The 72,089-nt window shown below is 39.5% G+C and overlaps 1 protein-coding gene across 1 annotated transcript; it reads left to right on the forward strand.

The window, feature by feature from the left end:
• Positions 1-13,968: 13,968 nt before the first annotated feature.
• Positions 13,969-44,828, forward strand: KIF18A (kinesin family member 18A). The gene is made up of 17 exons (XM_054515212.1): positions 13,969-14,017; positions 14,807-15,190; positions 15,867-16,024; positions 16,922-17,026; positions 17,919-18,029; positions 20,942-21,139; positions 22,372-22,545; positions 23,438-23,512; positions 23,755-23,864; positions 27,104-27,266; positions 27,802-27,966; positions 28,386-28,507; positions 28,684-28,922; positions 38,179-38,662; positions 39,203-39,307; positions 41,892-42,001; positions 44,212-44,828. The coding sequence occupies exons 2-17, from the start codon at positions 14,866-14,868 to the stop codon at positions 44,358-44,360; spliced, it is 2,793 nt and encodes a 930-aa protein (XP_054371187.1). The 5' UTR covers positions 13,969-14,017; positions 14,807-14,865; the 3' UTR covers positions 44,361-44,828.
• Positions 44,829-72,089: the final 27,261 nt, after the last annotated feature.

Raw genomic sequence — 72,089 nt, forward strand, 5'->3', positions numbered from 1 at the left:
ACCTGGATTATTCTCTCTTTTAACCCAATAACTGATCCCACAATGCAGAGAGCCCACAATGCAGACTTTTCTGCCCAATTACAAAATGCCACCCAAACCCATGGAGATGAAGGAAGAAGCATGAAGAAGAAACCCAGGGTGACACCCTGTGCCCTTCATCTTGCTTCCATCCACAACATACTAAAAATCCCAAACACTAAATTTCTCACTAAGTGATGCACCTGCACTGCTCTATATAATCTATTGCACACTTTTGTGGATTCCAGTCTATCTTGAAGTCTGGGAAACTTTCTCCATGGATGAGGGTCAGAGTCAGTGCTGCCCTGGGGGTCAGGGCACCCCAGAGCAGACAGAGAAATATTCCCAGTGCCCTGGGTTTCCACAGCTGGGGACAGGGTGGGTCCTGATGAGCATCACCCCAGAAATGGAAATGGAGCAGAATTTCTGTCCTTGTGTCACAGGGGAATGGCTGTGCTGCAAGGGAGGAACCTGCAGATGGATGAGCCTGTTTTCCAGAAGCAGTAGGTGAGATTTTCATCCTGTGTACCCAGGGTGCAGCCTGCTTTATGAGATAGCTCCTATGAATTGCTGTAGTTGCAATTTCTTTGGGTAATCTCAGTCCTGTCCCAAATAAAGTGCAAAGATGTGTCTCCTCTGTGGTTACTGGCATGCATGTCCTTGAATTTGTGTCACTTAAAAGAGTATGATCATACAGAGAGCTGCCTGTATTCCTCTCACACTCACAAGCCAGTGTACAGTAACTCCTGAAAAAACTTCGTTTTCTCAGATCTTTTTTTTACTTGATAATTAATACACTTATCAAAACACAAAGTTATTATTTTCACTCTAATCATTTAGCAACTTGGTTACCATGGTGATAACCTCCTCAAAGGGCAGCATTTTGACTCGGGTCACAGCTTTTCAGGATGGTGAAAATGGGCAGGTTTGGAGCTGAGACTGGCACAGGACAGAGGACCTCCAAACCACCTTTTGCTGAGGTGTCAGTGCCTCAGTTTCCTGCTGCCTTTCCCTTTCCATGAGGGAGGGATGCGTGCACACAGGGCATCACACAGAGCTGCTGCTTGTCTCACCATGTTCCACTGAGGCCTTTTTGTGCATTCCCAGCTTTCACTGATGTTCTGCTCAGCTGCAGGAGCTGGTAAAGAAACTGACTTTTGGCTTTGGAGAATCAGCCTGGTGAGTGAATTCCATCATTGGAAGAGGGGTCTCTGCCCCCTCAGCAGCAGTGTGACCAGGGACCAGCCACCATAGGGTTCTCCTGGGCTGTGGTTATCACTGTGTGTGCCTGGGAAAGAACCATGTAGCATGATGCTGCAGAGCACTTGACATAAAAGGTGTTCCTGGGCTCTGCTCTGTGTGCAGCCCTGCTGTGTGAAGCTCTTTCGGGTAGTGCCTGTTTGGCAGCAGTATTGCTTCAGGCTAAGCAGGAGCAGGGTTGTCATGTCTTGTTTGTCTTACCCTTTGCATCAAGGATGACAAAATCCTGAAAAGTTTTAGACTTGAGATTTGTGCTCTTCTCCCCAGCCTTCAAATCGTGGACTGCGCTCTCAAGTGCTGCCATTAGTTGAATAATTTTGTTTATTTCTTCTTCTGCCTGAATACACTGCTTAAGCAGTTTAAAAATTCTTTTTCTAAGCTATAGCTTAGTTTTATGGAAATGCATTCACATAACTTTGGAATGCATAAATCTGGAAACTCAAATAAGTATGTACTTACATGTTTAGAGAAAAGGGAATGTTGGTCTGGAAAAAAGAAAAGCTCTTCAACACTGGGGTTTTAGTTATCACTGCAATGTAAGGTACTGCATAATGGTCAATCTAGGTAGTTCTTTGAGTTAAGACATGATCAGCTTAGTATATGAGAAAATCTTAGTATAAGAGAAAGTATTTAACAAAAAAAAAATCTTTTAAATGGATAAGAAAACATAAATCTAACAGAAATTTGCCTCATTTCTTTTTCTCCCCCTTCCCCTGATACTCAGATGTTCTGTGTGAAGATGAAATATTTGAGTCACCTCGGGGAGACAGGAAGAAAGGTTCAGTGACAGGACATTTTGAACTCCATCTTTATGAATGACAGACCCTTTTCAGGTAAATACAAACTCTTCTGGTGTCTGTCCAGAGAACCTGTGGAGCTTATTGATCTTCTTCACTTGTGCTTACTCCTCAGACATTCATTGCCACAGGGTAGGTTAAAAGACAAGTTTCTACAGAGTCTGAGAATCAGCCTTCAAAGTTGAATAATTTGCATTGTATTTTCACCCTTTTTTCCCCCCAGGGTCGAAGAGCTATTATGTGTGGAATTTACCTACCAAAATTAACGTGTTTTGTTTCTATTAGCATTCAGATTTAGCTCAGAAGAAAGTATTCATCTGTTTCAACTTTCTGGTTTGTGCCAACCCAGCTTATTACAGGCTAGAAAGGCCAGTGTCAAATACAAAAATTGGCATTAGTTTTCCCATTAAAAAAGGCAGGAAACATACAATATTGGCACAAACCCTGTATTTCCTCTTTTAGAACACAAGGTGTAAGTAAACACCACGTTTTTAGTCCAATCAATGAGATCTCTTTCAGGAAAACTAAATAAAATGGTTCTTTCTGTTTGCTTTGTGTAGAACCCATTTGTTGAGAACTGAGCCCTTGTAAAATCACAATCAACAATCATTTGCTCATTTATGACAACATTATTACATCTGTTTCCCTCAGCAGGAGTGCCAGGTCAGGCTGCTCTTGCCATGATGTCAGCCGTTCATTCCTGTCCTGTGGAGTTATTTTCCAAGGCTCATTTTCAGGCCAGATTGATGGAGCTGACATGATATCACAAGCAGCAGCTGGAGGCTAACGTGGTGGGTAACAAGTGGAGAGGAGAAAGTTGGCAAAGATGGTGCTGAACTGGGAGGAGCGTCGATGGAAGCAGGGCTTGCCTCTTCCCACCCCAGCCTGAACACGTGTCCAGGGAGAAAGGTTTGGCTTGGAGTCCAGCTCAGGGCTTCTGCCACACACTGGCTTGTTTGTTTGACATGCAGTGCTCACTTCTGGTTTCTCATCTCATCTGCTTTTCCAAGAGCTCTTAAGATTTCCTTGTCAGATTTGGATACTTGTACTGCTTTGTTTTGCTCTACATGAAACATTTTAGACTGTGCTTTAATCTTTTCCAAGAGCTCTTAAGATTTCCTTGTCAGATTTGGATACTTGTACTGCTTTGTTTTGCTCTATATGAAACATTTTAGACTGTGCTTTAATCCATTCCTGTGTATTGGGATTTTTTGGTCTGATGTTTCAGGCACAACAAGAACGTTGTTTAAGTTTCAAAAAAAATTTATTTTGGTTTCAAGAATACCACCTAAATATTTTCTTTAGTTTCAGTACTACATCGTGACCAATTATATATTTTTCTATCTACTATTATTATTACTAAGCAGCCTGTATTTTTCCAGGCTGATTAGTAATAGTAATTGTAATGATATACTTTTATATATGGACACTGTGGGTATGCAAAAGGATTTTACCCTCCAGAACCATATATGAACACATTTTATTTCTCTGTTTTACTTTGAAGATTAAATTAAAATCATAGAAGCACAGAACATCCTGAGTTGGAAGGGACCCCCAAGGACCACTGATGTCCAGCTCTTGGCCCTGCACAGGACTACTCCAAGAATCACACCAGGTACATGAAAGCACTGTGCAAAATTATTCCACTAACATTTGGGAATTATTTATGGGTAGCAGATTTACATATTTAATATTAAAAAATTAAATTTTAAATGGCAATTATGAATTGAGGCTATGAATCTCTTTTTTTTCTACCAAGCAGGCAATATAGCAGAATTCTTAATGTGAGATATTTTCACAAATGGCACTGTACTAGCTGAAGATGGAGTAGAAATTTGACTGATGTTGATGGACATCTCTGCATTGGTACTGAGCAGGAATGCACACCAGCTAATTATAGCACAGGATAAATCTCCCTCACTTCTCAGAGCAGTCAGTGCAGAGAGAACAACTTTTCCAATGGGCAGTTTAGAGCAGGGGCTTAGCACAGCTGCTCTTGTTTGTGCCCTGAAGGGTCACGTGGTGGAGTCCTGTCAGCCTCTAATTATCTGTATAACCTAAGGTTTGTGTGTAAGATCTCATGTTACAGCAGCTTACCCTGCCATATGTTAATTAGATAAGTACTAAAATAGAAAATGACAACATTCATGTTAACTTTACATAGGGTAGAAAGTTGCAATGTTGGTAGGTTTTATAAAAATGTCTGTTACAAAATTATACAGAAGCACAATATTATTTTCAAAAAACACACACAAATAAAAAAAAGATGAGCAGCTGAACATTTAAACTTCCTTTTAGGCAGATTTCTTAAAGACAAATAAGGGGTCAGGGAAGGAAGAATGTGTGCCCTTATTCAGCAGTTAATAGTTAATTACTTGCTATCCCTGACTAATAAAGCTGTGCCTCTTGGTTCAGGCACACACACATCTCATTTTTTAGAAAAGTAGTCTGGAAGATTTATTGCATCTTGCCTTTGAGTTGTAAGGGAAAAGGTTAAAAAAATGTAGTAAGTCTGAGTCAAGGAATTTCATGTTGTAAAATACATGAAGTCTCATGAAAGTATCACAAGTGCCAGTACCATCAGGGAAAAGAGTTCTTATGGGTTTCTTCTTAAATCCCTGCAAATGTCAGTTTCCTTTGGTCAAATCATAGCACTGTGTATTCTTGTTAGGACGTTTTTTTTCCCAAGGATTATGTATTTCACAAGGATTATGTATTTCACTTTCTTGGCTCATCTTACTGCATCCTGAGGGGCTGCCAGCTTTGTTCTCAGTGCAGTTATCAGTTCCACATGTCATCAAAGGAATGCCCAGCCTTTGGGTGCCTGTTTAATGCTCTCCTTTTAGTTTCGCTTTCTCAATTTACTCAACAGCTGCACAGAAAAAAAAAAAAAAAACTGAAAGCAACCCAGATGTGTTTAAAACATGCAGTCCTAGGAATAATGTGCCTGTTAAAACATTCATATCTAAACTGTTAGTTTAAGTAAGGCAAGTATAATCCTATGGCACACACCTGAACATTGTAAAAATTACAACTTCCTCGCTGTCCACAATGTAAAAATCGTGTCAAAAGATGTATACTGGAGTGGAGCTATCTGCTAAAAAATAAGCAAAGTAAGCTGCAGCACTGTGGTATTGTCTAACATTTAATCAACATTTAGGAGGCCTGAGGCTGCTCTGGGGTGTCCAAGCGTTTCAGGAGCAGTGCTGGTTTAATCAGGCTGCATTAGGCTCCACCTCCAGCTGCTAATTCCTCTCATTCCCTTTCAGTGTGCTGGGCCAGCTAGCTGTGCAGCTGAGGAGTTCAACCAGCTCAATCCTATTATTTTCTCTGCTGGACACCTGTCAGTAAGATTAGCTCCCCACTTTGGTTCACAGTGTGGATGAGTAAACATTTATGCCAGGAGGTCAAAGTGCTTTAACTGGTCAAAGGCTGTTGGAAGTTTTAGAGACAGCAAAGAAACCTTTTACACCTTCCCATCACAGTGAGGTTCAAATAATTCATACTTTTCCTACATGTACATCAAGAATTCTTTAATATGTACATATATATCAAAGATTGTGAAGGGGTGGACTAAAAAACCAGTCTGTCATGGTTTAGGAATGGTATTCTCCATGCCTCTATGGAACTGCCAGAGCATTTATTTTTTTCAAATATTCTGCCACTTTATCAGGGTCCTGCAGTTGTTTAGGGGTGAACTTCCAAACCACTGGAGCAGAACAATCCTTCAGAAGATGACCCATGCCACTCATGTCTATCCACTCTTGGGGCACATCTCCCTAGAAATCTCTTTCATGACTCTAAATGTGGTGTGGGCCCCACTGAGGAGACCTGGAAGACATAGTAACAAGAATATGCTTTCCTTAACATCCAAAGGGAATTCAAGTCTCAAAAGCTGTGTAACAGGAGGAAAAGGAGGTAAAAGGCTGGGGAAAATCACCCTCCCCTGGATCCACTCACTGGATATGATTCTTAATGGACTCCTGAAGGTCATGCCTGAGTGTCACAGACATATTTTCTGAAAAATCCTTTTGCCAGGATTTTTCTCCTGAGAAGCTGAGAGGCCTCAGAAACAAAATGTAAACAATGATTATCTGCTGCTATGGAATGTGGCAGGGCATCTTTGATTGGTCTCATGTGAGTTGTTTCTACTTCATGACCAATCATAGTCCAGCTGTGTCAGGACTCTGGTCAGTCACAAGATTTTATTATGCATTCTTTGCTAGCCTTCTGATGTCTCCTTTCTCTTTCTTTAGTATAGCATTTTTAATAGAATATATACCATAATCTAGTAAATCAGCCTTCTGAAACCTGGAGTCAAGATTCTCATCTCTTCCCTCGTCCTGGGACCCATGTGAACACCACCACACCTGAGGTAAGGGCAGGAGAGCAGCACTGCACCCACATCCCAAAACACCTTCATTGCCCCTGATGTCACCGTGCCACAAGCTGACATTGCACAGCACAGCAATCCTGACCCCTGTCCCTGCCTGGACAAGGAGCACGAGGTGGGCACAGAGTGCAGGGATGGAAAGATCCAGGGTCGGGGGCCATGGCCACACAAACAGACCCAGCAACACAGGGAGCGGGGGCACCAACCCAACACAGCAAAGGCTGGCATCAAACCTGTTTCCAGCCTGCTCTGGGCAGGTCTGCTGTCATCTCAGCCCTGTGTGACCCACGCTGGGCACCAAACAGGGCTGTTGTGGCTGTGGAACAGCACTCCTGAATTTGGTGTTCCCACTGGAACCACCCCAAAACGTGCGCTGCTTCCTTCCTCACTCCCCTCCCTGAGTGGCACAGAGAGGAGAACTGGAAGCACAGAAGGCAAAGACCGTGAGTTGAGGCAAGAACAATTTACAGGAAATGGCAATGGGATAAGAAAATAAAAAGTAACCAACAAGTTAACAGCCAAAGTGCCTAAGGGGGGTGAGGGATCCCCACAGGAATTCTCACCATGGTACCGCAGGGTGCTTGACAACACCAGAGTGCCCCCACAGTTCCCCATGCCCACAAAATGACATGAGGTGGTGGAAAATACCCTCTAGGTTCTGGCCACTGCAAAAATTAACCCTGTCCTGGCCAGAACCGGGACACAGGCATAGCAAACAACAAATCAGCCTTTCTGAAGAGCTGAGTTAACTTTTCCCGTGTAACTTCAGCCCACAAATTATTTTATCTACCATGCACATACATCAAGAGGTTTTTTCATTATAAAGTGCATCATTTCTTTCTATAAATATGTTGCAGATGTCCTTTCTCACAAAAGAAGGGGACAAGGTGAAGAAGTCTATTATTCGTTCTCCGAATGATGTTCAAGGCAAATAAAGGGTAAGAATCCAAGGCCATTCTTTCTCTTGTTTATCCAGTTCTGTGCATAAGAAGGGGATTTTAAGAGCCATACTAGATGTTCACTGTTAACATTATAATGGAGATTTTTTTTTTTCTTTTATTCATGAGTATTTCTGTGACATGCCAGAGATTCTTTTTTTATATCAGTTGAGTGAGTTATACTGGCCCACTTACAGATTGTATTAGAGTATGAGTATCATGGTGCTTTTTCAACATCTCTGTTTTATGCATCCTTCCTACCTGCATACTCTGGTAGGATTCTTTCTTCTTTTAAGCCAGAAAGCCAATTTTAGAGGCTTTTGTTTCTAGGCAGTTGTTTCTGACCCCATGCTGCAGTTTTGGTTGTGCCAACACTCCTGCACATGGAGTTGCCTGGGTGAGGAAAAAAGCTTTCAGGCTTTTTCAGTTTGTTATTTAACCTGAAAACTTTAACTGAGTGCATCTACAGCACATTTCCATAAATGCTTTGAATTGCCACAACTCAGGTGACAATAAACTTTATTAGAAGAGCAGGAAACATTGGTAAGGGGGAAGAGTGATCTATGAAAAGCAGGAGGGTATCTTGTGAGATAGTTTATGATTTATATGATATTTTTAATAAAGTTAAAGCATTTTTAAAGTTATTAAAATTTAAAACCATGTTACAAAAGTCAGGAAAAAAATTTTAGTTATGGCTCCTCCTTTTCAGCACCACACCTTTTTGACAGATTCTTAGTAATTTTATTCCTGGTATTTCTGTCATGTGCAGAAGTGGAACACCTGTCCAGGTTCACTTCTTCCCTCTATCCATTTTTAAAAATCTTTTAATAATGTTTGTTATCTGGGAAAGTTTCTTTTTCTGCTCTTAATGGCCTGGGTCATAATTTCTATTGCACTGTTTGATGTTTCTACAGAGTGTGAATTTGGTAGCAGCAATACTAGTAAATAACAAAACCCCAGCAGACAAGAAATACAAAACAGAGCATTTAACAGTCCCATGACCAAAACGTTTTTTTCATATGAATAACGTGTACCTGAAACAGCTTTCTTAAATGAAATGAAATTAAATTAACTAATATTCAAGTCAAATCCCTCCAAGTCTTCCATACTTGTGGGATTTGGATTTGGTCCTTTGCTCTTGCTCAGCTTGGGGCTGGACCATTAAGAGACCCCCTTTTTTTTTTCTTCTTGTGGATCTGCTGCTTGTTGAATTGTCTGGGCACTAGAGCTCCACAGCTTAGGGCTGTCAGATAACTGCATTGTGCATGTCCCTCTGCTCAGGGGAGGAAGGGGGATGGACCTTCCTGCATCAGTCACTATTTCTACACCAACCTATCCTCCTCTTCAGAAAAGCATCGCATTTTTTCTGCTTCATTTGGCTTTCTATGGCATTGCTGCTTGTACAACCTTGAAGGCAACAGCTCTTTACACTTTGAAACCAGGACAAGCTGGTTTTAATTTTCATTGTTGAAGCCACAAAAGAGCTTGCTTTAATATTTTCAGTAGTGTTTTTCCCAAAATTTATTTTCACATCAGCACACTCTCTTCACACCCTCAATGATTCCGCTGCCTATTCTCCAATACTTAAAATACTAGTTATTTCTTTAGCTTCCAGCTCTACCTTTAGGAAAAGTAGCAGATTTTCCTCTCATTAATTCACTTTCCATTATTTAATCTCAGCCATTTTTATTTTCAGTCACATGTCGTATTAATATGTGATAGCTTTCCAAGTCATCACTGAACATTTTTATTTCAGAGTTTCACATTTTCTCTTTAATGTCTCTTACTTTTAATTTACCATAGACTATTTTTTTCTTTTTAAATCATCAGTTTTCCAATAACCTATTTTGCTATCTTTCATCTTTCCTTATATCATGAAATCCAACTAATTTTATGGTTTATCTGTTCATTCCTCAGTTATGAGAATAACAGCCCTTCACCAAGAAAAACAGATATGCTGACCTCTTACCCTTAGTTCTACCAGAGGACATGCAGAAATGTCCCACACTCCATGGCATGCGACCATACACACTTCAAGCTAATATTATATATAACTATTATTGTATATAACTTTTATATATATATATATATATATATATACACATTAGAATAGTACTATGTATATAGTATTATATATAGTATATAGTATATAATACTATATATAGTATTATAGTGTATATAGTATATACTATATATAGTATTATATATATTAGTTATACATATAAGCTAATATTATAGATAACTATATTATATATAGAGATAATTATAATATATATAACTATATATAATTATAATATATACATAACTATATATAGTTATATATATAATATATAACTATATTATATATCACTATATATAACTATAATATCTATATATATAGATAACTATATTATACCTATATAAAACTATATTATAGATAAATATATATAGCTATATTATACATATAACTATATAATATATATAGCTATATATTATATATAGCTAATATTATATATATGATACATAAAGGTATAATTATATATAACTGTCTCTCAGTCTTGTATAGAAACATAATATAATAATATAACTAATTATAACTATAATAATAATAATAATAATAATAATAATAATAGTAATAATAATAATAATAATAGTAGTAGTAGTCTCTCACTGGAGACTATGAAGTCTGAGAAATCACCACCAACTTTCAGATGGTAAAAAGGTTGGTTCAGTTCTCATTAAAAACTGTGTTCCCGTGTTGCCACTGAATTCTGCTCGTCTTTCAAGGGGAACATTCCCTGTCAGTTCTCCTGTTTTAATCCCTGTTCTGCCAAGGGCTCTGCTGCTGGCAGTGACCAGTGGGTGCTGTGAGCTGGGATGGTGGCACAGCTGCTCTGCCAAATTACATTGATGCCATCCTCAAGGGTTATGCTCGCTTGAACTGACCAAAAGATCTCCAAAACTCCCAGCCACAACCCCACCACCACTTCCCCAGCCTTGTGCTCCTGCCTTTCCCTCACTTCTTCACTCCACATGCCACTGTCTGCACACAGTGCAGTGCACACAGTGGCTGCTCAGACGTTTGAAATGGGTGTGACACAAACGCTTTTTTCTCAATTTCAGGAACTATTTCTTCCCTGCTTGGTTCTATGGCATCGGTCACTGCCTTCTGTAACTTGTATCTGTCTGCACAAATGAGCAGGCAAGATGTTTCGCTTCAGATATGAGAACATTTTTGAGAAACTGATCCTTTATTCTGACACTTATTAATTTAGAAACAGATAATTTTCAATGTAAGGTTTTAATTATGGTCTCACTTGTGGCAGTTATATAATTGTGAAATTGGCAAATCTCTTGGATGTCCAGTATTCTTATGGGGAAGCATGACTTCACCCATGTTAAATACCACACATTTAATTTTACTGATAAAGTCTGAAATTCATGTCATCTCACAACCTTACATATTTCAATTAAAAAATATTCTCCTTCTACGTCTGCCCCTTTCCACACTGCTAGAAATGGCAAAATCAGGCTTCTGAGATTCGCTTTTTCTCTTCTTTTTCAAGTGAAATGCAAAGGTTTAAAACTCACTAGAGAAAACATGAAGCCCTGTATTATTTACATGAGTAAGAATTCTACAGATGGAGCCTGGCATAAGGGTGATTCACGGGTGTGGGTTAAGGAGAAATTTCTCCAAACCATTTTACACAACGAGGAATATCTCATCGAGTGTTTTTCTGAGACTTGGAAAGAAAAACATCACTTTTTTTTTTCCTTCGCTATTGTATTTTGTATTTTAATTATGCATTCCATGTGTTTTCTTCATGTGTGCACTTAGAGCAACAGACTTTTCATTGAGAAGTGAGGTAGATTGGTAAAATCTAATTTGTAGTCTTTGCTTCAAAGACAGGACTACTACAGGGACTGGGCAGTAATTCCCCCACCTTAAATTTGAAAGTGCACATCACTAACTTTGAGCAGACACACGGATGTGTGTTTTGCAACAATCCCCGGTGTGCCTACAGAAAACATGAGCATTACCATGGTGTGCCCTGCTGGCTCTGGCTGGGCTGGAGTTCATTTCCTCCCCAGGGGCTGAGCTGGGGCTGCTTGGGGTTTCTGCTGGGCACAGCAGCGAGGAGACACAGCTGGGGCAGTGACCCAAGGCACTGAAGGGATTCCCCAGAGCAAAGGACACTGTGCTCCAGACAGAAAGGGGGCATGTTGGGAAGGATGCAAGTTTGACAGGAAAGTCTCACAGATATGTGAGCTTAGCAGAAAGATTTTTAAATGTAGAGTCTGATGAAGGAATAGAGATGGAAGCAAGTTTTGATATAGAAGAAAAGAATTGCTGAGCCAGTGTTACTGGATAACCGAGGAGGCAGAGGGTGTGTTAGTTAGAAGGGGTTTTTATGGCTTAGAACAAAGGATAAACCCACCCCAAACAAGAAGATGTTTTTACCAAGCACAAAGATAGCACAGGCAAACAAGTCAGCAAATGTGGCAAGTAGAAAAAAGGTCTCAGAATTTTCCACTGCAAGAAAACTGTAAAACAACTTCTAGCTTAAACTGTTAACATACTAACTTTTAGTGATAGAAGAACAGTAACATGAATATGGTAATTATAGCAGTTATGATAGGCTAGAGATAAAAGTTAGGGTAGAGATTGGTTCTACTGTATGAAGATGCTCAGCAAAGTATATAGTGCATTGTAACCTAAAGAAAAGTTTATAATGCATTGTAACCTAAAGAAAAGTATAGAATGCACTGTAACCTAAAGAAAAGTCTAGAATGCACTGTAACCTAAAGAAAAGTACAGAATGCATTGTAACCTAAAGAAAAGTATAGAATGCATTGTAACCTAAAAAAAGTATAGAATGCATTGTAACCTAAAGAAAAGTATATAATGCACTGTAACCTAAAGAAAAGTATATAATGCATTGTAACCAAAACCAAAGGGGCTCCAGGCCTGCCTGCAGCTGGAGCTGACAGCTGTGGGCACAGCTCTGTCACCCACCACCCTGGGCTGCTGTAACCTCTTGGATACAATAAACTGCATTTTGGAGAGCCCCTGGAGTGCAGCATCTCTCATTCAGGCTCTTACAGGGGCAGAGCAGGATCGGGGTGGTGGCACCGCTGTTCCCAACAATGGTGACCATTAATTATCACCTGAGATGGGCCCTTCTCTCCCAGAGATGGCTGAGCCCACGGCAAGGCTTTCCTTGTTCTGCCCTGCTTGTCTGCACAGCTTCTGATTCACCTGCTCGCCTCTCTCCATGGCAGCTGCCGAGTTTGGGCGTTTTGTCCCTTCCCATTGTGAAAAATGCCTATTTTATGATTGGCTTTTTGCAAATATTAAAATGAATATTATATGTGTTATGTTAGAAAGTTATGCTGTATTAATTTTCTTAAGTAATGTATTAAATATAGTTTTAGGTTATAACATAATGTTAAAAGAGAAACTATGTAAAAAAAGTATGTAAACTATATAAAAGATACTTTTTTAAAGGAAGGACTTGCACTGATAGCAACTACAGGACACCTACATCTTTCAGAGAAAACAAATTTATTGCTCCATTATCAGAAGAAACAAACTTCTTCCTGCCTCACTCAGGCTTGAAGGCACCGTCAGGATTCAGGGGAAGTTGACACTGACCAGAGAGAATCCTGTGTTTGAATGGAATTTATGCATCATGTATGAGATGTATGACTATGCAACAGGTTCTTGTTTTTAAGGATTAACATGTGTCCTTTTGCGGGCTTATGCTGCCCAGAAAAATGTACCCTGATGTCCGTAACTCTTTGTTTCTATTGTCTCATATTGTCCTAATTCAACATTTTTATTACTCTATTGCTATATTTATAACCATTTTATTACTATCAAACTTTTAAAATTTTAAAAACAAATGATTGGCGTTTTTCACACCCTTCTGTCCCGGCCCCTCCGCTGAGGGCGAGGAGCGGCTGAGCCCCGGCAGTGCCCCCATCCCTGCCCTGCCCTGGGGGAACGCGAGGGACTCTGCCCACAGAGAGCCCCCTCCTCCTGCACCCCGGGCATCTCCTCCTCACGGCGAGCGCAGAGTTTGTGTTTTATTTCATTTTACACAGCGCACGCCCGGAGGGGCGGCCTGAGGGGCACCGCTGCAGGCCGCTCCCTCGGGCCGGCACCGGCGCTGGAGCAGAACCAAAGGCGGCGGGGACAGAAACCCCAGCCCGAAGCGCTTTGGATCGGAGGCGGCCGGAGCAGCGCCGCGAGGAGAGCCCAGGGGGGCTGGAGCCGGACACGCGGAGTCACAGGCGCCCGCTCCCCGGCAGCACCGGGAGCGCCGCCCTTCCCTACGTGCCGCTCCGCGGACCCTGCGCACGTCGCTCAGTGACGTCACGGCGCACAGCCAATGAGGAGGCGAGGAGCGCGGCCTGCCCGTGTTTGAATTGCGCGGCCGGTGGATGGCGGTTGGTGCGGGACAGCGACCGAGACAGAGCCCGGGACGGTGCGGGCACGGCCTGGGGGTGAGAGAGAGGGGGAGACCGGGAACGGCCGAGGGCACGGCCCGGGGCTGACAGAGACCGGGAACGGCCGAGGGCACGGCCCAGGGCTGACACCGGGCACGGGCACGGGCCCGGCCCGCAGGGTGAGTGCCGGGGGTGAGCCCGGGGAGGGAAAGGCCCGGCCCGCAGGGGGAGCGGGTGCCGGGCAGGCTGAGCGGGCGGCCCGGGGGATTCTCCGGCCGCAGGGCCCAGCCTGGCGGCGTGCCCCCAGGAAGAGACGCCTGCGGTGGGTGAGGAGGGGCCGGGAGAGCCGGGCGGGTCTGGGAAGGGCGCGGCTGAGGGAGGCGAGCCGGCCCTGGAGCGGCAGCGGCGGCGCTGGGAGCCTGCACCGTGTCCCTGCTCGGGGCGAGCCAGCAGCGCGCTGCCAACAGCAGCAATGGGCTGTTTAAAGGGAATGGGCTGTTTAAAGGGAATTCCGCTTTGGGGCCGGTTACTGCATCCCCTGTACTGCGGGGCACGTTAACGTAAATCCCGCTTTAACTCTCTCTAAATGTACGCGCGACGTGCCTGGGTCAGTCCAGGGAGGGCAACACGGGCAGCTCCTCTTTGTGCTGAAGAGCAAAAAGACTGCTCGCCTTGGTCCACAGAAATGCGGTGCCTCCTCTGAAGGCTTGGTCTGTATAAAGGAAAGCCTGTAGGCCATGTAGTACTTCACATTCTGAAATAAACTCGAGAATTCCCTGGGGCAGTGCTGGTTGGTTCCTTTCTGGAAGCTGTGCTGAGCTAAGGCACCTTTCGAGGCCATTGCAGAGTTTGCCAAAGTCTCCTTGGGGCAGCCCTTGGGCCCAGCACAGGGGTCTGAGCAAACGCGTGAACTGCTTGGAAGAGTGAAAGGCTCCTCTTGCAAATAAAACCTCTCTTGTGTGCTGCAGAAAGGATTCGGCTGCTGGATCTGAAAGGGTGCTGGGAGTGGAGCTGGGGAGCAGAAGGGATGACTCCTGCCAAGGAAGATGTCTGCAGCCATGTCCAAGTGGTGGTCCGGGTGCGCCCAGAGAGCCAGAAGGAGAAGCAGGGCAGCTTCAGCAGGGTGGTCCGTGTCATCGACCAGCACATGCTGGTCTTTGATCCTAAGGAGGAGGAAGTCAGCTTCTTCAACAGGAAGAGAGTGACCCACAGGGATATTAACAAAAGACAAAGGAAGGATCTTAAGTTCATGTTTGATGCCATTTTTGATGACAGCTCATCCCAGTTGGAAGTTTTTGAGCATACTACCAAAAATCTAATTGATGGTTTCCTAAATGGGTATAACTGTACAGGTAACTTTGTTATTTATCTTCTTTAATTAAAAAAAACTTAAGGGAATTTCTCCAAATTTCTACTGTTCTGTCCAGTGGCTGCAGAGCCGTTAGAAAAGCCTGAGATAGGAATAAAATATTGTGGTTTAATTCGTAGATATGAAAGGCTGACTTTTTAGTCTATGGAAGTTAGGATAGCTCTACTCTATTTTAAAACTAAGTTTGTGTTAAGGTTATGATAGACTTGGGAAGTTTATCTGAAATATATGTGCTAATGGGAGTCATCTAGAGTTATTCAAGCAGGAGCAGTTCTGTCACTGAGTGTGTGACATAACCTGCTTTATGAACTTTCAAGATCTTGGGGTTTTTTAATTGGCTGCTGGAATGTGGTGAGGAAATTAAATGCTTATCAGCAGTAAGTCGATGGCTTAGGGTTATGAGAGTAAGTAAATAATATTTTCATGAGACGTATCAGTGAATGAATTTTGAACTGAAGGTTCAAAAGTGTTTTTTGGAAACATCTCGCTCTAATTATAGATCTGAAAGGTAAAGCCTAAGTAAGAAACTTTATCCATTTATGAAACAGTTGTGCAGAATGACAGAGGTTTGTGAATAGTCATTTCACTTTGGTCTTCCTGATTAGCTTACAAATAAATTACATGTGTTTTTGCTTTGTTGTTTTTTGGGGAAAATTCAGTGCTTGCATATGGTGCAACAGGAGCTGGAAAGACTCATACAATGTTAGGTTCTCCTGAAGACCCTGGAGTCATGTATTTAACCATGGTGACACTTTATAAACGCATGGATCAAATCAAAGATGATAAAACATGTGACGTTGCTGTCTCTTATTTAGAGGTGAGTTCCTGCATTTGCTATGTTGCTTTTAATAAATCATATTTTATAAATAAAAACAAGCTGGTTTTGCTTTCCTCTGGTCCCTTCTGGGGCCTGCCAGAATGTGTCCTTCCAGGAGTGGAACTGTGTTGTGCTCTGCAACCTTGGTGTTCCTGGGCACCTGTCACTGATTGACAGAAGGCTGCCCGAAAACAACCACCACTTCTAATATATTTACTGATTGTTCATGATTTGTGTCTTGCTGACCAATTACATGCCTCTCAGCATCTGTTGATGTGTACAAGAAAATAGCTTTTCAGGGTAATGTTTTAGGACTTCACAGTAAGATCCTATAACTGTGGAAAAGTACAACAAAATGATGTTGTTTTTACAAGGACATGTTTTGGCACCACTGCTGAATGGTGCTAGTGAAATGGTTATCTTTTTAGCTCCCTCAAAGTCTTCATGGACTCTAGGTGGTATTTGGGAGGGGTAGAAGGAGATGGGGAAAGTTTGCATTGTCATATGCTTTCACAGATGAAGAAATAAGAGATTTAAAAATTTTAACACAAGTAGCTTTGAACAAAGAAATGTTACAGAAGTATGGATCATGATGTAAAGTGGAGAAAAATAAATGCTTTGCATTCATGCTTGTTGCAAAACTGGGTTTTGTTAAAGAAAGTAATTTTTTTCAATAAAGAATGATTATTTACTGAAAAGAATTATTCCTAAAATCTAAAAAGAAATCATGTGAATTGAATATTTTAAGCTCGGTATAGGAAAAATGTAAAAAAATTATAGCATGAATTCACTACTTTGTCTTTAAGGAGTATTAAAAAGACTGCTGGTTTCTGTTGATTTAATTCTGTCAGCTATGAGAAGATATGTTAACAAAATCTTGTAAATTCCCTTTCAAAGGTTTACAATGAACAGATTCGTGATCTGCTGGTCAACTCTGGACCTCTGGCTGTTCGTGAGGATGGCCAGCAAGGGGTGATAGTTCAAGGTCTGACATTGCATCAGGTATGTCAATATCTCTAGAAACTTAAAATGTGCTTGAGATATTTGAGAAACATTCCCATTGTTCTGCAAGTTGTATGGAATTTAGGCATTTCCTACTGGGTTTTTTCCTGGCCATAAGCACCAGGAACTTGAAAATCTAATGAATTAGTTAGAAGCACATTGTGGAAAAACCTGCTAGTCTCATTGAATGCAAATATAAAAGCCTTCCGTCCTTGTTATTAAAAAGGTACAATTGGCTTGATGCTCATCCAGCAGATTTTGGAAGATTTCTTTTTTGGGTTAAAATACTTGGCATTGCCTTCATTACCACCTTGGAGTGCTCTACATAGCTGTGAAGTCTAAAGGTTGTTTTTGTTTGTAAATAACCATATTTCAAGAGGTCCATGTTAAATTATTTTTCCAGGCTAGCACAGCAATTCTTAGGTAAGGTCAGTGATAGAATTTAATTTTCCAATCTGAATATCAATTGCTGTGGACCTCTTTTCTTGCAGTGTATGTTACATGCTCTGACAGGACACAATAGTCTAAGTTTATATTCTAGCCTCTGTGAACATCCTTCTTCCCAAACCTTGAGTTTTGTGAGGAAAATCTTTTCTTGTACCTAATGCATTCAATAGTGTGATATACTAAGTCCAGACATTCTTAAAAGAGGCTGGTTCTAACTATGGAGAATCTTTCATATTTGTTTAAATTCTAAACTAAAAATATTTGCTGATTTAAGTTAGTGCACTTAAGTGCTTACTTCTCATACCTTACTGCTTTTCAGCTGAGAATATTTGTTTGGAGTGCCTTTTTTTGAAGGTGAATGTTAATGTGTTTTAGAATCAGTGTGTTCCTATAGTTGTTGGAAAAGAAAATAAACCTGTGTTTGTCATGTGCTCTACTCTTCAAGCCTAAATCAGCAGAGGAAATCCTTCAGATGTTGGATTATGGGAACAAAAATAGGACCCAGCATCCCACAGATGTGAATGCCTCCTCTTCCCGGTCCCATGCTGTCTTTCAGGTGAGGTGATACGGCCAGAAACAGTGGCCATTACTGCCAGTTGCAGGTTTTGTTTAAAGATGGATACAAGGGAAGCTTTTAAACTGTGTTGAACCTCAGTTTGGGGAAGAGGGGGTTGAAGGTTTTCAGTTTACTCTCCTTGGTACTCCTTATTCCTTGGAAGGATGTAATGCTTGTTAGGGTTTATGTTGGAAAAAAGGAATTCGGTGAAAAGATCTCTAATTCCAATTTGAGCTTATATATATATAAAATATGTATTTATATCTTCTTAACTTATATTCCTTGGAAGAAATAACTTATGTAAAATGGTAATTTAAAGCTTTAATAGACTTCCATATTGTAATTTTATAAACTGAAAGGTATTAGTGGGGCTTTTTTAATGCTTTCTGGTATCATGATGTTGCTTAGCATTTCTTTAGGAAAAATAATATATAGAATGCAGTTATGTCTGACTATAAACTAAGAATCTCAAGTAGTACTTTCTTATTTTACTTTCTTGGTTAATGTTAATTTCTACAATAAAGTGATTTCCTAATATCCTGCTATGGATCAAGTTTTAGAAAATTGAAATGATGCTTCTTACTTTTCAGAAATGAGTTTTGAATGAGTTGTACAAATATGCTAAAACTTAAGACTTCTCCAAAGATTTTTGAGGTTGGCTACACTGCCTTATTCATCTGACTTCTCTTTTTAAATACAACCTGTGATGTTTAAAAACTAGTCCTGTTATCAACAATGTCTTTTTTTTTTCCTGTATGTTGTTACATACTGCAAAGCAGTATCTTGAATTATTTATTTGTTCTACTCTGGGTTGAAAATATTACAAGACATTTGATTCTGGTCCTTGCATTAGAGCACTAAACTGTTGGGAAGTTTTTAACAGTATCTACAGACTTAGACAATGCTAAATAACTATAACAAATTTTTAAAAAACATCTTTTAAGTATGGAACAGAGCAAAAGCCATTACCTCTCTAAAAGCTTCTGTTTTCTATATACCTTAAACTTATGTTAGCAATTGCCCTTCCTGTTTTGAATTTCCCCAGAGGCCTGCCCTTGTTGTGCACTGTACAGGGTTGCACAAAGAGTTCTTTTGAAGTGGTTTGGCTTGAGAGCTGCATTGTCATGGATGTGTGCTGCCTTCAGAAAGGCTCCAGGTGCAGTGGAGGGAACTGCTGCTTTCTGCTTGTTTACCTGCTGCTGGGATCTCTTACCTCCCTCACCTCTTGGGAAAAAGCTCTGCATTTTATTACCTGGCAGCCTTTTTCTCAGTGCATTTCTACAAGTGGCAAGCAATTAAATAAATCATTTCAGTCCCTCATCTATTTCCACAAATCTGTGACATTCTGCATAATGAAATTGTGTCTTTGTTTGCAGAGATGTAAGTGGTGAGAAATTCCCAGTGCTGTCGTGATTGCTCTTTATTTTTAAAGTTTCTATTATTTTAAGAGCTGCTTTTTTGTAGAGATAGGTTATTTTTGGCTTTTCTTGTTAACTTTATGGGATGAGGATATTTTCTGAAACTGACTCAGAAATTGGTAAGTCTTGGCCCAGGACATTCTGAGCTGATTTTAAAGATGCAAGTTTTGCTTTACTGTACCATATGTCTTAGGTTTGAAATATCTATCTGGGTCAGGCACTTACTGCATCTGAGAGGAAAATCTGAATTGCTACACTGTTCTATTGAGAGTGTTCTGCTTTGGGGCATTTCCTGTATCTTTTGAATTTTTACAAAAGCTTGAGTCATACAACAGAGTTTGGCTGTCACTCTACCTTTCCCTCCTTCATTAATGATAGTTACTGTGTTGTTCTGGTAGCCTGTTCCCAGCCTGAGGTTCTTTTTTTTCTTTTGTCTATTATACTGGAAACAGTACAACTGAACTTAGTTGTACTGTTTGATATAGAAACATATCTGTTTGAAATAGATTTACATTTCATGGCAAGTCACAGGAATTTTATTTTATTCTTTCACGATACTTGTCAATCTGTTTTCTGTTAGAAACTTGTGATGAAGCCTTATTGTGAAGGCTTCATTTCTCATGCACAAAGCTTAAAGCTACAGAAGTGGTGAGTCTCTACTAGTCAGTCACCTTGTGTTGATGGCAGCTCTTTGCAAATCCACTGTCCAGAAAGGCAGTCATGAATGTGTCACTAACCATTAGCCCTATTAACAAGTGGCAGGGCACTCAATACAAGAGAAGGGGAAATAAATACTGTATAAAATAGAAAGCCATCTAAGGATAACTTTGCTTCTTCTTACTGACTGTATATTCATGCTTTTCCTGCCTCCTTATAAACCTGAAGAAAGAGTACCTTCACCAGCAGAAACATTTAGTTCTTTGTACATCTTGGTACTGTGAAATTTTGGGGAAGATGGGATGAAGACAAGACAAGCAAGTGGCTTCAGGAGGCATCACATTTGAAAAGATCCTGGAGTGTATTTTCACAGCAGTAAATGAGTTGTTTCCTATTAATGGAAGATGCAATTAAATCTAAATCACTGAAGGGTCAGCCTTTTCCTGGTTTATCCCTATGCATCTCTTTATGGTGTACTCCTAAATGTGCATTTGAAAAAGGAACACCTCTTTCAATTTCAAGTTCAGGAGTGTAATATGCATTTTTAGTGCAGAAGAAGAGCTGTGAAATTCATTTTTCCTGTAAAAAAACCCTCACTTACCTTTGCCACATTGTGAGCATGGGCCAGTTGGTCATTTAATCCTCTGCAGCAGGATGGGAGAGAGAATCAGGAGCAAAAAAAAAAGATACCTTGTGATTCAGTTAAGTGAAGGCAAAGTGGCAGGACATCCAATACAAATGTCTTAAAACAGTTGTTACACTGTGAAATTAATTTACTGCTTAGATTAATTAGTGGTAACTTTAATTGTTTTCTTCTTTTTTTTTTTTTAATTGTAGATTTACCTACGACAGCAAGATAAAACAGCTAGTATTAATCAAAATATTCGTATTGCCAAAATGTCTCTGATTGACCTGGCAGGGTCTGAACGGGCCAAAGCAACCAGTGCCAAGGGGGCTCGCTTTGTGGAAGGAACAAATATTAACAGGTCCCTGCTTGCTCTTGGAAATGTCATTAATGCACTGGCAGATCCTAAGGTAGGTGCTGCTCTCCCGTGCACTTCAGCAACCAGTTTAAAAAGTGCTCAGCTGATGGAATAATGTGGTTTACATTGTTGATGCTACTCACATCATCATTCTCATATAATATTTGTCTTAAGGGTTTCTACCATCATATCTGTGATAGCTGAAAGACAGTCCCAGTGAGAAAAAAATTCTCAAAACTTATGTGCAACTGCCTAAGGATATGGTGAATGGTACCTGCTTTTCTTATCTTCAAAATCAAGCATATGTAGAGGAGCTTGCATGAGTACATGAATAACCTTACAATTAACCTTTAATCTTAGGGGAGAGCAGCTTTTGTAGGAAAAAACAGTATCTCTCTTCCAAGTAGTTCTTTTGGGATCTCACATACATCCATACACACACACCTCCCTGCTCAATGCAATGAGTCAGTCTCCTGATCTGGCTCACCAGCTCCAGGCAAGGAATAGGTACAATTGTGTAGGAGAATGATAAAACCTCCTGAACCTTTGCATAAGTGAAGTGCATTGTCTACCATAACGCTCTTTTTGTCCTTCTGCTCAACTAGCAAATTCCTCCTTCAAATATGCCGGCAGAAAATCAGATTAAATTTCCCTTCCTGATGCTGCATGTCCTCATCACCATCTTGTTGGAGGGGAAGGTGGAGTTTAACATCTGTGCTGCAGACATATGGAAGAATCACATTGATTTACTTGATATGGGATTGGGTTCCTAGTGACCAAACTTGGTATAAAGAGATGAAAATTCTGTAGCTTCACAAAGCAGAGTATGTGTTACCTGGAAAGGTGTGCAATCTCCATCCTTGGAGGTAATCAAAACCCTTCTGGGTGTAGTCCTTGCCATCTTAGTCTAGCTGACTCTGCTTTGAGCAGAGGGATTGAACTAGAAGGATTTTAGAGGTCCTTCCCAATCTGGATGATTTTGTAAACTGAATGTAATTTAATGTAGTTTACTTTTTCTCTGTTAGCTGCCCCATCACAGAAATAGGAGTTACGTATCCAGACATCAGGAAATAACCTAGCTAATACACGTGTTACAAAGGTGTTGAACAGTTCCAAGAGACTTAAACTGTTTAAGATGTACAGATACTTCAAAGAAAAATTACTTGTGTCAAAGAAAATTTTCATGGCTGTTTGTTATGGTTTGTGGTACTGTTGAAATTCTAAGCAGACTTTTATTTGAAGTACAGTTTAATAAGCCATGCAAGTATCTCTCACTCTTCTTAGAGCAAGAAGCACATTCCTTATCGAAACAGCAAGCTGACTCGTTTACTGAAGGATTCTCTTGGAGGAAATTGCAGAACAATCATGATAGCTGCTATTAGCCCATCCTCTTTGTTTTATGATGATACCTACAACACTCTGAAGTATGCAAACCGAGCCAAGGATATCAAATCTTCTGTGAGTATATTGCTTTTACTGATCTCTTGTCAAAGTACAATAATCTAGTATTAAAAGAAAAATTATTTCTTTTGGAATATTATATTTTCCTTCACTTCTGACTCAAAAATTTGTTCTGTTCCATCTTCTTTCTTTATGGTCAACTCCTCCTTATCTGACTGGTAGGTGTAGTAGATACAAAGTAGATCTTAGATCTGGCCTAAAAGCAGCATAGCTTTGTTAATGATATGATGCTGCCAGTTTGAAACAGTTTGTTTTGTGAGCATGCGATTTAGAAATAATCCTCAGCCAGTAGAATTCCCATTCTTCTTTACTGTTTTGCTCTTACTTTCTCAGAGAACTGTAGTGTACATTAAAGAAATTTCTGACCAGTTGTACAAGACCCAGTCCAGGGTTGTACAGGTAGAATTCAGCTGGAGTCAAGAAGCTCAGTGAGATTGTCTTGATAAATGAAAAACTGGCATGTCCTTTTCTGCTCTCTATTGTTTAATTTCATTTTTCCTTATCTTTTTTATTGCAGCTCCTAATTCTCTTTATGTAATACAGGGTTCACTGTAGTTTCCATTTGTTGTGTACTTAAAGGTAGCTTTTATAATAAAATGCACAAGACAGACATTTAAATAGTAAAACTAATCTGAATAAATGCAAAATGTGCTTGCATATGTAAATGTAATTATTCTTGGTTTGTTGAGGGAAATGTCCTGGCCACGGGTGTGCAACAGATGACAGCAAAAGCTGACAGTCATATTGTCATTGTGCAAGTCAGAATTTTATTAATCTCTTTCCTCATAACATAGTGCATGTTTAACTCTGTGCTACATCTACACACTGTGCTTATTATGCATGAAAACATGAAGGAGCTGCCTTTAAATTCTGACTTGTTTCTTTACAGTTGAAGAGCAACGTTGTTAGTTTGGACAGTCACATAAGCCAGTATGCTAAAATTTGCAATGAACAAAAGAAAGAGGTACGTATAAAATCTGTTGTGAAGAGGTTGAAAGGTTAACTGTTAACTTTGAATATAAAAAAATAGTTAATCTGATTAAATCTATAAGGGTCTAATGGATTTTGAAGTAAGAAAATTTTGTCTTCTAAGAGGAATATCACCTGCTGCCATTTGTAAAGCTGTTCAATATCAGCACAGAATGATAGTTTTGGGAAATAAACCAAAAACCATATTTCAATTAAAGGGTGCTTCTTTTGGTTTAGATCCTCATGTTGAAGGAGAAACTGAGAGAATACGAAGAAAAGCAAGCAAGCATTCCTGAAAATCATAATACTGCAGAGCTTTCAAACCACCAGCGAATAGAAATAGAAAGGTAAATGAATCACATTTGCTTCCAAGCTGGAGTTTGTCTAAATTGTAAAAGCATTTGTAAAACAAACCTACTCTTTACAGTATTGGTTTTCCCATTTTAACATTGCTTTACTTAGCTCAAGGTATGGCTTTGCCTAACGTGTTGTTTCTGTTCAGAACAACTTGGTGGTGGTTTTGAAACTAAAGGGGAGGATGTAGGAAATGGCATGTGACAGGAAGAAGCATCTGAGTGCTGGCTCCCAGCACAGCTCCTGAACAGGTTGTGTTTGTGGGTAGGCAGAATGTCGTTTGCATAAATGACAGCGGCTCTGCTACTCTTGGCAGGCACTAGCTCAAGTGGGATCTTTCCTGCAAGGCTTGAGAGAGACAAAACCTGCAAGTTTTTCTACAAAGGGTTCACTTTATGTTTGTAGATTGCTTCTTTTCTATTGCTTTAATATTTCTTGGCCTCTTTTTCTTCTTGGTAGTGTTCCTGTCTATCTTTTCTCTTGTGACAATCTCATGAAAGAACACAAAGTGTAACAAACTAAAATGTGAAGTATCAATTTGTTGCAGAAATCGTTGTGTTCCATGAAGAGGGTAGGTTTTGGAGAGAAAGACTTTCTGGATGGTCTCTGTATATCTCATCTTTCTGACAATTACTCGCCTAAGTTGATTCAGCTAACTTTTTTTTTATTTGGCCCTTTGAATGTGCTGGTTTTTAACCTGGAAAACTTTCTGAGGTATAGTAAGAAACCATTCAAAGCAACATATTCTCTAACTGCATTTTATTTTAGTGGCATTGCAGACATTTCAATAAACCCTTTCATTCAGGTTATTTAAATTAAATTTTCAAAAGAAGTGTGGGCTTCTAAGTCATGTTGATAGTTCTGACAGTTTTCCTGCATATTTTTGCACTGTATGTCTTTAAGATTGATTTAATTTCCTGTGATTTGCCCTTTATTTCATTCTTTGTGTGTGGGAAGAGTCAGCCAAGGGCAAGGTCTCTAAAATATCTTTTCAAAAGGCTGGATGTATTCTATGCCAAGGTTTGCTGGTCAGAGAATGTTTGTTATGGCAAATCCAAAGGGCCACATGTAAACCTGTCCCAGTCCCTCTGGATGTCAGAAATGATGTGCATGTCTCATTTCTTCCTTCTCATGAGTATCCTGCTAGGTTCACCATACTGTTGTGGTGTGGGTAAGGAATTGATTTCTCCCATTCATTTACAGGTTTTGAAGATATTGTGCTGTCTTCTCCCTTTTAGTTGGGACAGGGAAGAGAGCCTTGTCCATGATCTTGTGTTTAGGTCCAACCACCCATGGTTTTTGCATCACTGAAGAAGCATCACTTGCTTCTTCAAACCTAAAAGTCATTCATCCTTCTGCTAAAACTTGGAGATGGGTTGTGTGCCAACCCTTCAAGTCTTGAGCCTCTTAGGGTAGACAGTGGGCACTGGCTCCAGAGCTACAACCAGCAGGTCCTTGAGCTCTTGGACAGCAGGTAGTGTAGGGGGGTTCATAGCCTCAGTGTGCCTACAGGGTAACTGTGTAATTTCTACAGTGCAGACCAGAGGGTAAAGGTAGCTCCATAAGAACAGAAATGTGCTAATTGAAAGGCTGAATCCACAAAGGCTCCTGTACTTGATGCTGTATTTGGAACACTGGTGAATATAAGTACACAAAAGGTTGGTTTTCCAGCAGGGGCTCCTCATAAGGAGGGTACAAAGAAGCAGAATCTCCACCCTCACCTGAATTATGCCCAGATTTTTACTGTGATGGAAACTGGGAGCATTCACTTTGATTCCTTATTGCTGTGTTTCCCAAGCAGCTGGCAGGAAGCATGTTTCTGTGGAGGACAAAAGTTCTCAAGGCAGTGCAATCAGGAGTATAGCTGTATAGATAGAAACAGTGTAGGGTAGGAGCTCTGATACTCTGCAGCTGGCTGTTTCATTATTATAGAATCTTTTAGGTTAGAAAAGACCTCAAAGATCATAGACTCCAACCATTCACCTGTTATTGTTCCTTAAAGAAATAGCTCTTATAAATTCTGTGAGTGTTTTAGTACACTTTTTTTACCTAGATATGATAGCATCCTCTAGACACTTAGTGAAAAGCTCTTGTATTGCTAAATCTGTGGAGAAGAATTATTTTCTTAATTCTGTTTCTTTTTAAAAGGCGAGTGATAAAACACTCAGAATAGAACAAAAGACTTTGTTATTCAAACTTTAGACTGTGAAATAGAATTGCTACTTCTGAAACACTGGCAAGAAGTCACTTACATGACAAGAATGTCTCTTGAGCTTGTTCTGGAGTTGAACATGGGTTTTTTTAGCATTTTTACAGTTTTTAATTTTATGAGGCTTTTTTAATACTAAAAACTATAACCTCAAATGTTGCATGTCTTTAGAACACTTGCATGTTAAGCTTTTCATTTTTGTGTAAAGTTGTAACAACATAGGATGTAATGAAATACTTTGTATATGTGGTTGGTTATTATTGAGATGTACAGTATCTTTTTGGCCATTCTCTACTGTACATTTTCAGTGTTCAGGAGTGAAGTGAAGAGGTGCCACCAGTGGCAGTTACATGGCAGTATGGCAGTGCTTCCAGGACTGGTTCTTGTTACTCTGACTTGTGTTGCAGACTAGGGCTACCCAGAGAAGTGGTTACTCAATAACTCCTCAAGTACCATCTACCACAGTTTGGTTTTCCCCCCATTAGCCTAGCATGTGTTAAAACATGGTGAATGTTCTGATTTTTGTCCTCCATGAGTGATGGAGATTGTACAGCTCCTTCAGGGAAAGTGAGCATCCCAAGACCTTTGTGGTTCTCCTTTTCTTTGAGGATAGCTTGCAGGGTTTTGAGCACCTTGTGTCTATGGCAACAGTAGTCTGACCTGTTTAATAAATAGATGTAAGAAGTAGAGAACATAGGTGCTTAGTATCTTCTGGAGTTAGAGAAAGGCATCTGAAACTCCTTCACATGAGCCTTTTAAATCCCAGTGTTGTCTTCATAATTATAACAGGATTTATTTTCAGTGACTCCTTCAAAATTTCCCATCCCATTTTCAGTTCAAATACATGAAATTCTTACTGATGTACTGACATTTTATTTAGTGCCTATCTGTATTAGGCTTTACTCATTTCCTTTTCATTTCTTTATATTTATTTTATTAATCTGGATTTAAAAAATTCCCCTTCCAAAGAGATGGTCCTAAAAAGTCTTCAGTAAATAATTGATTATTATCCTTTGGGTTTAGGTACAAAGAAATACTTAAAAATGTTTTTACGAATCGTGAGGAAATCAGAAAAGAGTACCTCAGGGTGGAGAAGAAACTGAAAGAAAATACACTAAAGAAATATTACCAGAATCAATGTCATGAACAAATTCAACTGATATGCTCTGAAGAAAGAGTAGAAAAGGTGAGTTTTCTGTAATGTAGTGCAGGGTATCATCTCTTCATTTTGGTATAATTGTGTTAATTTTTCTTAAGTAATTGTATAATGAATTAATGCATGAATATTTCATTCAAATGGGACACACAGATTGTCACTCCTCTGTGACTGTTGATGTAGTGATCTAATTTTTGAGGTCAAGGGCAGAGTATGGTTGTCTTCTAAATAGAAAAGGGCACCCTCTGCCTTGTTAGGACACTACCTTGCTTCTATCCAACTTGCTCTTGCTGGGTTTGTGCCTTCTAGTTGTCATATTTCAGAAGCAGTGCAAACATCAGAAGAGTTTGACATTTGGAGGTAGAGGATTTTCCTTTTTACTCAATGCTTTATCCTTTAGCGGGCTTTTTGTAGGACATACTCGACTTATTAGGAACTATTTGGTTATGTTATATAAAAGTAAGGAAAAAAAATCTTTATATATAAAAAAAACCTTGGTGAACTTAATTTGCAAGTTTCCACCTTAAATGCTGATGATTTGGGGGGTGGGATTTTTGTTTTTCAGGCCACTTGCAAGCGGGATCTAAGGCTTTCAGCACTGAACAGCCACTATGTACGCATGCAGAAGAAGAAGGAAGAGCAGAGCCATCTCTTTGAGGAGAACACCAAGTGGCTGCACCGTGTGGAAAATGAAATGCGCCTCCTGGGTCAAGATGGGTGCCTCCCAAAAGTAAAACACCTTTCACTTTGTCATGGTTGGGCATGGGGGAGAGTTGGAACGAGGGTAAAACCTCCGAGTTAGGAACAGCTTAATAATTGAAATTAAGTGTATGGAAAGAGGATGCAGAAAGAGGCAGATGTGTTTGAGCATGCATGGATAAGCATCCATGTGGGCCTGTTGGACTTTTAATGCTGATTGCAGCAAACACACACACACTATTGGTCAAAGGAATCGACAAGTTTATATTTATGCATGTAAATAAAAAACAAATAATTAATTATTTTCTACTCTTCTAAGCATTATTATAATAATCTAGCTCCACTCCATCTTTACTGATCTAATATTATTTTTAGTTGAAGTTTTAGTTTCTTTCTACCAGTTTGACGTACAGCTGTTTGATTTTCATTTTTATTCCTAATTTCCTAAAGGAACTTTGTCAAGATCTGCAGTATTGCCATTTAAACCTAGAAGTTCAGGCCCTTAAAGCCCAGATTGAACACATGTTGGCTCTGGTGTCCCTTCAAGATCAGTATAACAAGCAAACAGAAAAGTAAGTATGGTTTCATGGCAGGTGGGATAAGACATTCTGACTTGTAACTGGAAAATACCTATTTAGAGAATTTAGTTTAATTGAAACAGAAGCTAGGTTCTTCTCAAACTTGTTGTTTTCTGGATTAAAATTGTGTTTTCTTAAGGGAACTTGTCTTGCCTCTTGCTGTTTTACAGAGTACTAAATACTGCACTTCCAGTGCTTCGCAAGCAACACTTGATGTTGAAAGAAGCTGGGTTGACAAATGACCTAAGTGAGACTGAATATGCAGAGGTTGAGCAGCTGATTCAAAGACAAAAATCAGTAGCTTGGGCTGACCAGACTGAAGAAAAGGATCAAAATCAAAACCATGAAGTAGAAATGTCAGCTATCTTTTCATTCCCACAGCTTGTGAGCAGACCAAACACCCCATGCAGTAAGTATATAATTAATTTTTTCTCTGTTGGAAGTACTTTTAAATATCTCCTGCAACAGTCAGATATCATCCATAAACACAGATTGCACTTCTGCAGACACTGAAGCCAAATGTAAAATTGATTCTCAGACCCACTTTCTATAAATTTTGCACCATTCTTAATTGGATATGAGAAAGTAATTTACTTTTTCAATGGCTAGACACACACTGCAACAGATTAATTCATCCTCTTCATCTTATAATGTACCCCATGTATCAGTGTTCATAGATCCTGTGAGTGCTATTAAAAATTGCATTTCAATCTTTCATGTGACATTGATGGGAAAGGAATCAGTGTTAGTTGGTTATAATTCTGTTAAAGTGACTTGAAACATTAGGCAGACATAGTTTTCTGTAGTTTCTAATAGCCTTGGGGGAGATGAGATTTACTATTAATTACAGGTTCACTTGGAAGCAATGTAGTACAATATTTTAGGAGGTTTCTGTTTCCAAGAATCAAAGGATTCACCGTATCCACCATGGAACTGACTTTTGCTATATCCTGATGGCCCCAATTTTTCCCCATAATTCTATAGAGCTGGCTTTTCTTCTTTAGCTGTGAAGGGAGTTGCCCTGGAGCACAGTCTGGGTAAAAAGGGATGAAGAATCCTTATAGACAGTGCTGTTCTGATGGATTACACGCCAAATTTCATCCTGATAGTGCAACTGCTGTGGGGCCCATGCCTGTGTTTTGTGCTGTGGACAGGGAGCACTCAACACCCTGAGGCTTTCTCATTACTGCCAGTAATCCATAACTGACAGACATCCCTAGGTAACTAGGGAAAAAGACATAAATACTGCTTCAAAAATACTTCAGCTTCTCAAAAGCTGGTAGTCCCAAAAAGAGCTTTGACTCCTGGTGAAGAGTGAAATGAGTTCCCTCCTTTTGAGAGCTTCATTCTTCTCTACAGCTGGAGAATTATTTTATCAAAACCACGTGTTGCCCCTCTGCTCATAAGGAGTGTCTGTGATTTTTGGCACGTGTTTGTGTTGCTGTTGATGGTACCCCATAGTTGATACACAGTGTTTCACTGGCTGCACTGTGAAGTTCAGACTGCCTTGGCAGTGGGCTGGAGTGGTTTGCTGTGCTTTGTTTGTGTTTTGGTTGGTTTAGTGGTTCTACTCCTGAGTGGCATTGGTTTGATTTTAGTTTGGGTTGGTTTTTCTTGTTAATGTGTGTTTGCTTTTGTTTCTACAGAGAGGAGGAAAAGCAAGTTAGCAGATTTGCATGCTTACACTTCTTGTTCTGCCTATGTCAGTCAGGGATTCATTCAGCAAGGGTGAAAGCTGGTATTTATTTTACATCATTGGCTTATGGTTTTAGGTACTGGGGTTTTTGGGTAGAGGTACTCTTTTTTCTGACAGAATAAATAGGGACACTAATCCAGAAGCCCTCTAATATCCTTTGTAAGGAAATAGTGATTGTAATGATTCTGTCTTGTCATATGTAGGTTATCATTCTTGTGAATTTCAGTTTCTGATGCTAGTAAGCTGTGCTAATCTACTTCTTTTCTACCTTTCTTGAAGTTTTGTGATGGAAGAGGCCTCATCAGCTCTTAGTGAAATCAATACTGAAATTACTCTTATTTAAATGCCACGTGAGCTATTAAAACATGAACATTCCATTTTATTAAAGTCATTAGACATTATTTAAGGGAATTTTCAAAACCTTATGTGTAGGTTTTCCAATTCTTCTATTATCCTCAAGTTTTTGTACTTTATGTTCAAGTAGGTAAATGATTTTCAGTTTCCAGCTAAGACAGACTTTTTTCAGTTGTAAATGGTGTCTTTGCCTGAAGATTATCACAAAAATATTTTGTGGTATTTTTATGATTTTTATTTGCTTTGTGGTCTTTGGAAGAGGAAATAGGAGGCTTTGCTGTTACTCCTTTCCCCCTCTCAATAGCTGCAGGATACAACATGGTAGAAACAACTGTTCTCCAGATTTTGCAGCCTTGAGGGAAAGATTACCTAAAATACTAATGGTGTTGATACAATCACTTCAATACAAGTGGGGGGGGAAAAAGTAATCCCCTTCCTAATGCTTGAGGGTTTTTTTTCTGCTCAGCACAAACACAACCAAATTTCTCCTCTTCAGTTGTTTGTTTGTTTGATGGCAATGCAATGATTCCTTGCTATGAAATGTAAGTCTGGAGCATTTAGATTGAGGAAGAGAGTTTACTAGGTCTGCTAGTAACAAATCTCAGGCGTTGCTTTGAACCTATGTTAACACATTTGAAAGAGAATTTTTGTGAAAAAAATCCCTCTGCAAAGATGAGATAGCACTAATGTATAAAACAAAAAGCATTATGAGAAAAATGGTAATTTCTCTTCAGTGTAGGCTTACAAAATAAATAATTGTATCTCTTGTGGTACTCAGAAGTATCTAGGGATGTGTGCAGTATCCATCCCTTATCCAATTTGGAAATTTCCATCATGAACCAGCTACAGGTCCCTCTTGAGTTACTGTGTGTTGAAATTGGGAGGGATGCAGGAAACCATCAGTATTGAGACACTGCTGAATTCTGAGTGCTGCAGAACATGAGGCAGTAATCATTGCAGAAACTTTTCTAATGACAGAAACTTTTGCCTGAGGTTCTTTGAGAGAACCATGACAATGTTCAAATGCAAACTAATTGTTATTGGATGTTTTAATAAAAATTATATGTTCATTAAAATTTTATGTTTACATAAAAATTATGGTCTTCTAAGTCAAGTAACTTTTCTGATTACAAGAACTTTGACTCTCCAAAAGGTCAAAGCAGCTACATAATTTCTGCAGAATAGGTAAAATTATGAAAGCAGGACCTTAAGGTCTTGTGTGTTTCTTTGGAATTGTCTGCATTTGTTTAACTGGGCCTGAAGAACAAAGTCAAACTAGTAATTGACGTGGGAAAAGAATCTGAAAATTGCAAAGAGGAGGATGGCAAGGGTGAAAGGGTGGGGGGATTTATTCTAGTTTTGTTAAAAGTCTTCTACAGAAATAAGTTCTTGGAATATAATTCTAAATATTTTTACTTTATTATATTAATTGATTTTTATATTATCTTGTTGTAAGGTCCTTCTTCCAGTCAGAGTTTGAAAATAGCAAAGAATTTCAGCTGATTTGCAGTAATGCCCAAGTCTTTGCTTGTAATGAAGATGACTTCCTTGGAAAGGGTCTCATATATTAAATAGTATTAAAGTCATAGTATGGGAGGAAAAGATAAAGAGGTTTTCTGGCCATTCATTCAATGTCTGTTTCTATGGTCAAATTATCAAGGTGGTCAATTCTTGTGAATCAGCTCTTGATTTCTAGTGAAAGCTAATTGAAGTTCATGTGCTTTGCCAAAGCACATAGAGGGCTTCGCTACAGGAGTTGACCTCTTTCTATCTTCTTTTTCCTTTAGCCTTTGAAGTCTTTAAATACCTTTTGTAAAATTCTGACCTTAATTAGAAGTTAGATTTGTTGCTTTTTACAGAAAATGCTGGCTTTCCAATACCCTTTTTTTTTTGACATAAATTAATAATTTAGATTAAGCTTTTGTATGCTTAATGTAACTATAAGCATGCAATGTCATGAACAATTTAACTGTTTGTCTCAAAGAAAGCACAGGCTGTGGAAACAAGTTCATTTAAGAATGTATTTGGGCACCCATTCTTAAGTGTTCATTAATGGGGAGCCATAGAGTATTCAGAGTTCAGCCTGATGGGTGGAGAGCTCTGACTGGTATTTGCAAGTATTTCTTTGAATGGGGAAGTTCTTGGCATTGTTTCAAGCATCCCATTTCCAGAAGCCTTACTGTACATTACCACTGAGAGGATGGAATTGATTTATAGGAAAAAAAAAAGGAATCCATTGCCTCCCCTTGTCACAAACCTTCTGATCTGAAAAGTCAATTTTTTATTTTACATGGCAGGAAAAATTGAGGTATAATTGCGCATAGTAAAAGGCTTTATTAAAAGTAGGAAAAGCATAAAATAAGAATGCATAAGAAAGCTTTGCCTTGAATAAGAAAGATTTCTCTAAGCAGCTCTTCCATACTGTCTTAGGTGACTTCTGAGTGTTTTTCCTCATGCTGTGTAAAGCAGTACACCTGATCACTGGGACTTGCAAGAATGCAGCTTGGATTTGAGCCTTTTTCAGTTCACAGCTGTTGTTTGTGAACCTGTTGTGAAACTTGCCATCACAGTGATGATGCCTTTGGGTCACAGGAATATGAAATAATTGAAATGCATTGACTAGACCTCATTTGCAGTTTGGAATTCCATGAGTCAGTTGTTCAAGGAATGAAAACGCATGATTAGAATTGTAATTTGATCAATCAGTGGTAGCCCAGAAATGTTTATTGAAATGAATACATTAATATTTAATTTCACTTTAGCAGAACAACCTGCTAGACTTAATTTAGCACAGTTTCCAGAAATAATCCCCTTCTGCATGTATTAGCATGAGTTCCAGAAGAAGACAAGTCTTGGCCATTATTTTGTCCCTAATGTCAATTAGAACTAACTCAATTCATCAGAGCTGTTTTGCCATGAGCTCTGCTCACTTTTCCTGTGACTCATGTTTCACACATAGTGCACTCTGCTTCTGGTATTAGTGCCCAGGCCTGTAAATATCTGCTATTGCTGTTTGTTGTCAGATAAATCAGTACTTCTGAGTAGTCTTCCTGGGACAAATGATACTGCAGACTTAGGACCAAAACCACCTCATGTCACTGGATGGAGGCAGTTGATCAGTGGGTGATGGCTTTTATGTTTAATATCTGAGTGAATCTCTTAAATAGTATCTTCAAGAATTTTGACAATTATCTTTTATAAACATCAGCCTGAAGTTAAGGATCAGCAAATATGTGATCTCTTCTCTAATAGATATTTGAAATAATGTTTGTTTTTAAAGAGATGCATTGTAGCTGTGAAAGTACTAGTTAAGAAAATAAGACTTCCAAATTTTTCTTTTAAGCTACTTCATCAAGTTAACTGTGGCTGTTCTGTAAAGCATATAAGTGATTCATTTTGGTACGTGAAATAAAAAATGTTACTGAATTATGATGATGTTATTGATGCAAAAGATTGAAGTAGCTGTAAAACATGAAGCAAATATAGTCCATAAACATAATATCCCTGCCTTATTATGGAACCTGTTTGAAATTATTTTTTTATAGTTGGAGCATGTTGTTTATCTTATAGTAGGAAAATAATGACAATATTTAATGATTACCATTAGCCATCCGTTCAGGAACTAGTTGGATTTGTGCTTGAAGGAAATATAAATAGCCCTACTTGGTTCTCCACTGTATCATCCTCAGTAGCAGGTATTTAAGAATGTGTGGAAGTAGTAGAGTTTCTGTAGCCACTTGTGTTGTCCAAGTCCCTTTTACATAAACTTCTCCATAGCAGCTATGAAAAGCACTTGCCAAAAAGTTAGCAATTAGCTTCAGTATCTTGCATCCTGAGTTAGGTGGAAATAGCAACACTGGCAGTTCTTTATTTTGTGGCTCCCAGTGTTTTTCTTGCTGTATGTTTATTTACCTGAGGTCATAACTGATTGGAGCTATATACAGACAAGAAGCTAAAGTGGAATTAGGATTTTGGAGTTGTTTTTGTCACGTCATATTTGGTTTATGTTTAGTGAAGCCAAGTTAAGTACAATATTGCTCGTTTGTTTACCTGTTGAGGGTGTTAGGAGCACTCTAATATCCTCACAAAAAGCTGTGGGAAGGAACACTTCTTAAGTACCTTGTATTATTTCCAACACTTTAATGACAAGAAAAGCTTGTTGTGTTTTAACTTCGTTTTACAGTGAGTTTTATTCCAGAAATAAATAGATTTTAAAAATAGGTCTTTGTTTTTGCTAACAGCTTATATTTGCCTTTTATAGAATTCCTGCAACTATCATTATTAGTTTACTTGTATGACCGTAAAAATGCTCTCCAGTATGATGGAATTCATCAAATTATTTATGTTGGCAGTACTTTTGTGTTCTTTATGTATTTAGTTAATGATTTAAATGCTGGTATTTACAGTTAATTTGAAAATGCTTCCAATATTTAGGCCTGTAGAAGCTTCTAAACCTTGGCACTCCCACCAAAATGTTTCTCCATCAGACTTCCTTCTAGTAACTTTAGGACATTAGCAAAACCTCAGTGTCTTACAGTAAGCAAACTTTGTGAAACTGAAACCGCCCTGTCCTAATTTAGCAATGGACTAATAGAATTCTAACCATTATTTTTCCTGAAACAGACATTCAGATGCATATAAATAGGAGTGAAAACTAATAAATGAATATTGTGAATGTGTCCTGAGTCATTTAATGGATAGTTATTTCAAACACCAGATTATATAAACCTTATTCTTGTATTTAAGAATATAAGATGTTAAAAGTCTTTTTAAAAAGAATTAGATTCAATTTTTGGTTGTGATGACTAGAACTTTTTTAAGGTTTTTTAGTCTATTACACTGAGGTATATATTGTACTTATTAAAATAAAATTAAAAAGCAAGTACATAATGGAGCATAGCATTGTTGATAGTGACAGAGAGTAGATGTTTTAAATTGTTCATAAGTAAGTTTCTTGTTTGTTACTAAATCCAACCAAGTCTTGGAGAAAGATGTCTTTATCACGGTGGGCCTTCTTTATTTTGGGTGGAGGTAAAGATTATTTGGGGAACACTCAGGCCCTGAATTAGCTAAATGTTTAGATTACAGTCTGCATCTCAGCAACCTGGTGAAAGCTGGCTGTGGTATAAGAGAACAATGTATTTTGCATTTGAACAAAGAAAAGGTCCTTTGCATACTTTAAGTGAGGTGCTCATAAGTGCACACATTGACAAATTCACAATTCAGTCATTTCATGCCAGGTAGTCCAATCAGGCCCAAGTTTTCCATGTATGTTTTTCTTCAAAGCTCCAAGCAATGTCATGGAATTGGAATTGTTCATGTCATTGTCCACACTGCTTTTCCCATGAGCAGTTTAAACATTGTTCATTCTGACACTGAGCCCCTGAGTGAGGAATTAATGTTTGCTTTGTTTTTTCAATGGTTTCATTATTGAATTAAGTTGTGGCAACATAGCATAGGCTTGTGGCCTGTATCTAATTTCCCTGGTACTTGTACATACTTTGATACTACCTGTTGTATCCTCCTGGCACAGGTCTAGGTCTCAGTGTGGTTGTGAAATCCTTGGCTGTCCCTTACAGCTCTGTTTTCTATCTCCTAACTGGGCATCATCTCACCTAGCTGAGTATCCCATCACATGGCATGCCTAGTTCTAAGGTGTGTACCAAAAACAGTGCTGGGATCAACCCTCCTTGGCTTCTCTTCGTGGGGACCTTGCTGGGGCCTTTTCCCGAGATAGCTGATTTCTGGGCTTGGGGAATCAGCTTTTTTTAAAGCCTCTTGGCAAGTTTGGATGCAACTGGGCAATAATGAGGTCAACATTAAATGGCGCCTGAGAAAAAGCTACAATTGTTTAAGCCTTGCTTTCTGTAACAAATCAAGCTTGTGGAGGTGAAATAATACGATACATACATGTTCTTCATCAATCTTTGTCGTGTTCAAAGAATGTTTTTGGAACAGTTAAAATGCCCTAAGTGTTAACACATGAGAGAGAACTGTAGAAGCATTCAGACTGAGGAGTTCAAACTAGCTTTCTTAGTCTGAGGCAAAAATAGAACCAAATTTAGAAGAAATAAATATTTATCAACACTGTTCTAGGAATACCATAGCTAATTCCTGGGTAACTTGCATCAATTTAAAAAGCAGGAGTTCTTTTTGCAGTTGAGTTGCTCATAGGCATGAAGTAGGCAATGCAGAAAAGAGGAGTATGAGTCTGGCTGCCAGCTGAAGGGGATCCAATCCATAGGCATTTTAAGGATACTAGGCTTCACTTCTTAAATTTGCACTGGAAGTTAAATATAGAAGCACTTGGGGTTTTGACAGCCCTCTCCTGCTCTTGATTTGTTTAAAAAAATTCTGTAGCTTTTTGGTATTATAACTGTGTAAGTCACCATTTGAACAGTGGGCTGTGTCTTAAAATGATCCTCCTTCACTGAAAGCTTGAGGAAGATAAAGGCCTTTTCTGTCTTGCTTTGGACATTGCTTTTATTACCACTTGCTTGAAAATAAAACCATTATGACACTTGAAGAAAAGTAGTTGAAATCAGAATGAATGAGAATGGCCAATTGCACTGTATTGCTTGCTTTATTTTTGAGGGTGGGGGAAGTTGTTAGTCAAGAGCTTTGCTCCCCACAGTTGATAAAATAAGGTGACAGAATCCTACTCACTTCAACTTCTTTGTTTGCCCCTTTGCAAAAGACTGCTTTCTCATTTGCAGTGTCAGAAGATTTTGTCCTTCTAGATGGCTCTGTGTCATTCCTTTTTCAACAGTTTCTCATTATTCTGCATGGTACTTGCTGGGGAAAAAACTGCTGTGGTCAGGAGTCAGCTCTGGGTTACTGTGATTGTAGCACCTTAAAGTATGAGTTTTGTCATGGTGGTACAATAATTTTTCAATACTCTTACTCTTGCATTCCCTCTTGTCATGTGTCAGATCTTAGTTGTGATTATTTCTGTAGCCTCTGGGGTTAACTATGCCAACCTATGCACATTTATAATATTTTGAGTGTTATTATAAATCAAAGGCAACTCCAATGAAGGGGAGAGAATGATGAGGAGGACTCTGTGGACATCAGAAGGCTAATTAATTACTTTATTATACTATACTATATACATTTCATCTCAACTGAGTCTGCCAAGCACTCACACCTGCTCACAGTGCCCAGAATCTCGTGACTGTGAGCTGACAGTCCCCACACATAGACACACACAGCTGGCCCTGACAGGCCAAGGAAACAAAACATCCTCACTTTGGCTATACAGTCTCCATGTTGCATTCTGCTTTGGCACAACACAGGCACAGGAAGTGATAAAGAATTGTGTTTTCCCTTTCTCTGAGGTTCAGACAATGTGAATCTCAGAAATCTTTGGGAAGAATTGTGCCTTGCTTTTCTCTGTGAAGAGAAACATGGCAACAGAGTGTCACAGCAAATGCCATCTTAGACAATGCTGCAATACAAATAATTTCACTTGCATGATCAAGTTGGTATGTATATGAAATAAACAGTATTTGTAATAATTTCTGCTCATGTCTCACTAGGGAAGAGGAGGGGAAAAGCCAGCTGTGAGTAGTATGTGCAGTTAGATGTGCTAACCATGATTACTCATGTTTTACAGGCACCTCTTTAGGTACACCATCACAAGGAATGAGTAACAATACCCAACAGGTGTTAGGAAACACAGAACCACCACAGAAGAGAACGAGGAGGAAGCTGATGGACTCTCCAGTGGTAGCTCCGAGCCCTCCTGCCTCCAGCCACTGCAGCTTGCAGCACCTGGAGGATTCTCTGGCCAAGGAGGTGTACCCTCTGGGGGATACTCCAGACTCCTGCAGGAAGCCAGGGCACAGCTTCTGTGCTCAGGCTGTGCTGAAGGAGGCTTTGCACCTGGCAGGCCTGGGGACAGTCAGTGCCTGCAGTGCAGATGTGGCAGCCAGGAAGGGCAGCATCATGGACACCACGTGTGACGTGATCCCAGAGAGCCACCAGGCTCTCATGAACTCCACGATCATTCTCTATGAAGGTACAGATGAAACAGCTGAAATGCCTGCTTACTCATCTGTGAAGGAGTCACAGCCATGCAGCAATAGCATTGTGCAAAGGTATTTGCCTTTTTTATGGGTGAGAAACATTACCAAGTCATTTCATCCTGCCTGTCTTTACAGTTGGGTTTTTCCATTTCTATCCACTTTATAAATAAACCCAGCATTTTAAAATCAAACCCTCAATTTTGATCAACATCAAATTCAATTCTGCCATTATTTGGAAAGAGTAGTATTTGAAAAGTTAGTGACAACAAATGAAGTTGAAAGCTTATCCTGTTTTAGAAGATATGTACCAAAAAGAAAATACAGCACTTTCTAAATTGATTGTGATGCCTCAGGCAAGTTACTTTCTCTAAGCCTTATGTTTTCTGTTTGTAAAATGGATACTTAACCTCTCCACATTGTGAAATGCCATGCTTGAAGCAGCTGTGCATGTCAGAAGTCTTCAAAGCTTCCTCAAATAACATTAATTAAATTAATTTCCAGTTTCGGTTTTCAACTTACCGAACTTTATATTTGTTTACAGTTAAGAAACTGTAAATTTACTTGACTTTTGCCAAGAATATGTTTTACAGGAATATAATTCTTTTATTTCAGACTTGATCTTTCTTCCTTAAGAAGCAAAAATTCTGCTCCGGTATTTGAGAAGCCCTCATATATGGCAATGACTTCAGCTGCTCAGAGAAAAAGAAAGATACTAAGGTAAGATTAAACTAATCCTTAAAAAAATCCTATACAAAATGAATTTTCATTTCTTATGTTCTTACTTCAGTTTCATTCTAATATTTCAAATCTGAAAACCTCTTATAGAAGCCATTTGGACCTGCATATGACATGTTCTGATTCAAATATGCTTGAATTCAATTGAATATTTTTGTTGTTTTTCTGGGTAACTTCAGTAGATTTTTTTTTCTTTAGCCTTGGTTTAAGAATTTCTGTTTTAATAATTACAAACTAATATCATGTTTGAGCAGACAGTAGCTGCTGTCTGCTCAAAATAGAAAGATGGCACATAATTCTGAAAAGAGAAATTTTGTCATCAATTAAAAATCTAAGTTTTTTGAGAATGTTCTACCTTTGCTGGAGCACATTAGAAACTACCAAAATGGAAAGCAGGGAAAAAACTATACATGACAATACTGAAGTGATCAACTTTGATTTTCTGATAATTCATTTTCAGTCTCATATATTGCTACTTAATTTTTGCCATCTGCTCTAGGAAGAACTTTTGTATCATCACTTCTGGTTTATGACCCTAAAAGAGGTTTATTAGCAGGAGCACCAGAAAAGCTGAAACTAAATAGACATTAAGTTGAATTGTAATTTTTGTTGTATGTACTTCTTTGGTTTTGGGTTTTTTTTCACTGTATTTAAACCTGATCAGCTATGAAACAGCTGGTCTATCTATTTTTTTCCTATTTCCAAAAGCAGAAATTGATACAACCATTTTTAAAATCATGTTACAAATTACTTACTGCTAGACATGAGTGGAGCTACCACTGCACAGGTCTTATAAAGAATATCTCAGGACTGTTGGGACAAGGCTATAGACAGGTCACAGGACATGGAAGAAACTTTAGTGCCTTGTTGTTTATTAGCACCTTTAAAACAGAGAATTATCCTCCAAGCTCAGAGTCATCTGGTCTGGTTTCATGTAACTGTTCTGATTGTTATCAATTACACTCTAAACTGTCTTGCTAGGAGGAGGAATAAACTCTTCTGCTCTAGGATGAGAAAAGAGGCACTGCTCACTTTTTCAAATAGCTGATTATGAATTTAGCGAAATAAATCAGCTGTTCTCTGAAACCAAGCTAGTTTTTTCTACTTTCTCTCTAAGGGAAGGTGAGGGAACTTTTGAAGCCTGATTTATCTAGTCTTAAAGTAAAAGTTCTCAGACAAGCTTTTGAAGTACTTTTTTTTTTTTTTGTAATAACTGTGCAATAATTTTAAAACATATATATATATATATATGCTTATTTCTTCCCAAAAGAGTAGCTGTTTCTGTTCACCTTGTTTCTTTTGTGTCTCAAATGTATTTCCCAGTACACTACAGAAAAATCCCACAACTTCTGTTGGAGTAACTTGCCTGTAGACTAAAATTCTTTATGGTTTTGTCTAGCAGTTGGTGATGAAGAGAAGGAATGAAAACACATTTCTGAAGGAGAAAAGGAGTATGCTCTTACTTTTCAGAGTGCCTTCATTCCATTCTCTTCTTTACTTTTTCCCCCTTTTTTTTCCCCATGCTTTCCCCGATTGAAGTGGCTCACTCCAGTCATTCATCTCCTACTAATGCTAGATTAAAAATATAAATTTCAGTCATATGGTCCACATTAGAAGTATAATTTGAAACAGTTGTATTTTCAGGACAAGGGATTAGAGGCAAGTCAGTCATAAGAGACTATTTTACCAAATAATGGTATATTCTTATTGGCATAAGTTCTCTTGCAAGAGGCATGCATGAGTAGATTTTTAGGACTAGCACAAGCAAAGTCTTAGTCTTTGCTGCTTGCTATATATTTTCATTTAGGCAGAAAATTATTATTAAGAAAGTGTGAGTTAGGGGACTCTAAAGTGGGAATAATACAATATTTATTACAGTAATAGGAAAAGCCTAGAACTTGGGACATAAATACCATTAGCTTGTTTACGAGTCTGTCTGGCAGAGTGGAACCGAGGAAGTTTGTGAGGCAATTGCAGAAGGGTGAGATCAGATAGGTTCATAATTTTCACTGTAGACCTTAAGTCCATCACATAAAGTGCTGTGGATAAAATATCGAGGTTTGTTTTAATGAATTTGAAGCTGTAACAGTTTTCTTGCAGCTTAGTTAAAAAGTATTGTCTGCTATGAAGCCACCCCCTCCAACTGTGTTGGAGGCTGTTGAAAAGTTATTGTAGCAATAAAAAAATGTGATTTGTTCAATAAACACAGCTTGGTCATTTCAAGGATTTTGTAACATGCCTTAAGATTATTTCTTAGTATAATTTGTATGTGATGGCCATCAAACTGGCTTCTATGGTTTCAAACAAAAGTGTGACATATTGTCCTGCCTTTGAATACAAGTGCCAACATTAGTTCTTATTTTCACAGCTGAAGCATTCTTGTAATTTTTTTAAAAGGAGAAAGGGGAAAGTATCCATAGATATACATAATAAATTAGTTTATTCCTTGCGTTCTGTTACAATTCTATGAACACTGGATGTTATTAAAGTATTTCTACATTGCAAGGCCAGAGGCCCTGTGAGCAGTGACTGTACTGAAGGCAAACTCTTTGTGGCTCTTTTGCAGCTCCACCTCCAACACGGTGCTGGGCAGCCTGCAGACGCCAGGCGCTGCCAAGCGCTCCCGGCAGGACGTGCTGCTGAGCCCTGCAGCCCTGAGAGTGCCCCAGGGGGCTGGTGAGTGTCAGGGCTGCCCTGGGGGACACTGCCTTGCCTGCCTCTGCCTTTGGCCTCAGGTTTGGCTTTTCTATGTTCCCATGCTGTGCTGCTTTAGTGGGTGGGTCTGAGCTTCATATCAAGGGGATGGTGAGCTCTGTGCACAGAGCAGGGAGACAAAACAATTCCTGCTCCAGCTGGGCACCAAGGACAAATGATCCCAATCTCAGCCCAAGAGCACAAACCCCGTGGGCTGGAGAGAGAAAAACAAGCAGGGTGGGACTGCAGGGGCTAAAGCTGGAATGGGACAATGAACTGCAAGATGCAAATGGAGCAGAACTGATCCAAGGGAGAGAGCCCGGGAGCGCTGGGGCATTTTGGGGCCATTTTGGTTCATCTTGGGTGCAGGCCTGGCTGGGCTCTGGTGCTGCCCAAGGTGGATCCATGGAGGAGATGCTTTGAATCAATCCCTGCTTGATTCTTTAGCTCTGCCCAGCCTCTGCTCTAGGGCAGCCTGCACAAGGTGTCGGTTTCTGGGACAGGCATCACCTTGGTAACAGTGATTGCACAAGTTAATTAATTTTGTACAAGTGCAAAATTAACATTGCCTCTCAGTTCATTTTGTCACTTTGATAGCACGTGTTGCTATAACAGTGTACTAAGCCATTGGTTTGAATAGTATATCCTTTTTTTTTAAACAAAGGGTCAGAATGTCAGTTATACAGATAGTAACTATTCAGAATTCAATTCAATATTATTACAAGGTTGTTGGGAAACCCTTTTTCCCAAGAGTCAAGGTCTTCCATCCAGAATAGTTTATTAACTTGTTGAGAAATTTTTATTACTAATTATGTCTTTGCCCAAGTGTGGCTTATCAAGAAATAAAACTCTCTAATAATTTCCATACCAGTTTTTAATTCTTTGCTTTATTTTACAACACCAAACTTATTTGTTTTAACAGATAAAATGTATTTTCAGAGATTTATTGATCTTAAAATTTGGAGCTATTTTGGGCAAAAACAGTAACAGAGGCAAAATTATTTTGCTTTTAACATACTGCTGATAATAATATTAGCAAGTTCTATTGTGTGAAAGTTTGGTCAATTTTATGGCTTCTCTCTGAGGTGCATAAATCTTTTCTGTGATAAAATCAGTTAGAATATTTTTTTCAGCCAATATTCACAAATGTCTTCACAATTCTATAAAAACCTCTGCCTTTCCTAGTGCATGGCATCAAGTTGCTTGGCACCTGAAGCAGATTTTAATATGCTAAATCTGTACAATTTTCCTTCATCTCTGCCTCCTTTTCCTCTCTGTCTTCAGAGATACACTTAACAATCTTCTTGGGCTATCTAGAGGAGATCCAGTATTAGTTTTAATATTTTAGTCTGCTTTTCTTATGAAATAGAAAAGCAATGCGAGAAAACATTTCCATGGTGTAGCTTTTTCCAGTGCTATGGGCAATACACTGGTTTTACAGCACTTACATGTTTTTAAGTAAAAATTGCTGAGAGGGAATGTGAGGGAAAAGGTCTTAGTCTGTATTCATTGGAAATGTTGAGGTTGTGTTACCAGAAGCTTTCTGAAACTGAATATCTGAGTCTAAGCTCTGTCTAACCAAGTGACTTAGTACAGGGTTATATCAGTATCAATGTCTGCTCCAGCAGACCAGGTTAGGAAGGTTCCACTATTCAGTCCTAACTCTGGAATTAAGGAACTGTGTAATGCAGAAGCACCTTTTGAAATGAGAAGAAAACTTGGATTATTCAGTGTTGAACTGAATATGAAATAGACTTGATTTTTGAGAGCATGCATTACAACAGCAGAATAAACCTTAACCAAATACTTAAGAGAAAAGGTTGTTTTCAGATTAAAAAGACAAAACTTTCTGTAATGACAAAGTGTTCCTTTTTCAATGCTATTTTTAATATGAAGGATGAATAACATTTTTTCATATTTCTACATCTTTTTATAGACCATTGTGCTTTTTTAATAGCATCTCCTGTCAGTTGAGGGTCTAATCATGGGACTTTCTAGACAATTAAAGCACTGCATTACTGAGCTAAGAGTGATTACATGTTTGCATATTAAAATGAAGCTTTCAGTAAAGGAAAGAAATGTGTAAAAATTCTTAGACCTATTCTGAAAAGGAGGTCCATGTCAGCTACAGTCTACTTATATTTATTGAAGGAGTTTCTCTCTATTTCTAATAGCATTTCTTTCTTCACTAGGAGTTAAAATGAAGAGCAGGAAGCAAGAAGAGAATATGCCAAGGAACTTCATTAGAAGCCTTTCTCAAGGAAATGTCCCACTGGATGTTAAATCAAGGACATCAAAAAATCTTTTACTTCGTGTTTCCAAGAAAAAAAATAGGATTTAGGTCAGAGTTCATCCCTATTTCAAGCAGGATTGATGGATAGCAAATGTGAATAGGATGAATTGTGATTTCCTCCTGTAAATAGTTTTGAGAATTTCTAGGTGGAAATCTTAGAGAAGTTATTTTGACCCCCTAAATTATTTTCATTGGAGTAGCTTCCTTGTGTTAAAATAGATTTTCATTTGGACGCAAGTTAGGCAGATGCTACTTTTAGAACATGTTCATGCTTAGCATTACAATGCCTTAGATGTTCTTAGATTGTCAGCATCTATGGATGACCTATGGAGTTCCAAGAGACAGAAAAATATTTCCAAAACTGGAATTTTTTCCTTTTTTTTTTTGTCTTCTGGTTTTTCATCTGTTACTTGGTTGTAAATGTTCCTGTTCTGTTTTTTTCAATTTCATTCAGCTGTAAATATGTCTTTTATTAATGACTTCAAATAAATTTTAATATTATTAAGAGCAATATAATGTCAAATGTATTTCTAGCAAAAAATGTTCCTTTCTTCTCTTAGGAAAAATGTCTAAATGGATTTGGATAAATATTGTTATAAGTACATGCTCTTTATAATGACTTCTAGCAAATCATTGATGTTCAGAGACACAGCAATGTATAGCTTTGCTGTAACCTTGACAGCCTGCCCAGCCATCAGAATGTCATTGTGCTGTGTTTGCCTGTGCAAATGAAGTGAATTTCTCCAGTCTGGTGAGAGCCTGAGGAAGAAGTCCTGTACGTAGTTTGTGGTGTCAGAACTGTCTGAAGCAAGGAGCTTCCCACTTGATCAGTTCACTAATGTGCTGCAGAATTCATCCTTGACACATCGGAGGAGCATTTTCCACAAGGCTCTGAAGAAGGAAATGGGAGCTGCCTGCAGAAAGTTTCAGGACCCCTTGTGGGAGGAGCAGACCATGGTGCAGGAGCAGTCTTCATTGGGCAAGTTCAAAGAGGAAGAAATCATTTCTTAAGAAATAGGCATTGCTAGTTAAAAATACTAGGAGAGAGAAATTGCATCCTCCTAGTTGCTTTCTAAAGGGATTATAGTTGTGGTGAGCCTGGGATCTTGTAGCGTAATGAGAACTGGGAAAAGGTTTGTGTGAAGCCTGAAAACTAGGATTTGGGATGTGTCCTCATAGCAAGGTGATGCCATTTCAGTAGAGTAAAGAGGGAGAGTCACTTCAATATTTCCCTATCATGATGAACAGCAAGATTTTGGAATTAATTTTAATTTATGATTTTGATACAGCTGAAGTTGTAAAGACTATTTGACTTATGGGATTTTTTTCAGATTCTCAAGTGTTTATTGTAAAATGTACAGAGGGAGCTTCATTTGTTGCTATCATGTGTACAAGAAGCATGTTGGGTTTTGCTAAATATACTTGTTACTTTCACTGCTCTCATGACATGTAAGACTTACACATAGATGTCCATAGCAATCTTGAAAAGTTTTTAGACAAGCTTGTGCATGCACCATTTTGATAGTGAAAACTGATCAATCCCATGTTTTCCTAAGTGGCTTTGGCATGAGTGGAATCACGTGGTTCAATTGCAACACTTGCAAGGACAAAAAAAAAATTATTGAGAAAATGAAAACCTGTGATTTGAGAGTGATTCAATCAGAAGTTGATCATAGATTTGTTAGCTAGGTACATATTTACCATTTATAACTAGCATAAATTGTTTCCAGAGATAGAGCAGATTGAAGGGAGGTTTTTGTATTTCGTATTCCTATTGAGTAATGTTCTGCACTATTAATTGTACACACATTTGTTTTCTTACCTACTGTGAGCATATCTAGACTTCCTAGGCAGAAAGTGCTTCCCAGCACATTCCTCACACATTATTGGCACAAAACTTCTCATAACTTTTCATTGCCTAAGTTTTTCTGTCAGATTGCCAGGTAGGTAGAAAGCAATGTGTATTTGGGAAGAAGTGGAGGTGTGATATAGCCCATTTCATTTCCTTGCCAATCTACTTCGCTACCTGCTGGCTTGTCTTTGCAATCTAATTAAGGAATAGCATTTATCTGAAGTACACATTTTGCTGATTTCACTGTTGTACCACACAGGGTTAAGTTGTGTCAGTGTTGCAAGTGTGAAAAGGATGTTAAAGATCTCATCCCACTGGGAAATTCTTACAAAAACATTCAAAGGCTGCAGGCTATGGTTTGTACTGTCATAACAACATTCAATCAACATAAAATGCTTCTCAGACCATTAACTTGGCCCATTCAACTTAGCAAACTTTAAGCCCATTTGATTTTTAGTTACTCAAGAAATTCCAAGAAGGGGGAATTAGAGAAGATAGAGAAGAGCACTACCCCCTTCTGGTTTCCAGCAGTATTCAGATGGAAACTCCAAGATGAAGGCAGGGTCAGGATGAAAGCTTCATCTCATGTCTGGCCTTAGACAGCCCTGTGCCTCTCCCCAGCAGGAGCTGGGTTAGGGCAGAGTGGAGCATTGTGCCTGTGCTTGGCACCCCTGCCAGGCTGGGACAGGGGCTCCAGGGGCACTTCAGAGGCTTTAATAGAGCCACAAATCATTTCCAAAAGGGGTTCCAGGGTAAACTGGCAAAAATTACTGAAATTGAATTATTCAGTTAGCTGGAACAAAAGAAGAAGAGGTGAAGAAGCATGTTAGTTTCTGAAGTACTGGGCAATGAAATAACAAATGGAACACAAGAAGGAAAACAGCCCAAACTGTACTGTACATATGTGGCAATAGGTTCTCAAATAGATATTAGTCAGGAAAGAGACCTTGGAGTTATTGTAAAAATGCCATGAAAACATCATCTCTGTGGTCAAAATAGCACAAAAACCCATGGGGAACAAACCCTTGTGCAAATTCCTTGCCTCAATCCTGGTGTTGTCCTATGCATTTCAAATAAATGTGGTTGGATTATAAAGGGTATAAAAATGGATGAGAGGATCAATTAAAGCAGTGAACAGTCTGAATACAACTAACAGTTTAGGAGCACTTCACCCTGGAAGTGAGGAGTTCTGTTCAAAGTGTATGGAATAACAAGTCATGGAAAAAGGGACTTGGCAACAATTATTCACTGCTTCTTGCTGTATGAGACCTAAATGGCAAGTTCAAAACACATGACATTTCCTCCCTGAATAGCATATGTGATGACGAAGTCTGGAGTTGAAAATGTGATGGATGTCAAAAGATTTGAGTTCAAAACTGATTACTCAGAACTGTGGAATACTTTGTTCTTTAACTCTGTCTAGCCTCTGCTCTAGGCCAGCCTTCACGAGGCACCAGCAGTGCCCAACAGCAGGTGCTGATGGAAGCCTGAAAGAAGGGACAAGGGAGAGAATTTTTATTTTCTACCTGGTGCTACCTTCACCTGACAAAAGTCATGGAAGGACTTCCTTGCAGGGGGAACTTTGAGGGTTGTACTTGTATAATATCATTTGTGGGCACGGAGTTTGTGGTGATTGGGAGTGGGGCTGAGTATATAAAAAGTGCATGTTTAAAGTACTTTAATTATTTAAATTTATTTTAATGCTTTAATAGATTGCAGTGTGGGTTTAGTGTTGGTTAATGACTAGTGTGCTCACTAGAATGCAGTTGTGGGCACAGAGTTGGGGTGATTTGGGCCCAGCCTCATCCCAGATTGGTGCAGCTGTGCAGGACAGGTGAATGCTATTGAAGGTGAGGAGCCATGGAGTGCCCAGGGGTGCTGAGCAACCACACAGGGAGCAGAGGGCTCACAGGTGCAGGGCATCAACAGGAGGGCATAAAAGGCTGGGCTGGAGGACAAAAAAAAAAAGCAGATGCTTGCAGCTTCCTGAGGTGCCATGGTGTTACTCTGTGTGGGCTGAAGCCTTCTGAAATTGAAATTGTGTGGTGACACTCTGGGTATGGTGGCTGCCTGAGCTGGGACATGTGCTGTGACACAAGGGGATAGTCCTGACAGCCTGTGTGGTCAACAGGAGAACAAAAGGGTGGCAGAGACTCTTCCAGAAGGCAGCTCAGAGTGGGCAGCTGGCTTGGATTCTTTTGGCAATGCGCTCACCGAGCAGGTAAGTCTTGTTCCTATAGGACCTTAAAGCTTGGTGTTCTGGATGTCTCCTCCCAAATGAGTTTTATGTTTTCTCTCCATATTTATATGTGTGGATTTATAATCATTCCATGTGTGTGGCTTTATAATCATTCCATATGTGTGGCTTTATAATAATGCACCCTGTTGAGGAATGGATGAAAGTTTCTGACCTTTTGGCCTGGTTTGGGGCATCTTTCTGACGTTGGGAGTTGTGGGTGAGAGTCCACCCTTGTGGAGATGAAGAGGTCCAGGAACCATAATGGGCACCAAGTGCTGTTTCTGATCTCAGCAGGGTAATGGCTTTGTGCAAGTTAGGAATTCCCATTTTGGAGGTTTGTTAATTGGAGAATTTTTTAATTTTGAGATGGACAGACTGTTAGTTATGTAGAAGCTCTTGTATTATATCTATAGATGCCTCCCATGTAAAACTACCACAGAGAGAGACAGAAAAAAGCTGCAACAACCCAAAACAAACGACAAACAAACAAAAGCACGACCCCAGAATCCATGTATATTCCACTATAGCTGTAAAACTTGGCAATAGTGATTTTCATCTTGCATCATATTGCATAGTCTGGCTTTGCTTTTTTTCTCTGGTTCTCAGTTTGTCTTCCCTCCAGCTGACCTTTAAATCAAGCCTTTCCCAGGCTTCTATTCTGTGACACTTTTCTGTTCTCCTTCACCTAGAAGAGAAAATATATGTTGGACATGGGTACAGGGGGGGTTAATTTTGTGGTTGCTTTAGGATATTTCGTTTCAGGCTCATTGACATGTTAAAAGATAAATTTTTAAGCACTGAAGGAGTTTTAAACCAGTGGGAAGCTCTGGAAGCTGGATTGCCTTCACAAAACTCATGTATCCAGAATTTAAAGGTGCTATGGAAGCTCACAGAAATATATACTGAATATGATACAATATATTGGAATTATAGAATATTTTCCTACTGAATCAATTCCCATTCCTCAGTCCCTGGTCTAAGACTTTTCAGAGACGATCAGAATGCTTGCACATGATAGTTTGTGTGTTCTCTAAGGCATATGTTTTGGTTTCAGGTTAGAATTTGGGAGAAATACTTTTTAAAAGGTTTTCTTTGCAAATCAAATTTAACCTGCTTTTTTCTAAATGGTTTGGAAAAAATTTATTTTGGAGAAAAGTGGAAAAAATTGTTTATTTAATAGGCAAACCATTCACTAGCACAAATAATGAACAATATTGAAAAATAAAACTTCTTGTTGCTTTAGAAGATGCGATAAACTCAGGATTTTTGTGGGCTGTAGCTTGGTTTATTCAGTTATTAATTTTTCTGGAATTCAAAGTGTTGTGGTTTAGGTTTGGTTTGGTGGGTTACAGATGTGAGATTTTGGTGGTTTTTTGGGATGTTTCAGTTGAGAGTGGGTTTAAATAGGTTTAAAGAAAAGGAAAACCCCTCCAGTTTAGGGAACTTATCTGCTTTAGTTAGCTAAAACTAACTAAAATAAAGGAGAGCTCTGCTTTTTTGTCTGTTTGTTATAGACAGCATTGTTTTGCACTAGGAATGTGCAGGAGTGAGAGTGCAGCTTTCTTGAAAACAAACTCTGGGATCTTGTCTTTTTTTTTTTGTTTGTTTTTAGAACTAATCTTAAAGGTGTAAAACTTATTTTTGAGTTACACAGATGAACAAGCATTATCAAGTTGCTTTAGGATATTTTACTTTTTATTTTTTATTGTTGGTTTATTACTAAAACTATTTTATATTCTAACTTTATAAACACATATCTTATACATAGGTATGTATAGTATACAGTTATATATAGACAATGGCAGTAACATTTAACAGGCAGTGATATTTACCCGTAGTTCTTACTTAATAATTGGATTTTTTGAGGTATACATTGTGTTGTTTTGGGGTTTTTTTTTTGTATTATTTACTATGTAGCACTTGGTCTTTGAGTAAAAACAACTTTATGAATATGCTTGTATTTGAGGTAGAATTAATTTAAATTGTCTTTTAATAAGCTTTTGACATGCATTATTAGGACTTTGCTTTGTTTATTGTATGTAGGGGTTTAGGTTGGGTAGAGTTTGTTTGGCTGGTGGAACTTTGGGTCTTAATTAATTAGGTGGCTTTTGTTAGATGTTCTTAATTTTTGAATGATCCCCCACCCCATGGTTTAAGGTGGTTTTTAACAGTCTATTGTATTTTTTACTTCGTAGATGGTGTATGGTAGGGGATATGGTATATACTTATTTATATACTTATGTAATGTTAGATTTTTTAGTTTAGGTTCAGATAAGGTTGGTTTTGAAATGAGTTCTGTTGTTTGATTTAATTTTTTCAGGGTTCTATGCTTTGAAAGGATGTGTTTTTTAAGGTTTAGCATGGTGTTATGTGCTGTAGTGTGAGGTATTACCAGGGTAGGTTTTACTTACTTTGTGCTGGTTATTGCTACTGTGAGCACATAAGGTTTGTTTTGGTGTGTTTGGGGTAGTGCAATGTAATTAATTTGCCAGTTTTTTATACTTATATTTGGATTATTGCTCACTGTGTTATAGGGGGATTGGTTTGTTTGATGGTAGTATATGTTTTACAGTTATGGAGAACTTGAGAAATACTGTTTATGGTTAGATTTACTCTTTGATTTTGTGTTTACTTACAGGTGGTATTTTTATTTTGATAACTGGAGGCACTCTTAGTTTATTTAGTTAGGAATCACTTTTGTGTTGCTAATTTAAATTTTCTTTTGATACTTGTACTTTTGTAGCTTGATTTACTTGTTTGTTGTTCTGGTGGTTTTTATTAGCTTTATTTTTGAGAATATGGGTATTTATATGATGGACTTTTATAGGAAGATTTTTTTTACTTTGATAGTGATAGTTTTTACTTATTAGTAGCTTAATTTTTTTTTACACTGTTAATTAGTTTTTTATTTATTAGTTGTATAGAGTATTGGTTACTATTTACAAATTAGTGTAGAGGTAGAATTTTGGGGTATTTTTTAGTAATATTTTGGGCTAGTTGAGTAGCTTTGAGTTTGGCGAGTTGGTTTGATTTACTTTTTTTAGTAGTTTTGTGATTTGTTGCATGAGGTTTTATATGGTTGGGGGTTTTTTGGTTGATTTTCACAATGGGATAGGAATCATTAGTGAAGAGAGTGTAACATTTTTTTTGTTGGTAGTTGGTTACACGGTGCAGTTTTTTAGTATGTGTTACTTTGGGGTTTTTTTTTGTTAGAGAGACTAAATTTTTTACTTTTAGGTTAATTGGTAATTATTTTAAAACCTTTGGGTGATTTAGTGTTTTAATATGGGTGTGTTGTGAGATGAGGGTAATCTGCTTTATGTGCAGTTGGCATCATGATGGGCAGAGGGAATTTTTGCTTTGAGTGTTTACTTTGGCATTGGTAGTTGGGGTGCCAGGAGGAGTTGTGGTTTAGTGCTCGTTACTTCTGAGGAAGTTTGGATTTTTTTTATAAGCTGCTTTTTTTGCTTGTTTTGTAGGTTTTTGCTTTTCTTTTGGAGTGTAGTTGGTTTTTGGGTGGCGGGTGGCTTTTGGACTCCTTTTTTGACTTGTTTTTACTCTAAAATCTTTGTGGTTGGTCTTGAGTTTTGTTAGGTACTATCTCTTAAAGGTTTTAGGGCAGATGGTGGTCCTTGGTTGTAGAGTACATTTTTTATGTGTGGTTTTGTTTTGTTCTGTTCAGGGTTATTGTATGAGTGATTTTTTTGTTTAACTGGGGTCAAGGTTTGCTGTTGTTTAGGGTTTAATTGGAAAGTGACCTTTTTGTGGGTGATTAGGTAAAGAGGGTTTATCATTTGGTTGTGTTTAGTAATGTGCATTTTTTTTAAAAGCTTATAGTGCTTGGCAAAGTCTGTGGGGTTTTTTTGTTGGTTGGTGGAGATATTGTTGTGATTTTGTTGATGACATTGGTGGGAATTTGATGCTGTTTATTTTGTTATTTTATTTTCAGGAACTGGATTTTTTGAGTAGATTTTTTAATTTTTCTGATGGTGATATTGGTTTCAGGAGAATTAGGATGATTTTTTTTTAACCTTTTTGTTGTGTGTTTTTCTACTCAATGATGTAATTAATGTAGATGGTTTAGAGCTTTACTCTTTTTCAGTGTAGTTTGGATGAGTTTATGGTAGATGGTGGGGCAGTGTTTTTGTTTTTGGGGAAGTTGGTTTTAGGTGCATTGTACATTTTTTATGTAAGAGTAAACAGATTTGTATCTTGTTAGAGGAAAGGAGAAAAATAGGTAATGTTAATAGTGTTATTTTGTTGTTTTGGATTTTAGTTTGTATTGGAGTTTGAAGAAGTTTGTTACAGCAGTGTTTAATGGTGGTATTAATGTTTAATACAGCAGTATTTAAGGTATGATAGTTTATAGTTAATTTTTATTTGTTTTAGATTTTTATTTGTTTTAGATTAATTTTTATTTGATTTAGATAGTTTATAGTTAATTTTTATTTGTTTTAGATTTGTTTTAAATTTAGATTTGTTTTAGAGAAAAATAGATTGGTAATGTTAATAGTGTTATTTTGATGTTTTGGATTTTAGTTTGTATTGGAGTTTGAATAAGTTTGTTACAGCAGTGTTTAATGGTGTATTAGTGTTTAATATGGCAGTATTTAAGGTATGTTAGTTTATAGTTAATTTTTATTTGTTTTAGATTTGGGTATAGGCTAGATGGGCTTGTTGAAGGGTGAGTGGGTTTAGGGGTTTTGGTTTTTTTTGGTGTTTTAGTTTATGAGGTATTTTTTGGATGGGCATTACACTATTTTGGGTTGTTTGGCGTTGCTGGTGGTGTATTGTTGAGGTGGCAATTGGTATTTGTTGGGGGTTTTTTAAAGAAGTTTTATTGTAGATGGGTTTTTTGATAGTTTATGTCAGGTGTTTAATTGGTTGATGCTTTTTGTTTTTACAGCTGTTATTTTAAATGTTTACATGAGTTTCTTTGGGTTTTTGAAAAACTAACTTTGGAGGAAGTCTATGCTTAAAATGGATGAGGGTTTTGAGCTAGTTACAATGGAGTGGCTTTTTTACTTCCTTTTAGTTAGTTTTACTTTAGTAAAAACTGAAGTAAATCTTTTTGATCTTTTTGTTACTCTAGTAATAGAAACAGATTTTGTCTTTATATATTTTGGTGGGATTAATGGGTATTGTGTGCTAGTGTTGATTAAGGTTTCATATTTTTGTGGTTTTGATGTGCTAGGTTAATGAATTTATACAGTTTTAAAAAGAGTTTTTCTAGCTTTTACTTACTCTAAGCTTGGTTATTCTTTTTTCTTTGGGTATATCTTTTGGAGGGTTTTTTAAGGGGATTTGATACATTATTATTACTATTATTATTATATTTGGTAGTTTGATTACAGGTCACTGGAGCTGGTTTTTTGCTGGAACTTTTTCTTTGAGTCTTGCTTTTTTTAAAATTAGCACTTGTTGTGTTAGAGTAGCAATAGATTTTTTATCTTATTTCCTTATGGAAATAGAAATTTGGAAATAGAAAATAAAAATACGGAAACAGAATTTTATGGAAATTTCCTCATGGAATTTTTTTTTTTTACCATCACGTAGTGGGGGTACCTTCTCTCCCTGTTTGGGGGGCATTTACATTTAGTATTAGAACTTTTAATTGCTATTGCTGAGATTTGGAGAAGGTATGTTTTAATTTTTTGAGGTTTTTGTGATTTTTTTAATTTTATTTTTTAGTTGTTGTGGACATGCTTTTGCAGTTGTGATTTTCATATGTGTTGGGTTATATACAGTATTTGTATATGTTTGGAGCTTTTTTTGTCGTATTAAGTGTGGTTTCTTTGGGTTTTTTAAATTATTGTTAAAGTAAAAGTGTATTTTTGTGGTGTGTACAAGTTTTTCACTATATTATGGATGTACATGGTCCTAAGTCTGGATTTGTAGTCTTTATGTTATTTGAGAAGACAATTTCTGCTACTGCCATTTTTTTTAAGTGTTGAATTTTTTGGTTTCTGGTTTTTTATTGAGTTTGTTGTATCCAGAGATGGTGTGTATATAGGTATTTTTGTGTTACACTTCTTAGGACCTGTGCCCAGAGATGGTGAGAGTTAGCCCCCCTTACTATTGTTAGGTTGATAATTGGATTATGTGATGGGGATTTTCAATGTTTTGCTTTAGTGCTATTTAGGATTCTAGTTTTAAAGAGGGATACCTAACTAACTATAGATTTATTAGGTCTTTGAGTGTAATTTCTTTTTAGGCTACCAAGGTTTTTTAGGGAATAGGGCTTTAATAGTGGATTTTGGTTTTGTATTAGTTGCTTTAACTTTGGTCTCAGTGCTTGGTTTGGAGGGTCTTTGCCCTGGGTTATTATTGTTGGTCACTGGCCAGTTGGGTTTTCTGTGTGGTTTTTTTTGCAGTGGCTGCCATGGTTTAGGTTTATTGTTTCGTTTAGCCACAGGTTTAGGCTTATTGCTTGGTTTAGTTATTGTGGTGGTGTTTCCAGGGGTCCCAGGGTGAGGGAAGAGATGAGAATCATGACTCCATGTTTCAGAAGGCTGATTTATTATTTTATTATATGTATTAAAATGATATATTAAAACTATACTAAAAGAATAGAAGAAAGGATTTCCTCAGGAAAGGAATGGAATGATAATAAAATCTTGTGACTGACCAGACAGTCTGAGACAGCTGGACTGTGATTGGCCATTAATTAAAAACAACCACATGAGACCAATCCCAGATGCACCTGTTGCATTCCACAGCAGCAGATAATCATTGTTTACATTTCATTTCTGAGGCCTCTCAGCTTCTCAGGAGAAAAGATCCTGGCAAAGGGATTTTTCATAAAATATGTCTGTGACAAGTTACAACTTGAGTGGCTGGGCTGTTGGCTGTAGCTTGAGTGATTGGGGGAACTGCTGATTTATTGTTCTGTCTTTTTGCTTTTATTTGTTGCTTTACAGTGTTTAGGAATGTGTGATAAGTATAAGTTTGGGCTTAGCTTATTGTAATGGGTTTTTATCTCTTTAGAGTCATTATGGTACTTTTTTTTAGGTATTTCTCTACTTTAGTTGGGTTTTGAATTTGTATGTGTGGAAAGTTTTAGGTTAGAAATTTTTTCTAATGTTTGGCTTAGATTTTTTTATTTTTTATGCTGTCCAGGATTTTTTACTCCTGGGTTTAGTTTTGGGTTAGGGGTTTTATTAGTAGTTCTGGATATTTTGGCTTTTATTTTAGAGAGGTTGTAGGCTGTATAGGGGAAGTTTACTAGATTAAATACTAGGAAAGTGGTGTCTTTAGTATTTAGGGGGAACTGACCCTTTTTAAAAAGTGATGTAATGGATTTAAAGGATAAGAAGGAAAGGAAAGGTTGAAAAGCTTCATTTTTTTGCTTTGCTTTTAACAAATTGTGTGCAATTATTAATAAAGCATCTTAGAACATGTTATTGGAATTGGGTTACAGGGTAGGACGAAGAAACCATAAATTTACCTTGAACAGACTAGTACTTTTGTAAACTCTCTAAATTATTATCACTGAGCTTAGTGCAATGGCTATTTTAATCTGTGCTTTTCTACTGTAAAAACTGTGTTACAGATAATATTGGAGCTCTTTTTTGATAAGGAAATAATTTTAGTGACTAGAAAGGTATCAATATTTAAAAAAAACTTAGGGACTAGAAACACATGAAGAGCCACTCTGAGAGACATTAGGAATTTCAAATTATTACTGCCTGCTTTATCTCATTACAGACTAAACAAAACTAAAATGCAATCAGCACAGGTTTTTTCTGCTTTCTTGAGCTACATTTTTGGGCACCAAAAATTATATTTATTTTGGTTTAGGGTAATTTTTGGCGAAAAACTTTTAAAGGGGTTTCTTTTAGAAGGCAAAATTAAGTGGCTCTTCTCTTTACTGGTTCAGAAAAAAAAAATTGGAGAAAAGTGGAAAAAACTGTTTATTTAACAGGCAAAGCATTCCCTAGCACAAAGAAATGAACGATATTAAAAAAATCAAACTTCTTGTTGCTCTCAAAGAGATTACAAACACAGAAATTTTTTTTTTTGTGGGCTGTAGCTTGGTTTACTCAGTTTGTTATTAATTTCTTTGGTGCTGGAAATGTTGTGGCTTAGGTTTGGCTTGGTGGGTTGCTGGTCTGAGATTTTGGGGGGTTTTTTGGCTGTTTTAGTTTAGAGCAGATTTAAATAGGTTTAAAGAAAAGGAAACAAAACTAAACTTTAGGGAATTCTCTGCTTTACTTAGCTAGAACTAACTAAAATAAAGGAGAGCTCTGGTTTGTTGTTTGTGTTGTGGACAATGTTGTTTTGCAGTAGGAATGACAGAGTGCAGCTTTTTCAGAAAACCAACTCTTCTTCCCCCTCTTTGCTCTCAAAGGTGCAAAACTTATTTCTGAGCCACACAGAGCAACGGGGATAAAGTCACTCCAGGACTTGCCCAGTCTCCAGTTTAATCAGATGAGATGGATTTCTATTTTTTGGGGTTTTTTTTTCAATACCCAGCCCTTTTGCTGGAATTCCTTTGGTTGTGATCTGGAGCATTCAGTGAAGAGGACAGAGCTCTATCCAAAATCTCATTTCTTGCTTATGATGGAAGAAATCTTGTGAAATACTCAAAGGAATGAAGGGAGGGAAAGGATGTTGTTTTGGTTTCTGGCCAGAGTGATGGTTCCTTTCATGAAATGGCCTCACCATTCACAGCAAAGCTCCTCTGCTTTGAGTGCTTGTTCTGAGGCAGCTGAAGCTTGGTATCAAATAATGTTGGTATCAAATAATGTTGAACACGTGGAACATTTTGTGTTCCCAGCAGCAACTGGTGGAATCAGGCTCTTTCCTCTGAGCATATAAAAAGCCCTAAAAAAAAAAAACCCTTAGCTCTTGGAAAACTCAGAACCTCAGACTTCCAAAATTGGCAAACAAAATTAGCTGACACTCTGAACATTTTGGCTTTTATCTTAAATATTCCGTTCCCCCTGTGTAAAATAGTGATAAAAATATCCTCGAACTTCAAAAGGATGTTGAGAGGATCTGTTCATTAATGTTTTCAAAGAATTCAGATGCTGTAGTGAAATCACCATGCAAAATCCCGTAAGGAAATTAATAATTCTGTGTTCATTGTAGGCTTTGGGTTGTGGTAAGTCAATAACTCATAGGATTATGTATTGCATGAGAAGGAAGGATATCAATAGAACCCTTTTTTTTGGGGGGGAGTGTTCCTCCCTTCTGTGAGTGCTGCCCACTCTGTGTGCCAGGAGCAGCACAGAAAGCAATGCTGAGGGGAAAGGCATCTGTCCTGCAGGAATGGACACACAGACACATTCATATTGCACCCTCAAAAATGTGATTTTGATTGGACAGTTCAACATTCTCCTAGTATAAAATGCAGCTAGTGCTGTTTAATATGTGCTCAAGGAAATGAGATGTATTTGTTTAACCATCCCCTGAGAGAATCCTGCTAATGTGGTTTAAAAGCAGCCCCACACCTTCTGAAGCTCACACCTGGTGTTTCAGGCCCCTCCTGAGAGCTTTACACAGCACACAGAGACTGCAAGGAATGAGGATTTCTAGAAACAGCTTGGGAAGTGCATTATAATTGCTGTCATGAACCTGAGAATCCCATTATGTCAGATAATCCGGGCATTTGCAGACTGGGAAACACCAAACTTCTTTGTTCCATGGAGTAAAAATAAATAAGCCACTCAGAATTGCTCAAATATTCAGAACTGTAAAGATTTAAGCAGAAACTCCAGGTAACAACTGTGCTGCTTCCAGTGCAGCTGGTGGAAATCTAGAAGTGCATGGAACATGACTTTATTCAGCTTCTCCTTTAAATGTGTGCATTTCAAGAGTGAAGAGTGGCAGAAAACATGAAAATTAGTGGGCACTGGTGGGTGGTGTTAATCCATGTGGTCAGCACGTGGAGAGCTGTTAAGAAAGCACGTTTACCAGTGGAAAGGTAATTAAATGAGGTAATTAAATCAGGTGATTAAATACTGCAATAAGTGGCCCATGTGGGGACGTCCTGGGCTATGCATGGGTAAAGACAACACAGTAACTGGCAATCAATCTAAAAAAAAAAAAACCCAGCCAAATAAATGAAATAAGAAAAAAAAAAAAACAAAAAAAACAAAAAACACAGAATCATTTGGCCATTACAGGAAGATGTCAAACCAGCCATTCATATAGAAATTCAGGTTAATTTCTGGAACTATTGCATTAGGCAATTTAGCCAATTAGGTGCTCAAAACTGACTTGAGGATTTAAGGAATATCTGTTTACTGGGCAAACTGTGGGAGGTCCAGGCTCTGTGGTGTGTTTGTGGGCACTGGCAGCTGGCAAGAGGGGGAATGTGCTGCCTTGTGGCAGAACAAGCGGATTTTTCATCACTAAGGATTGTGAAGAATGGTGTTTGCACCTGCCAATTTTCAGTAATATAAATGTCAAAAAAATAAGGGGGGAAGGAAAAGGACAAATTTGAAACCAAGGGGGTTTGTTGCAATATTTATTTCTCAATGATTCCGTTTTGGGGTTTGTTTTTTTTTTTCCTTGAGGACAAAACATTTCTTCCTTTAAACTTTACGCTCAATAAGAATAATAGGTGTATAATGCATCTGAATCCAGGACTGAAAGAGTAAAATTGGGAGTCCAAGTGTCCTAATTTAATTTTCTCTTTGGGGGCTTAAATTTTTATTTAAGTTTTACTAAATTATGTTATAAAAAGATTAGCCCAAAAAAAGCTCAACTCTTTCAGCTCCTAAGGGGAACCTGGAGCAGTAAAGGGAATGTGCTTTCTAGACCTTGTTCACTTTTAGGAAGAGAATTAGATCATGTTAGACACTGCCCTTACAGATTCATGCACAGTTAGTCTTTTTGCTCTCAGCATCATCGTTTTTATTTTCTAAGAGTGTTTTAGTGTTTGTTTTTGCACACTAGACCGCCTCAGTTACCCAGAAAATGTTTAGATGGCCTTTACTTGACTTGTGTAAAGTGTCTTACTCATTAACTAATAAGCACCAAAATATATCACCTAGTAAATTAATTTTTAAAAGGTAATTAAATTGGAAGTAAAAGTTAAAAAGGGAGAATTAATTTGTGTTCTTTAATGTGGGCAATGAATTGGTAGCTATCCATGGCTAGGCATCTCTGGAAATGTTTAGATGTGACTTTAAGAGTAGACTTGGAACAATGACAGTTTGCTTCTAAAATTTGTAGGTGAAAAAAGTAAATTTGTCATTACTTGATTATGTCTACAAGGTCATGAAGCAAGAGATTAAAAAAAGGCTGCCAGGCTATCACAGGGTGACTTTGAACACACAGTTTGGAAAAAGCCTGTGTGGTAAACCAAAGAACCAACACAAAGCATTGGGCTGGCTGCTGGGGACAGTGAAGGTGACAAAAGGCACAGCTGCTCCTACACCGTGTCACACCCTGCCACCGTGTCACACCCTGCCACTGTCACACATACTGACACTTACACACACACTGTGCACGCTGTCACTGTGTCACACACACTGTGCACACTGTCACTGTCACACACACACTGTGCACGCTGTCACTGTGTCACACACACTGACACTGTGCACGCTGTCACTGTGTCACACACACACACTGTGCACACTGTCACTGTGTCACTGTCACACACACACTGTGCACACTGTCACTGTCACACACACGCTGTGCACGCTGTCACTGTGTCACACACACACACTGTGCACACTGTCACTGTGTCACACACACTGACACTGTGCACGCTGTCACTGTGTCACACACACACTGTGCACGCTGTCACTGTGTCACACACACACACTGTGCACACTGTCACTGTGTCACACACACACTGTGCACACTGTCACTGTGTCACACACACTGTGCACACTGTCACTGTGTCACACACACACTGTGCACACTGTCACTGTGTCACACACACACACTGTGCACACTGTCACTGTGTCACACACACACACTGTGCACGCTGTCACTGTATCACACACACACTGTGCACGCTGTCACTGTGTCACACACACACACTGTGCACGCTGTCACTGTGTCACACAGACACTGTGCACACTGTCACTGTGTCACACACACACACTGTGCACGCTGTCACTGTGTCACACACACACTGTGCACGCTGTCACTGTGTCACACACACACTGTGCACACTGCCACTGTCACACACACACTGTGCACACTGTCACTGTGTCACACACACTGTGCACACTGTCACTGTGTCACACACACACTGTGCACACTGTCACTGTCACACACACACACTGTGCACCCTGACACTGTGTCACACACACACTGTGCACACTGTCACTGTGTCACACACACACTGTGCACGCTGTCACTGTGTCACACACACACTGTGCACACTGTCACTGTGTCACACACACACTGTGCACACTGTCACTGTCACACACACACACTGTGCACACTGCCACTGTCACACACACACTGTGCACACTGTCCCTGTCACACACACACTGTGCACGCTGTCACTGTGTCACACACACACACACTGTGCACACTGCCACTGTCACACACACACTGTGCACACTGCCACTGTCACACACACTGTGCACGCTGTCACTGTGTCACACACACACTGTGCACACTGTCACTGTGTCACACACACTGTGCACGCTGTCACTGTGTCACACACACACTGTGCACACTGTCACTGTCACACACACTGTGCACACTGTCACTCACACACACTGCACACTGTCACTCTGTCACACACACACTGTGCACACTGTCACTGTCACACACACACTGTGCACACTGCCACTGTGTCACACACACACACTGCACGCTGTCCACTGTCACACACACACACTGTGCACACTGTCACTGTGTCACACACACACACTGTGCACACTGTCACTGTGTCACACACACACACTGTGCACGCTGTCACTGTGTCACACACACTGTGCACGCTGTCACTGTGTCACACACACTGTGCACACTGTCACTGTGTCACACACACACACTGTGCACGCTGTCACTGTGTCACACACACTGTGCACACTGTCACTGTGTCACACACACACACTGTGCATGCTGTCACTGTGTCACACACACTGTGCACACTGTCACTGTGTCACACACACACTGTGCACGCTGTCACTGTGTCACACACACACTGTGCACACTGTCACTGTCACACACACACACATTGTGCACACTGTCACTGTGTCACACACACACACTGCGCACACTGCCACTGTCACACACACACTCTGCACGCTGTCACTGTGTCACACACACACTGTGCACGCTGTCACTGTCACACACACACTGTGCACGCTGTCACTGTGTCACACACACAGTGTGCACACTGTCACTGTCACACACACTGCACGCTGTCACTGTGTCACACACACTGTGCACACTGTCACTGTCACACACACACTGTGCACGCTGTCACTGTGTCACACACACACTGTGCACGCTGTCACTGTGTCACACACACTGTGCACACTGCCACTGTGTCACACACACACACTGCACGCTGTCACTGTCACACACACACACTGTGCACACTGTCACTGTGTCACACACACTGTGCACAATGCCACCATCACACACACACACTGTGCACACTGTCACTGTCAATGAAATCTGCTTTCTTCTGTGATTGACTTTATTTTTTTCTCCTTTGAAAACACATCTCTTGTTTTGGGGTACAAATCCCCTTACACCCCTGCTCTGGCTGAGTGCAAGGGTGTGCAGGGACAGACTGCCAGGCCTTCCCTTGGTGTTTGGGAGGAGGATTCCTCATGGGAGCAGTCCCCAGCTGCTGTGCTGCTGCTGTTCCTGTGCAGGAGGAGCTGCCAGGGTGAGCTCAGGGCACTGCTCAGCTCCCTGCTCGTGTGCTGCACCAGGAGCACTCTGTACTCTGATCTCTGCCACGTCTAGACAGATATTCATAATGAAATAGATGTCTGGATAATGAAGCAGCCTTCCCCAGCCCTAATGGGATTGATGCCCACAGAGGCTGGAAAAGAGCAACTTGCCTTGCACCCTGCTGGGCTGCTGGGTGTCACGGGTAAGATGAGCATGGGCAGCAGCCAGGGTGCCTTGGCTTTACCCTCCCCTTCTCCCCACATGCTCAGCCTCACCTGACCCGGGCTGGGCTCTGGGGAGGGCTGCACAAGCATCTGAAACAAGCACAAGTTCACGGGAGCACCCAGGAGAGCTTCATGCAGTACTTCATCTCATCCAGCATTCTCCAGGATACAGGGGTCTTTTCCAGAATCGAATTCCAGCTTTTAAATACTGTGTGCAAACTTGATCTGCTAATGAACGATGCAGCATGTGTTTGCTTGCATATCTTTATGCTTCTTGGCATGTGGAAACCCTTCCCAACTAAAGTAAGAGTGACTGCAGCTCCCCAAGGCTGCCCTTTTATGCTCCAAGAGCTCCTTGAAGCAGTGGGTCTGGCTGGGAGATGTTTGTGGGAGTGCTAGCAGTGGCAAGAGGCAGGGGAGAGCATGCAGGCAATGGCTCTTTGTTCTTAACAGGGTTGGACAGCACAGGAGAGCACATCCCTGATGTCAGGAGTGAGCGATGAGGGATTCTCATCACCAGGGTGTCACAGACATCTTTTATGAAAAACCCTTTCCTTAGGATTTTCTTCCTGAGAAGCTGAGAGGCCTCAGGAACCAAATGCAAACAATGGTTATCTGCTGCTGTGGAATGCAACAGGTGGGTCTGTGATTGGTCCATGTTGGTTGTTTCTAATTAATGGCCAATCACAGCCCAGCTGGCTCTGACAGAGAGTCTGAGCCACAAACCTTTGTTATCATTCCTTCTTATTCTATTCTTAGCCAGCCTTCTGATGAAATCCTTTCTTCTATTCTTTTAGTATAGTTTTAATATAACAGATATCATAAAATAATAAATCAAGCCTTCTGAAACATGGAGTCAGATCCTCATCCTGACACCCCTGTGAACACTGTCACCGCAGGGCACAGAGGAATTGCTGTGGGACAGGATTTCAGCACAAGCATGGGCTTTTCACCCTCCTTCCATGCTCAACACATGCAGAATGGCTCCTCGCTTCTTTCTACGTTAAGAAAACCTGAAACAAATTTGGGAGTTGGGAAATTTTTGAGATAATTATGGAAATCTTTGGGCTTTTCTCTGGTGGTCCTTTTAACATTAGAGCACTTTGGGGTTCACTTCCAGTGGCTCTTGTGAGAGGAGCCCAGATGGCCACTGGAGCAAAGCCTGCCTGTGCTGAATGAGAGCTCCCAGTGACTCCCCAGATTGAAACTGGGTTACACTGGTGTTCCCAGCTTGCTGCTGCCAGAGCAGGCACAGAGGCACTGCAGAGAAGTGGCAGATGTATTCAGCAGGCATGCATTATGCAGCTTCACTTGTAACTGATGACCTTTCATAACATACCTGTGTGTTGGCCATTCATCAGCTGTAATGTGATACAGAACTCATGTAAGTGTATCTCTACAAAACCCTTCAATAATGCATGGGCCTATTGAAAAAAGTATAACAAAAGAAGGGGGTTTAGATTAATAGCCTCCATTTTCAATTTTTTTTTCTATGAAGGTAAAATTTGTCCATATTTCAAATTAAAAAATTCTGAAATTCTTTTGAAATTAAAATAATTTTAAAATTGATTTGCGAAAAAGTACTTTTTCAATATGCCAAAGCCTATAAATGTATTTTGTAACATTCATAAAAATGTGAGTAGATCTAAAAGGTGTAAAACTAAGGCAACAGCAGAAAAGAATGCAAACACTTCAGATCCTTTGTACTGAAATAGTTTTTCAGAAATTAATTTTTTTGATTATTGTTTTTTGATCAGCCCTTAGTGTACATGTATGAAAGAACACACAGTGTGCATTTCCCACGGCATTTCCCATAATCGTGTGCTTCAAGGCAGGAACCTTTTCAAAGCTGCAGCTACACCAACAGCATTCCAGTCAATAGAACTGTTTACACTGGATGAAATGTTCCCTGTGATTGATAGGGCATCCATTGACATGCATTTGCTGATAAGATAGATCAATTAAAAAATATGAAACAGTATTTTCATTTTTGGACTACTTTTAGAGGTGGGAAGGTGTTTCATCTTGGGCAGGTAGGCATGAATAAAATGCATTCAGCTTTAGGAAAGAATGCTGCAGTAAAACTTGGGTGTCAATACTAACAGTCTTTTAATCCTTTACTCTGAGTTTTTCTGCTCTTTGGGATACCAAATTCCATATATAGAAGAGTTATTATGGACATCTATGGTCTGATTTTCTCTGAAATCTACCTACATTATCAGTATGCTTGAATAATGAACTGAATTCTATGGGTTTGGGCTTTAGCAATGTGTAAACCATTTGAAGGTATCACACTCTGGAAAAGTTACATCCTGACATCATTGGCAGAATATTAATCCATTAACACTTACCAAAAGGACTACACTTGGCTCATTTTGTGGGGAATAGAAGAACCTTGGAGGACATCTGTCAGTTAAAACCTGTCATTCTTTAATGTGGTGTTTGTGAGGTTCCCCAGGATGAGGTGAGAGGTGAGAATTTGACTCCATGTTCTCAGAAGGCTGATATATTATTTTATTATATGAGATATGATAATATATGATATTATATTAAAGAATGCTATACTAAAACTATACTAAAGAAAGAGAAAGGATACATCAGAAGGTTTGGCAAGAATGAGAATGAAAGCTCCTCAGAGTCCAACACAGCTGATGGTGATTGGTCATTAATTAAAAACAATTCACATGGAACCAATCATTCACCTGTTGGTGAACAATGTCCAAGCCACATTCCAAAGCAGCAATCAGAAAATTCTTGTTTTCATTCCTCTCTGAGGCTTCTCAGCTTCCCAGGAGAAAATCCTGGGCAAAGAGGATTTTTTCCCAAAATATCACAGTGACGGCTGGGTGCTTCAGCCTCTTTGGTCAGCCCCAGCTGTGACCTCACCTGGCAGGATTTCTCCTTCTGTCTCTTCTCTGGCTGTGACTCTGGGACAAATAGCACCCCTTGCTTTTGCCATACCTTCCTAGTGTCTCTCTGCCTTTCTGTGGGCTTTTTTATTCAGGGGAAGAGGAGGAGAGCATGGGCTGCCTGTTTCTGAGGCTGATACATTCCACACCCCAGAGGATATTCTGTTCCACAAACCTCTGAAACGAAATAAGTTTTCGCTTTTCATTTTCATGGAGACCTTATGAATGGGAGTGAAGCTGGATTTATTTGTGTTATTTCTGGAGGTGAAACCTTGCTTGGCTAAGCTAGCACGAGAGCAGACCTTTAGTGCATCCACAATGCGTTTTCCTCATTTGTTTTCAGTACCAGGCCTTGTCCCAGGAGCAGGAAAATCTCTGTGAGAAGGAGATCTTCACCCATGGCCAAATACATGTAGGGTTTTGTATTCCCTTTTCTAAGGCCAAGGTAGGAATATGGGATGCATGAAGGGAAAGCAGACACTTCATGGACAGGGAGTGAAGCACATGAAGAATTCCTGTGTTTCAAAAGATGGGATGAAATCCTGGTAGGAGGACAAGGCTTTCTGGGCAATGCTTTTGTTGTGTCTTTTACCACAGTATTCACCTTACTCATACTCAAATTGAATGTATATTCCAGAATACCAAATGTATAAATTTGGTATTTTAAAATATTTAAATATCAATAGATTTATAAATAAATACTATAAACAGAGTATCTATAAATAAATGAATATGTATTTATATATCAATTTGGTATTTATAAATTGTATCTATTACCTGTAAATAATGGCAACTCTAGTGGACAGATACCTGAACAACTGTACTGGTCATCTTTGCAATTTGGTGTTCATCAGAACTCAACTCATTCTGCCTAGCTGTTCTATACCTTTCATTCTTTTTCCTCCTCCCTCCTTATTTAGGCAAATGTATTAACTACACATGTATTAACTGCCTGTAATTCTTTTCAGAATAAAAGTAAAAATTAGTGCTTCTTTAAATTGACAATTAAGAGGCAAGAATGAGAAACATCTGAGCTGAGGGAAATCTGTTTTTTTCTTTTCAGGATGCCTTTTGAGCTGGGAAAGGAATACTTAGCTTTGAGTTTGGCCATGAGGGATAAATTCCATCTTTCTAACCGTGTGTAAGACAGCTAGAACAGGCCTGCTTAGCCCCAAATTTACCATGCACCACAGAGATGTGTAAAACCAGGTCTTTGTCTCAAGGAATACCTGTGGGAGCATAACACAGATGACCCTTAATTTCCAGTGTCCCAATTAACAACTGAGTAATTTGCTGAAGTGCTGAGTAATTGCTGAGGTGCCAGTACATTACATGTTTACTGTCAACTTTGATTCGACAACGTTGAAAGGTGTCTTGGCTCCCTCACTTGGAATGTTGGGACGTTCATTTTCTCTGCTGTCACTAAATGGCCAAAGGAGGAACAATTGCAGCATTTGAAGGTCTTGGTTTGGCAGCAGAACGACCAAGTACAAAATCCTGAGTGGCACGTGCCAACTGACACCATGCACAAGCAATTAACAGTCTGCAAAGCAGAAACGAGCACATAACCATTAGCAAAATGAATCTTTTGTGGCTTTCAATTGCTGAACACATGCCTGCTGAAGTTTAACCTGTGCAAACTGTCCTGTTTAGCATTCCTAAACTGAGTGACATCCTTGGTTAAGCCATTTACTCTCTTGGGTTCTTGGTTGAAGATTATGTTGTTCTGTAATGAGCAGGCATAACTAGAGATGGTTTTTAGTTGTTGTTGTTTTGCATTTTTGATGCTTAGACTGGGCATGAGCTATTGCAGAAATAAGCAGTGTTTTCAGGAGCTGACTCTTCTAAGGCCTGAGGACAGTTCTTGCTCAGTGCTTCAGGAGGAGTGCAGATGATCCTCACTTCTCTGGGTGATGTCTTGTGGTGTTGTGAGGTCCCCAGGCCGAGGTGAGAGATGGGAATTTGACTCCATGTTCTGAGAAGACTGATTTATTATTTTATGATATTGTTATATTGTATTGTATTATACTACATTATATTGTCTATTATATATACTATACTATATTATATATATCATATCATATATCATCTCATGTCTTCTCATCCTCATCTCAATCTCATCTCATATTGATATACTAAAACTACACTAAAGGAAGAGAGAGAGGAGGATGAAACAACAATGATAATGAAAACCCGTGACAGACTCAGACAGTCCAACACAGCTGGCTGTGATTGGCCATTAATTAAAACAATTTCACATGCTGGGTAAGCAATTCTCCAAATCACATTCCAAAGGAGCAAAACATGGAGAAGCTGAAGCTTCCCAGCTTCCCAGGAGAAGAAATGCTGGCAAAGGGATTTTTCAGAAAATATCGCGGTGACAATGTCCAACACATTTTGTTATTCAAACTTAGTCACAAATTCAGGTTTCTAATGTTACATGAGTGGTGTACCAGGTCACTACAGACACCTGAATATCTGCCCATGATTGCTGAAATGATTAATGGCATAGACATTAATTATTTCAGTGGCTTTTCAGTGCAACTGAGTCTGGGGGCAGAAGCCTGATCCCTCCACAAGTCGCAGCTTGATATTGTCAGAGGGCACAAAATGATGACTAAATGCTGGCAGTGATGTGGCAGATGTGACAAAGCTTTCTGCTCTTCACCTGGCACCTTTCAGTGACTCAGTGGCCAGCAGAGCTGTCCCCTCCTGCCTTGCCAGGACAGCTGCCTGATCCTGCTGTCACCCAGAGAAGGCAGAGAGGGAAGGGATCCTCTGTGATTGCTGAGCAGGCAGAGAGCTCTGGATGGGAGCTAAACCTTTATTAGCCCCAGCTGCTTGTGGTGGGTGCCCCTGCATGTCCCCACACCTCAGCTGCGAGCAGGAATTCCAGATGGAAGCAGGGCAGGTCTACATTGGATGTTGGGAGGGAATTCTTCCCCGTGGGGGTGGTGAGGCACTGGAACAGGTTCCCCAGGGAAGCTGTGGGTGCCTCATCCCTGGAGGTGCTCCAGGTCAGCTTGGATGGGGCTCTGAGGAACCTGGTCCAGTGAAATGGATCACAGCAGAGAGGTGGGAACTAGGCAGCCTTTCAGGACATTTCCAACTCAAGCCAGTCTATAGTTTTAGGGCATCCCAGAGAGAGTAAGATTTTGTGGGTTTTATTCTGCACAGAAAGCCTCCCTCTCAGTTTGTTTTTGATTTTGTTTGGTTTTTTTTTAAGGGGAGAAATAGTGTCTTTGTAGACTTTGATGGTTTTTACTTTCATTGAAAATAGTTTTTTGTCTTTCAGTTTGAATTTACTTTGGACCTCAAAGTTTTCCCTATGGAATGAGAAAGAAGCACCTCATAAGGTAGGGGGATGTATTATTTCTCTTTTGAAGATGGGAAAACTCATGCACAGTGACAAGTTGGAGTATCAAATACCTTGGCTAAAGCCTCAGAGTAGATCTGGCAACATCCAAAACACAAGTTAAAATGTTTTATGTTGAAAACACAAGACCTTGTCTCTAATACCATGTCATCCTTCTCTATTTTTTTTTTTTCTGGGGCTTTGACACAGATAAGGAAAATGTGATCCTTGAAGATGAGGGTTGATGGTACAGGCTTGCTAGAACTAGTGAAGGGTGTGTGTGTGTGAATATATATATATATGTGGGAGTTCATATCTCTCAAAACCCACCCAAGATCTTGCCTTACTTTGCAAACATGCTTATTTTATAACACCGTTATGATAAGAGCAAATGTTGATATCTAAATGCTGTTTAGAGTGTTCAAAATTTGCTATTTTAAATTTGTGTTGAAAAATAATTGATCAGATGTATCTTGGTGGATTTGGTTTCACTCTTATCAAATAGCAGGTGTTGCTGGTAAGTCAGGCTTAGCATCTGATACTCTTAACATGGCTGAAGAGGCATCATCTCCATTCTTTTGGGGTTAGTACTCAACAGCAAATTTAATTCTTATTTAAATGCAGGCGAGGTGAATGTGCTAACCAGCAGCAATCTTTTGAAGGTAGTGGGTAAAACAATACTGAAATCATGTCAGTGTGCAGGTTTTGTGCATTTCTCTGCCCCATGAGCACTGGGTGACACTTTGCCCAGCACAGACACCCTTTCCAGTGAAGGCAGCTCCTCAGTGCCAGCAGCTGGGCTGGGCTGGCCTCAGAGCAGTGCTCCTGGCCTAAAGGAAGGTCTCTAGTCCTAGTTCTCATCAAGTACCAGGGTTTCTGCCCAAGTTACCCTTATTCTCCTGGAGGAAAATGATGGAAACGGCCCTGGGATAGGCTTGGTTTGGTGTGTGCAGGCAAGGGAGGAGCAGGAGCTCCTGTGCATCTCAAAGCTTCTGTGACAGCTCAGGGAGAAACATCAGGGAGCTTCAGCCCCTGGCACTCACAGCTGCTGTGCAAGAATGTGCTCTAAGGTTGTGTTTGCTGTCCTGATGACAGATCTCACTCCATGGCAAGGATTTTGCTTTCAGCGCTGATCAGAGCATCACCACGTAGGGGTCTGATGGCAGAGCAGAGGGCAGAAATGTTTCTCAGCATTAGACTCTGGTTTGGAGGAGGGATTCAGTTCATGGAATACTTTCAGGTGACCTATAGCCTGTCCATCTGCTTCACACTTCCCCTCCTGAGCTCAGATGGGTCTGTAATTGGAGCTGGAGTCACAAGGACACGAGTGACTCTGGCTGTGCTGGCCCTGGCAGGGGAGGAAAGCAGCCTGTGTGGCTGTGCAAGAGCTCTGCTCCCCCATTTCAGGTGTCACCTGATGGACTTGTGGGGTTCTCAGGCAAAGGAAGGAATGATGAATCTGACTCCATGTTCTTAGAAGGCTAATTCATTATTTTATGATATTATATTATAGAATGCTATGCTAAACTATACTAAAGAATAGAGAAAGGATACTCACAGAAGGCTAAAAAGATAATAATGAAAACTTGTGACTCTTTCCAGAGCCTTGACACAGCTTGGCCCTGATTGGTCATTAAATCAAAACAATTCACATGAAACAATCTCCAAACACATTCCACGTCAGCAAAACACAGGAGAAGCGAATCAAATCATTATTGTTTTCCTTTTTTTCTGAGCTTCTCAGCTTCTCAGGAGAAAAATCCTGGGCCAAGGGATTTTTCCAGAAAATGTGAATGCCACAGTGATGCCTGCCCAGCGTGAGCAAAGGGAGCCCAGAGGCCCTGGCTGGGAGGGGGCTGTGCTGTCATCCCTGCAATGGCAGGCATGCCTGCTCCTTGGTGTCCTGTTCCACAGCAGCAAATGCTCCCTGTGCTCCCAGGCACAGCCCAGCCTGGCCACAGGAGTGCTCCAAATGCTCCTGTGATCCTTTCTCTGCGAGCCACAGCCCGGGACAATGAAGCCAGGGGACAGGAGGGGGGTGTGTGTGCACTGCACCTGCTGCTCTCCTTGCTGGGCTGATCCTGGGGCAGCATTCCACTGCATTATCCTGCTGAGCGCTGTGCTCCCCGTGCTGGGGAGAAAAGAGAGCAATGGGCTGCAGCCCTGCTGCCTCTGGACCATTTGCCGTGGTTTACTGACATGTGGAACATCAAGGGAGCAGTGAAATGTTATCTGCCAGCATCTCCCTGTCTGCCTCCTTGTGATCTCTGTGGGTCACTCTGTAGGAGGCTGAGACAGCCTCAGATGAGGTGCTGCTTTGTGCTCTTCCAGGTTCAGGCTTTGGATTCCTCAAATTTTATGTTGGGGTTGTTTTCCCGTGCAGGTTGAGCCTTTGTAAATAATGAAAGTGAGAGAAACCTGATCTGGTAAGGTAATAACTGAACACTTTGGGTAATATAACATGAAAGCAGCAGTACGAGACAAGATTCCTTGCACAGCTCAATCATTAGGTGATTGTCTAGGGCAAATTGTGCAGACACAAATGTGTTTCAAATGTGGGGTTTGCTGTCAAATGTGTCGTGACAGACTGTTTCACTGGTCTGGGCCATGATTTGGCACGTGCAAAAGTATTTTATCCTCTGAAAAATCCTTAAACCCATCACATGGGCAATGAGGGAATGTGACTTCAGTAACATTTAGGGGAGTGAAGGGAAGTGGTGTCTCTGCAAGTCTCAGGTGTGTGGGAGAAAAGCTTTCTGTGCCCTTGGAAGTGAGGCCATAGGATGTGACAGGAGAAAGAGCTGTGGCCAGACACCTCCAGCAGTGCCAGCACAGCCCAAGCTCTGGGAGATAAAGGGAGATCAAGGATGTGGTGTGGTTGAAAGGGCTTGCTCTGACTCCCACCATGCAGAGGTGCAGTGCTGTGGGCTGGATGGGAGTGGAACATGATTCCATATAAATGTAAGGCCTGAGTACCTGCACTTGTGTCTGCATACAGGGAAAGAGAGGAATGTGAGTAAAAGACATGAGGAACTGAAATGACTGCCAGCCCTGATTTCTATTTCTGATAAATGACTGAAGGCACAGAGTATTACACAGAGTATTCATTCCAAGAAATACTCATAGTTCATGGCAGTTGCAGACACAAGAGTTGTAGATTGTAGATATGCAAGGCTCTCTCTGTTATTCTGTGGTTTATGAGTTTGACAGAATAGATTACAATATTTCATTTGGAAAAGACCAAAAGTGTTCCTCCAGTGCAACTGGGTGTTCCAATGCTCCAGCCTCTCTGCATGCCTCTGGAAAAGGATCTGTGAGATATCTCTTCATGAGAAATTGCTCTCTTATTTCCTAGCAAGGGATTAATTTTT

Source organism: Molothrus ater, chromosome 6 (assembly GCF_012460135.2).
Source record: "Molothrus ater isolate BHLD 08-10-18 breed brown headed cowbird chromosome 6, BPBGC_Mater_1.1, whole genome shotgun sequence".
Lineage (NCBI taxonomy): Eukaryota > Metazoa > Chordata > Aves > Passeriformes > Icteridae > Molothrus > Molothrus ater.

Bases quoted from the DNA above. Each gene is read 5' to 3' on its own strand.
- KIF18A (XM_054515212.1), top strand. From the start codon at position 14,866: ATGACTCCTGCCAAGGAAGATGTCTGCAGCCATGTCCAAGTGGTGGTC. The intron at 23,865-27,103 runs GTAAATGAATCA...CTTTGGGTTTAG, and splicing joins CAGCGAATAGAAATAGAAAG to GTACAAAGAAATACTTAAAA. The intron at 27,267-27,801 runs GTGAGTTTTCTG...TTTGTTTTTCAG, and splicing joins CTGAAGAAAGAGTAGAAAAG to GCCACTTGCAAGCGGGATCT.